Raw genomic sequence first — 68871 nt, 5'->3', positions numbered from 1 at the left:
GAATGAGATTATCCTCCTTTTGTTTGACCATATCTGGAACATTTTGTCAAGTTGTAGGCCTCCAATACCGAGAAAGACATTGATTAACAGAAGCAACTTCAGCAGAGGACCACAGAGACAGTCAGGGGCTGGAGCCTCTGCCCTGTGAAGGGGCTGCAGGACTGGCCCCCTTGTCCAGGCTGGAGAGGAGATGGCTTTGAGCGACCTGACAGCAGCTTTCCATCCCCCAGGAGAGAAGCTCAAGAAATTGGAGCCAGGCTATCACAGCAGCGCATAGCGGAAGGGTGAAAGACAACAGACACAAAAGAAACAAGAGTGGGAAACACTGGATATGAAAGACTTTTTCTCAGCAGGTGTTGTTGGGCAGTGGAGCACGTCCCCACAGATGGCTGTGCCACCTCCTCCCTGGGATGTTTCCAGGACCCAGCTGGATCAAGCCTTAAGCAACTTGCTCAGATCTCACAGCTGGCTGTCAGGGCCCTGAGGATGCTAATTGGCCTTAATGGCCCTGAGCAGCCTCACCTGGGGCCTCCACCCACACCCATGGTCCCAGGAGCCCATATAAACCCAGCTTGGGGCCAGCATTTCTTCTCTGGGCTGTGCTGTAGGGGTGCTGGTCTCTAGTTCACCTGCAGCCATGCCTGTCCCTGGCTATTGATGCTCCTGATCCAGATCTTGACCCATGGAGTGACTTCTCAGCTCAACCTTGGACCTGCCTCATCACCATGAGCTTGTCTGATCATCTGCTCTCCTGACTTCAGCTGACAGCTCCACGTATGCCCTGCCTGGAGATGGTGGGAGCAGGTCCCTGCCCTGCTTGGTTGTGTCCTTGGGTGGATCTCCTGGGGATCTGCAGCAGGTTGAGTGCCTGATGCTTCTTCTTGCAGGAGATCCTGACCCTACTGCAGGAGACAGGGCAGGTCCCTGGGGCCACACAGCATCTACTCCAGCTACTGGAGCTATCTCCAGAGACACAAACCCAGGTGAGGAGAGACACCGGGGTGGGCATGCTCCTGCTGTGCTGGTCTTGGTGAACTGTCCAAAGCAGATGATGTTTTACTCCAGTGTTTGCAAGGTCTGCTTTTTGCTTGCTACAGTCATGGTGTGCTCCTGCAGGCCAAGCCGCTGTAGAGGAGCGCTGGGTGAAGGGAACTCCATGCTGGGGAGGAAAATGCGGAGCCCACCCAGGTGTAGGTTCAGAGGGATGATGGAAGCGGCCATGGCTGGTGACTGAAGCTTTTTAGGCAGTCAAGGACAGCTTAAAGCAGCCCCAGCACCCGTGGGGAAGGGCCAAGTGCTGGGTGTGCTGCTCCGTACTGCTCAGGGGTCAGGGCTGGATTGCTCTGCCCCGATGGCTGCAGAAATGAGTATCACCGGGGAGGCAGTACGCAGATATTAGCACTTGGTGGTGATTAATGGATCTAATAGGCTTCTCCCAGCCAGTCTTTTTTGTTTTTCACTGTGTCTTTCTGAGCCTGGCAAATGTAATAAAAACTCTGACATAAAGACCATATTACTTTAATATTTCAGCGCTCTGTTGTTGAAAGCCATTAGCTGAGGCTGCTTGCCCCGGTGAACTCCCGCACTAATGCAGCTCACCTCCCCGCACTTGATCGGCGTTTTCGCATCCCACAGAGCCAGGCGCTGCTCCCACACACGCACAGCCGAACCGCAGCGATCCCTGCGGTGCGAGCGGGGTTTGTCTCCCTGGGGTGGGAGGACCAAAGGGCCCTTGGGAACCCAGGTCCGGGAACCCAGGTCCACGAACCCATCCTTCTCCAAAAATTCCTCCTGCTTTAGAAATGCTGGAGATCTTCACTTCCTCCACAAAGTGTGTGTTCATCTAATTTAATTGTGCCTGGTAACACTGAACACGAAGTCCTCGGAGAATTCCCACAGTGATTCTCTTCGGCAGGGTAGCAGCAGGGCTGCTCTGCTGAGCAGCTCTCGTTCCTCTGCTGGAGGCAGTCACCTGCTGCAAGTAAAACAGCTCATTTCCTGCGCAGCTCTGGGCTGTGTGTGGCTCTTGGCAAGAGCTGCTCCCTGGTAAACACCGCCCAAGCTGGACCCAGCGCTGTGTGGGAGCCTGTGCCTGCACAGTGGTGTTGCAAGCTGAATATTTCCTGCTGAAGCACCTGGCGGCTCTGGAGGTCATGCTGCTAAGTGGGAACTTGGTGTTCTGTGAAGAAAGACCACCCTGGGTCAGCATTTCTGCAGTAAAAGGCTGCCTGGAGCCATACTGGTGCTTTGGGCTGTCCCACTGCAGGCTGATGCCCACCTTATTCCTGCTGCTCCCGCCTTCAGTTCCTGTCGCAGTCCGGTTTTTGCATTGCTTGTCCCTAAACGCAAGAGCTGGCACCTCCTGAGCTATTTGAGGAATGTGGGTGCATCAGCTCCAAAACTGACCTTCCCAAACTTGGAATGGGGGCTATTCCAGGTGATGCCCCCACCCTCCACCATTGCAGCTTGATGCAGAAAGGGTTCACAGAAACCAGCTGCTGCCAGCAGCTCCTCACCCATATTTCAAAGCTGTCCATGTCCTCCCCAAATGCCATCCAGCTAAGATGCAGCCTAATTGGTTCCTTCCCCAGCCCCTGTTTTTTTCCTTGCTGATGAGTGTTATTAATTGCAGTCTGCCCTCCCTGTGGGTATAATCCAGTGAGGACAGCTATGCCCTTCACTCCATGGAAGAGCTCATGAATCTTCTTAGAGGAGGAATGGGAAAGCCCTGGAGGACCATGAGACCGAATGAGCTTCAAAGAAAAGTTCAGGATGTTTTGCAAAACCTCCTATAGCCTTGGCATAGCCTTAAAGCAGTAGGATTAGGCTGGGATGGGAAGGCGAGCTTTGCATGCTCAAAGAAGGTTCTAGAGGTGGGGTGCGTGTGGAGTCCCTTTCCCCATCGTGCTGTGGAGAGGGAGCTTATCTTCAAAGTCTCCCCTATTAGCACAGCTCAAGCAAGGTGCTGGTCTTGGTAGGACTGTTAGTGCTACTCGTTTTAAAAGAGAAGTCAAATGTATCTCTTAACCCAAGAGACGTGGTCTGCCAAGAAGTCCTTGATGTCTGCTGACCCCATGCCCATGCAGAGCTCCCTTGCTCAATCCCAGAGCCATGCTGCACTGAGCGATGCCTTGGGGATGGCTGAGGACCAGGCACAAGAGTTATGCAGGCGACTCATAAATGTGTGACTGTACTTGGTTCATCTCTTTTCTGTTCAGGTTTGAGTGCTGCACACCCAGCCGGCATGGAGCAGGGCTTTGCTGGACCCTCACGTGTCCAGGCTGACATGTTTCTGAGACTCCCCTGTCCTATCCAGGTGAGCTCTGAATCTGCTTGTGGGATGATGGTGCTGGTGCAGGTGGTCTGGGGAGGTCTCTGGGAGCCCTGCTCCAAGCAAGATATATCGCTATTTCTCTTCCAGCAAATGTGTAGAAGCTCTGGAGAGATCAATCAGCTCCAAAAGGATTATCCATGGGGCTTAGTGTTCAGTTAATGCCCCAGATCTAACGATGGGGCTATTTTTCAACAGGGACACCCTCCCCTCAGGAGTAATGCTATAGCTGGTACAACCTCAGCATGCTTCTCGACGAGCCCTGTCGCTGCTCGTGATGGATACTGCCAATTCCAGCACGCCCAGCCCAGGGGAAGGGTCCTCCGAGCACTTGGCACAAGCCACTGAGCGAGGATTTAAATGCTTCTTGCCAAGAAAACTGCATTAGGAAGAGTTGCCCTCGCAGCAGCCATGTGTGGTCATTTGGGGAAGCTCTTGTTTGATGGGCAGCGCTGGGCTGTTTCGTACTGCAGCTCTGAGGTTTCTAGGGTTGAGGCAGGTCTTGCTCCTGCATGTGGAATGGGGATGTTTGCTGTCTCTCTGCAGTAAATGTCTGATAAGGTGGTGGAAGAGGCTAGAGATTCAACTTCTGCCTAGAAGCCTGCTACTTGATGCAGCTGCTAATGTCTAAGAAAGTTTATCCTTCCTTGTGGCATCTCGCTGAAATGAAGCATTTTGAGTAGCAGCATCTCACTTTGATGAGATCTCGCAACAGACTTTCCCTGCTCGCTTTTAAAGCAACTCTTCAAAGCCAAACTCTATCTGCTGTAGATAAGAAAACCAATAAATCAGCTCCTCCTTCCACAGGAACGCTGCTGGCTCTAGGAAAGCAAGACCGCCCTCCAGCCGAAACCCTCGCTGGGCTGCGAGGAGCCGCAGAGACCCACCTGGGACAGAGTCCTCCTGCACTACTGCTTTACCTCCGAAGGCTGCTGCGTTTCTCCCCAGGTTTGCTTGTTTGGATGTACCCAGACATATCTGCTCTGGGGAAAGGGGATGAGGAGCGCGCTGTGCCCTGGCACTTCCTGCTGGTGTCTGGCTGGAGGTGGGGGCTCTGCCCCGGTCCTCGGCAGTGGAGGGATGCAGCGGGCTGGGGTTTCTGCTGGGGCGTGCAGCAGACGCAGACCTTTGGAGTGGACTCTGAAAGTGGATTTAATTAGTGAGAGTGCAATGATGTTCGCTTATTAAGTGTTGCTCTCCAGGCAGCTTCTGGAAGCAGCCAAGCAATGGTATTAGAGGCTTTTAATTTTCTTTCCTGCCTTCCTGAGGGAATACGCCGACCCCGTGCTAGCGCAGTGTCCTGCCTAGTCACAGAATCCCAGAATGGTCGGGGTTGGCAGGTCCTCTGTGGGTCACCCAGTCCAATCCCCTGCCCAAGCAGGGTCACCCACAGCAGGCTGCACAGCACCGCGTCCAGCCGGGTCTGGAATATCTCCAGAGAAGGAGACTCCACAGCCTCCCTGGGCAGCCTGGGCCAGGGCTCTGTCACCCTCAGAGTGAAGAAGTTCTTCCTCGGGTTCAGCTGGTGCTTCCTCTGCTTCAGTTTGTGCCCATTGCCCCTTGTCCTGTCCCTGGGCACCACTGGAAAGAGTCTGGCCCCATCCTCCTGACACCCACCCTGCAGATATTTAGAGGCATTTCTAAGGTCCCCTCTCAGCCTTCTCTTCTCCAGGCTGAACAAGCCCAGCTCCCTCAGCCTTTCCTCGTAGGAGAGATGCTTTAGTCCCCTAAGTCCTGCCAGAGGACTGACCTGGTGTCCCCTTCCCCTGGCTGGAAATAGCTGGGGGGGGGAGACATTGCCAAAAGACAAGTGGGGTTATTCTGCTGCTGTGCTGTGATATGTAAAAATAGGGTAAATTAACTCTGCCAGGAGCCTGAGCTGACCTGCTGGCATGGACGTGTGCTGCTGGTGCCATCTGTCTCCTAGGTGATGCTTTAAATGACAGCTTCAAACGTGATGTGAGCCCCTGGCATGGCCAGGACCCCTCCCCGCTTCATATTCCTCCTCTTGCAGTATTGCGTATTTACGCAATTTATACTTCTGACCGCTCTCCCACCCAGAGCAGCTGTGGGAGGCTGGGCAGTGGGCTTTGAAGGTGGGGCTGAGCCCCTGGTCTTCCTGGGGGTCTTTGTGCTCAGGCTGCAACTCTGAACGCTGCTTTCTGTGACCCTGTTGCCCTGGTGCTTGTCTGAGCATCCTTCAGCAGAGCTCCGCTGCGAACGGACCCGAGTTGGAAACGCTGCCCACATCCCTGCAGCTTTCTGCAGCATCGCTCTGAGCCGGGTGGCGAGGAAGAGGAGCTCAGGCATCACCTCTGCTGTCCCCGCTGCCAAAACTCAGCCCAGGCTGGCGCAGCTCCCGGGAGGTACGGCTGAAGCTCCAAGAGCAAGGCTCTGCTGCCCCAAGTGCTGCGCAGACGAACGGCATCGGCAGCCGAGCCAGGAGAGCTGGCAAATGAAGTGGATGGGTTTGGGGAAGAAGGGGCCAGGGGTGAAGATCTGGCTTCTCCAGGAACCCGTGGCTCTGGGTCATCCTCGCCCCGGGCTGTCGGGAGATGTGGGAGGGAGGCAGATTGCCTCTGCCCTTCCTCGCACCAGGGCTGCTCCCAGATGTCGGCTGCTCCTGAGCCCCAGGCAAAGAGGGTCCCATCACCCCCAGGAACGAGACCCCTCTCCCATACTGGACAGCCGGTGAGTGAGGATGTCACCCCTTTCTCTGGCGTTGTGAAACCACAGCCCATGGGCTCCGTCACACCGGGACGGGCTGCAGGACGTGCAGTTTGTTTGGTCAGGGCAGACTTGGCTCCGTGTCCCCTCCCGTAAGGCGGGGAGCGCTGGCTCTGCTGCCTTGTCTCTTTGCATCGGCCTCCCCCTCCGTGGCAGCTCCCCAGCACCCCTGTGCTGGTTGCTCCACGTTTTGGTTTGCTTCGGGGGCAGCCCAGGGACCTGCACCAGCATCCCTGCCCTCACACCTAGATGCTGTCTCTCTTGCAGGTTCCTTCCCCAAATATCAGCCTGGGTGATCTGGGACCCCGGTGCAGAAGGAGGGATCGGCAGGGACAGAGGTGAATGTAACCACTGCAAAAATCCAGTTCACCAGTGCGATGAGTTGCAAGGTCTCTGTGCTGGCTCAGCTGAACCGGTGTCCAGTGGGTGGTGGTGGGATCTTTGGTGGACATCCCTGCAGGGGCTGAAGTGCCCTATGGCCCTGGTGAGTCAGGGGAGATGGGGGGAGAAGAAGGGAGGTTCCCATGCAAGGTGGGATTAGTCCTTTCTCCTATAAACCAGCTGTGGGTTTGCTGTCCTCCCCCTGCACCCTTTGAGGTCAGAGGAGAAAGCCAGGTGTGTTCAGAAGGTGAATGGTGTGACCAGGGGGTTGAACGATCCTCTCCGGGGATGTGTCCCCTCCAGGCCACGCAGGGACCCTGGTGCTCAGCCTGGGCTCCAAATGCCCCTCCAGGTGCCTGCAGGGAAGCAAAGGACCCCCTGTGTGTTTTGCATCCTCTGATGGTCTCCAGCTCAGGGTTTGTCCCCTGCTTTACCATCTTCCTGGTGCTCGAGATGGATCTGAGCTTCAACGGGACAGCTCTCCATCTGGCTTAGAGACTTCACATTCTTCCTGTTGCCAGTGGGGATTTTTTCACCAAAACCTTACCTGGTTTGATTGCACCCAGCCAAGTCTCTCCAACCCACCCACGACGGGGTTAGGGCAGAGCAGACCCCTCCCAGCAGTTCGAGGTCCCCGTTTTCTTCAAACAAAAGCCAACCTCAGGGGACATCTCCCACCCTCGTGGTGCCACGAAGATGCCCTGGAGAAAGGTGCTTTGGGGAGCAGGGATGGTTAAACACTGCTGATCTCTGGGTCAGAGGAATCGGCATGGGAACGGGTTGCAAGGAGGTGTGGGAGCTGGTTGCTGAGATGGCTTCTCCTTGGAGGAGCGGAGTGGACCTCTCTCCAGTCTTTCCCCGGCCCTGCTCTGTCTGGCAGGAGCATTGGGGTGAGCCAAAAAGCGGCGGGACTTTGCAGGGGTGTCAGGAACCGATTATCCCGCTCCGGGGCCCCTCTGCTTCCCACAGTGCCAGGTAATGCTCGGGTCTCCTTGGTGACGGATGACAGGATTAGAGGGCTCCGGTGAGCCCTCCTGCATGCGATTCGGTTACTCCTGGGAGCAGCGTTGTTTCAGCATGCCGTGGGAAGCCTCCCTGCTACTGCCACGTGCCCAGAAGGGACCATGTACTGGCCAAGGGAAGGACCAGGAGGACGTAGGATCCATCCCACTGCCCGGTGCTGGCATGGGGATGTCCCTGCCCTTCCCCACCTCTCCCACTGGGCAGCACGCAGTGGTGTCCCTGTGGAGGGCAGGGACTGATGGAATGTACTCACGGGGCTGCAAAAGCCACCAGCAAGGCTGGGGCCTCCCAGTCACTCCCTTCCCACTGCGCCAGCTGCTCGAAGCAAGCCAAAACCAGCGTGAAACCAGCGCTGCCAGCGTGTCCTCACATCGGAGGTGTTGCTCCCATCCAGGCCAAGCACCCGCAGGCAGCCCCCGGCTGCTTTTGCACCCCTAAACTTCCTGTTTGTGGGGGTTTGCCTGGGTGGTGGCTCTGGAGGGAGCTGTGGGTCTATGGGCAGGGACAGGGCACTCCATGCGTTGGGTCACACTGGCTGAGCTCGGTGTCTTAGATGCTGTCCCACTGCCTTGGCATGGGTCTCCCAGTCAGGCTCTGTCCCCCAGTGCCCCCATGCTGGTCCTGCAGCCTGGGTGTTGCTGCTTTCCAGCTGCCTGAGCCTTGCATCCCATCAAAAGCCACCTGCTTCACTGGGTCCACATCCTTCACAAGGCTTTCACAGGCTGCTTTCATCCTTCTGCACCCCATCACCGCTCTGCCATCCTCCCTGAGGGCCCTGCGCGCTTTCCTTGCTCTTCTGCTCTCCGTGGTTTTCCCAAGGTCCTTCCAGAGCTTCTTGAGGGTTCCCTGTCAGGATCCTCCTTCAAACCTCCCACCGGGGCTCCAGCTGTGCAGACTGCCCCGTCTCCTTGCAAACTCCCCACCGGTCTGTAAAGCCACCGCCACAGCAGTGACACTGAGACCGCAGCATCTCTGTGCACTAGGAGAGTTTCAGCAGGGGGACCTGGGATCATTTTTATCCCAAACCAACCGGCTGAGGCTTTCTCGTCTCACCTGCCAAGTCCTCTGGTCTATGGTAGAGACTCGCATGACATCCTCTCCAGGGAGAGAAAGAAATGGTTTGTGGACCAGGAAAAAAAAGGACCTGTATTCTGGGGTAGTGACTCTTCTAGAACAAGGCTGGAACTGGGGGTCCCTCTACTTTGGGGATGTTCAGCTCCAGAGTTGAAGATGGGCGATGCCCCTCTGTGACCCAAGGAAAGGTCTGGATGTGGGTGTCCCCTGCCCTGGCCCGTTCTTCTGCCTGGTATCTGCATGGCTGACGGGGGTAGGGAGTGGGATGAGCAGTTGCCTGGGTGGAGATACAGCATGGTCAGAGATACAGCGTGGGTGTGGAGGCGGAAGGAGAAAACATCTGGAAAGCAAGGATTTCTCCCCAAAGTTGCCAGATGACAAAAAGCCAGGGGGAAGCTTGTAGGGACCTTTCCTCCCAGTGGTACAAGACAAACTGCCCCTGTGCAGGGCTTCCCCCAGGCTGGAGGGACACCACAGCGTCCCAGCAGCTCGGGCTCTCCCATCCCACCTCCCGGCAGTGCTGTTTGCCATCTGTTATTTAAGCATTCATCTTGTTTAAGCACCGCTTTAGTGCTTCGGGGCTGGCGATATCTGGTAGAAAAGAAACAAGAGCCTTCCTCCTCCCCTCCCTCACTTTCCCCCGGCCCTGTATTACCCCAAATAAACACTCACTTTGGGTAATAGTTAACTTTAATGGCTTCAGCTGCATGATAGGGCACCACGGGGAGATTCGAGGGGTTGATTGTCCTCAGGATAAAGGAGATAAGGTCTGGGTTTGAAGGGCAGCACTCGCGGCTGCTGTCACGGCAAGCGTGGCCATTCCCACCAGGGTGGGAGCAGCCACCAGCACACACCCCCCTCTCTGTTGCCGTCCCCAAAGTTTAGCCTTCGTTTGGCAGTTCCCAGCCCTTGTGTTTTCCAGGCGAGCGGGCGGCAGGGGCTGACAGCAACGCCACAGGAGCTGGTCCCTTGTCCCCCAGTTGCCAGGCATCGTCCCAGCCCTGGGGTGCCATTGGAGGCTCTGCCCGCCGGTAGCCACATCTCTGGCCCACCGCAATCCTTTGCTGAGCTGTAGAGATACCTGAATAACCCGCCCAACAGCTCTTTCTCCCTCAATTGTGTTTTCCCGAGTCAATGGATAACTTTACAGCCTGGGCCCTGAAAACATCAAACAGAATAACCTTGGGGAGACAGCTATCTGCCGCGGGGGAGATGGGCTGGGTGAGTCACTTGGTGAGAGGGGACAATAAAGTTCAAAAATACAGCCATCCTGAAAGTCACGGCCGAGTCCGGTGCTGGGCTCACTGCAAAGCCAGTCGCTGCTCGGCCAGGCTGGGGATGCAAGGTGGGCATCCGTGGTGCCTGCTCCAGATCCCAAGGGATGCTGGTTAGGTTTTCTGCCACCCTGTCCCACCGCACCTTAGGCATAGGATGCTACTGTGTGGGTGCTTTGCTGTCCCGTAGCTGTGGAACCTTCCAGCCTTCCCCTCTGAAATCACCCCAGGGGGGCAGAGGGAGAGCGGAGCCCCGCTGAGCCTCCCCCACCGAGCTGCCCAGCTCCACCAAGGCCACCCTCCAGGTGTGGTGACTCCCATTGCTTTCCAGGTGCTAGACACGGCACAGTGGCATCAGCGTTGCTTCCTTCTGAAAGCCAAGCAAAAAAGCCCAGAGGACCCTTGGGTGCTCTACGGTTGGTGCCTTCACCTCCTGGCTGTGCCATGCAAAACCCTGCAGCAGGGCCCCCTTCTCCAGGCTTCCACCTCTGGTTTTTATTCCCCTCCTCCACCTCCTCCTTCCTTCCCTGTCCTTGACCAGCCCGCGATCTTGGCATTCCTGCAGCTTTAACAGCCCCATAACTGCGCAGGAACAGTCAATGCGATCGAACCAGGGTTTTACAGCAGCGTTGCTTCATCACTGGAGCACGAACAAGGCAAAGACGGTACCAGCAGCTGGGGGGGATGCTGCAGGCAGAGAAAGTCATGGGGTGGGTAAGGGGGGCCCTCTCGCTGGCTGGGTCTGCAGGGTGAAGGGGTTTCAGCAGGACGAGCTCCTGATCTGCTGAGGAACCTTTGGGGGATGAGCCTGACCTTCCAGCTCCACTTCGAGCTGCCTCCCAGATTTGCCACCATTTGGAGAAAGAGGATTTTTTTTTTTAATTGCCACCTTCTCCTCGGTGTTTCTGACCCAAAGGGACCTGAGCAGGGTCTTGCAGCTCTCCCTCGGGGATGCCCAACACAAACCAGCTCCCCACCACCCAAAGGGACTGTGTCCTCCCAGGACATCCCAGCGTGTCTTCGCGATGGACTCACCACCCCAGAGCCAGCAGCTGACAGACCGGAGCGGGACCTTCTCAGGTCCGTGATGCCGTGCGGGTGAAGCAGACCACGACCCCCCAGGATGAAGAGCCAAGGTTGGGGGCCTGGGAAGGGAAGGGGCCAGGATTGGGAAGGATCCACATCCCCGTGGTCCAACAAGGACAGCCCATGGCCACCTTGGTGCCTGCCTGCTGTCCTCGGCACCACCAACACACTCCAGCCAGCCCAGTCTTTCAAAACTGGGGATGGTGCAAATCACTTTTGGCAATGGAAGTAGAAACAAGTGAGCAGAGAGCGCTGCGGGTGGGCTCGACGGGCTTTTTTCCAAAAAGGATGGTTTGCAAACCTGACTGCAGGTCTTGCCTCCAGGAGCATTTTAGCTTGAGTGACCCGAAAGATGAGCCCTTCGCACCACCTCCTGAGTTGTCCGCCTCTAGCTGTGGCCCATGCCTACGGGAAGTCCTTCGGGGTCAGGAGAGTCCCCATCCCACAGCAACACCACTGAGAAGAAGAAGCCGTGGCAATCCCATCCACGCTCTCCTCTGATGCTGGCTCTGGGGTTTTTCCCGCTGCAGCTCGGTTGAGGAAGGACACTCCAGTTTCACATGCAATAAAACAGCCACTCTCTGGACTTTCCTGACGTCAAGGCAGATCTTCCCGTTGTTCACTATCTTGGTGATCTCACCAGGAACACCTTGGCTGCACAGCCGGAGCAAAGTCTGGGGCACAGCGGCGTGCTGAAGGACATGCTGGGTGGAAGGTGGGACGGTCGAGGAGGTGTTCAGGTGTTCAGGCATGTGATGCCTCTTGCCATGGGAGTGTATTTAGCAGGGATGAACAGCATCCCAGCTCTGGCCGTACCGGCCAGCAGGAGACCATACATCAAAAACAAGTTTCCACAAAGACTTGCAGAGGAGAAGATGGCTTCAAAGGAGATGTGTTGTACCCAGCAGTCAGTCTGTGACGGGTCCACAGGGACCTCCACAAGACTTTCCTCAACCCCAAGACTCCCTAGAGGCTCCAGCCGTCAGCCCATGTCTTCCTAACATAGAAACTCCAGTCTCCTTTCCAACCTCAAGCCTCCGTCCAAGCACCGCAGGTGGGTCTGACATCCCCCTGCACGAGGATGGGGAGTCCCCGACAGCATCCCCTCCTTCCCCCCTGCTTCTGACATTATTTGCAGGCAGAAGAATTTGGAAAGGTAAAACTGAGGCTGCTCAGGAGTAGAAATCAGCAAATAACTACGGGTTTCTTCTCCCCCTTTTCCAGCCATGCAGGGAAGGAGCGGTTTGTGGTGCTGGTTTCTCCACCAGCTTTTCCTGCCTATGGGCTACACAGATTTGCTGACGCACTGGGCATCAAACACACCATGGGGACCCGCAGCTGGACAAGAGAATCATAGAACAATTAAGGTTGGAAAAGACCTCTAAGATCATCAAGACCAACCGTCACTCCAACACCCCCATTCCTGCTAAATCATGTCCCGAAGTGCCACATCTACACATTTTTTGAACACCTCCAGAGATGGTGACTCCACCACTGCCCTGGGCAGCCTGGTTCAGTGACAGTGATATCTGGAAACCACGGAGGGAGGAGAAAGACTTGGAGAGCAAAACAGTGCGATGCTCGAGGACCATCAACAGGGTCTAAAAGCCACAGGAATAGGATGTAAAAACCTCTTCTCACCATTGTAATGAAGTGTCCAGTTCCGGGCTCCTCAGTTCAAGAAAGATGAGGAGCTACTGGAGAGAACCCAGCGGAGGGCTGTGAGGATGATGAGGGGACTGGAGCATCTCTCCTACGAGGAGAGGCTGAGGGAGCTGGGCTTGTTCAGCCTGGAGAAAAGAAGGCTGCGAGGGGACCTTAGAAATGCCTCTAAATATCTGCAGGGTGGGTGTCAGGAGGACGGGGCCAGACTCTTTCCAGTGGTGCCCAGCGACGGGACAAGGGGCAACGGGCACAAACTGAAGCAGAGGAAGCTCCAGCTGAACCCGAGGAAGAACTTCTTCCCTCTGAGGGTGACGGAGCCCTGGCCCAGGCTGCCCAGGGAGGCTGTAGAGTCTCCTTCTCTGGAGATATTCCAGACCCGGCTGGACGCGGTGCTGTGCAGCCTGCTCTGGGTGACCCTGCTTGGGCAGGGGGTTGGGCTGGGTGACCCACAGAGGTCCCTGCCAACCCTGAACCTTGTGTGATTCTGTGATTTTGGTTGGGCTTTTTAAGAAATAAAGAAAGTTTTATTGTGCAAGCATAGCCGGGCCATTGCGGGAAGGGGTCACAGAGCAGGTGCTGGAAAAAGCAGGCGGGATCCTGCCAGGAACAGCTTACAAAGAGCTGCTCTGCTCAGCCTGTAGATACAGACCGGGGGCTGTGTGCATGTGTCTGTTGGTGTTTGTGCATGCGCGCGTGCCAAAGGCATGAGCTCACAGCAGCCCTCGCCGAACCCCTGCCGCCTGTTTGCAGACGTACAGACGCGTGTGTACATACACACAATAGGACACCGACGGGGATTTTCAACACCGCGTCCCCAGCACTTCCTCCTGTCCTCCCCGTCTCTTCCCTCGTCCCCTCTGCCTGGTGTAGGGACAGAGGAGGCTCCCGCTCCCTCTGGCCCGTGGAAGCCCCCTTCTCCTGTCACAAGGCAAAAAGCACGTAGTAAAGGCAGAGGGGATTAAAAAAATGAAGTGTCCTGCCCTTCCTTTTTCTTCACGCAGTGTTGCAACATCGGTTTGAGAAAGGGCTCGCGGCAGCTTAGGCCATGTAACAGCACCAGAACTCACAGCGTTGCCTGGTGTCTTGTGCCATGCACGGATCCTTCCCCTGCTCGGAGACCCATTTTTCTCAATCCAACCGAATAAAAAAGCTTTTTTGCCTTTTCTTCAGCCTGTAAAATCCAGATGCACACAGGCAGCAGCGGGTAAAGGCAAAAAGGGTGTCTGCCATGGGAGGGAGCAGAAGAACGACCAGGTCTCCGCGTGATAAAATTTTATTACAAAATATGAGACAGATTAACAGCGGTAGGGGAGTTTCGGGTTATGTAACAAAACGAAAGCATCACCGGAAAAATAAACCTTCCACCCAAGTTTTCCAGGCCCCAATTTTCTTTTTTCACATTGCATTCATCTCGGACAGTAAACGATTGCTTTCAGCCCACGCAGACCCGCGAAGCCATACAGTGTGCTTTTCCTATTTACAGCAATTTTTTTCCCCTGCTATCATACAGGCACGGCCGGACCGGCATTTGTTCTGCACCCAGCCCAGGCGTGCGAAGCCTCCCGGGCTTGCAAAGCTTTTCCAATGTCCCCGTCACCGAAGCGTCCCGGGGGAGGGGGAATGGAGGGGCCTTCATTCGGCTGGGGTTTGCACCCCCCCAGCTACGTCGCTCGGCTCCGAGCCGCCCCTCCTGCAGCAGAGAGGGGCTTTTCTCCATCAGCATCGCTCCCCGGCTCCCCGGGCTTTCTCCCTCGGCCACCCAGAGCTGCAGTGAAACGCGAGGCTAGAGGCTGTCCACTTCTGTACACGCAAAAATAGAGCAATGAAAGCCGAGGTTTGCTGTGGTTTTCCTTCGGACTTTTTTTTTGTTTCAAAGTGTTGCTTTTGCACTGCTAAAATATTTGCATGTCAGCTTTTTTGCGTGTGGAGCAGAGGTGCTGCTTGGGAAGCAGTACTGGATTGGGGTGGGCTTTTTGTTAAGACACTTCTTCCTCTGCCCCCCCATCAAATTGAAAAAAAATAAAAAATATATATATATATACACACACACATAGTCTATGGAAGGATGAGCAGGTGCATTTTCTTCCGTAGTGGAAAAAAACAAGATCGTCAGGAAAATTATTTAAAATTCCCCTAAGATTCAAAGCTGCCCGTTGGTTGCTTTGGCTTTGTACTGTTTTTCAGCAAACAGGTTTGGGGCCCCATCAGCATAGCAGAGGAGGGAGAGATGGACATGGGGGCATTTCTCCAGAGAAAAGAAGGGGGCAATGAGATCCCTCTGAGAGGGTCACAGGTGAGGGACCACCAGCCTGATGGCACACGTGGCAGCTGGGTCAACCCTGGGTCCTGGAGTTTGGCTTGCGCATTTAGGAGGTTCAACAACAAGAGATGCACCAAAAGAAGACGTCTTCCCACATGGAGGTTGAAGTCGCAGCCGTGGAGGCTGCCGGTTCCCGGGGGGGGGGTGGGGGTCAGGGACCACGGTGCCGCAGGCTCGCCGTGCCAGGGCTCACACCAAGGAGCTGAACGGCTGCCAGAGGAGTGAGGTGGAGCCCAGCAGGTCCCAGCACGGCTGCGTCAGGTCCCCACCAGCCCCACCGAGCTTCCTGGAGACACCGGCGCGGGCTGGCTGAGGCATCTCCACAATACCCTGAAATTCCTTCAGCGTGAGCTCAACCGGCCCGCGCCAGCAGACACGCACGCTCCTACACTCTGCACAGCCACCGCTCTCCGAGGGGTTTTTCCGTAGTCAGAGGCCTTCCCTGAGGCTCTCCAGGCTCATCCCTAAGCAGAAGCAAGAGGTAAAACCATCCCCTGCATGGAGGCTTCGGGCCATGCACCACTCCTACCCCCCCCCATTTTTAGGGGGGCATGGCTCTGCATGCCCTACTTGCTCATACATCTCAACCCAACATTCAAGGTGATGTGGGAAAAAGGAGCCCAGGTCACAGCGGTGGCCTTGGCAAGGTGCTGCTCTGTGCCCTGAAGAGGAGCACAGCCAACAAGGTAGATGGCAAACGAGCCCATTTGCTCCAGCACCCGCCGATCCCCAGCGAGCCGTGACAACAAGCAGGGAAAGAGTTGGAAAAAGGAGGTGGAGAACAAGAACATACATGTGGTCAGGAACAGCTGATTCATGAGCCAGACTCTCCAATCCTCACTTGAGCCAGGTCTCATCAAACCCTCCAGCCAGGCAAAGGCCCTAGTGCCGAGGTCTGGAAAGCCCTTCCCATGCACCGTCAGGGAAAGTTGACCAAGCCAGCGCCCACCGATTCGGTGGCCTGACTTCACCCCTCCATTCCACCCTCCCTGGTGGCATGGAGAAAGGAGGAGGCTTCTGGCCAAAGAGCCACACGAAGGGCTCACTGCAGCACGGCCCCACCAGCCCCGGGCACATCATCCATCCCAAAGCCTACACCACACCATGCACCCCCAGATCCTCCCAGCCCTCCTCTCCTGCCACGCCAGACCAGGCAAAGCACGACCAGGACCCCAGCTGCAGGTTTCGGCTAATGTGCGACTGGGCAATAGCAGAGAGGGGTGGCCTTCAAATTTCCACCGCCTGAAGACGCCGCGGGTCAGCACGACCTTCCAGTTTACACTGCAGACACGCACCAGTCTGCACGCTACCTGAATTTGTTTGAGGAAGAATCAGAGAGGAGGACATGGTGGGGGAAATCGATGTTCTGTTGAATTATTTGTTCTGTATTCATTTATTACCTGCCCGGCCGCTGTTTAAACTGGCATGGCCTGGTTCTTGTTCTGCCAAAGTTTAACCCCTGGTAGACTTTGAAGGATGGCTGATGTGCCCCACATGTCACGGCACCCCACGGAAGAAGAGAAAAGGTGCCTTACGGAGCCCAAGGCGGTGAACCTGTGAGGTAGGTCACATGATTACAACCTGAACAGCAGGATTTATTGGAATTTGTTTCAAAGATGCTTTTTTTTTTCCCCCTTTTCTATCTGAATGGGATGAAACGGCAACAGCAAAAGACCAATGACCACATTGGTGGCGATCACTGATTCCTCATGTGCGTGTTCAAGGCATGAGCAGAGCCTGCCCAGTGCTTTCTGGAGAAAGGCACAGCGTGTTCTGGGAAACCAGAGCATTATTGGTGGCTTTTTTGCAGTCCCCTGGGTGGCTTCGAGACCAACACTGGTTCTCCCAGAGACACCTGAAGTCAAAATTCATCTTGGAAGCAGAAATGCTAAGGACACAACCAAAGAACCGAGCCAAGCAGGGTGGATATTCGAAGCCCTGAGGGAGCTGGCTGCTGGGAAACCGCAGGTGGGCTCAACGGGACGCAGATGATGGCTTTTGTCATCTGCTTTTATGCTGTCTCTTTGCTAAAGGCACGTCAGGTGAGTATGTCCCAGGCCCTTTCTTCTACGCCCCCACAGAGACTGGGATTGTCGACTCAGCCAGCCCCGGGCACGTCCTCGCGCGTCAGAGGTGCCACATCCATGGCCACGCCGCGGGCAGTCTGGGAGGATGGCAACCACAGCTTGAGGCGAGACCTCTCACGTGCAGCCAGGCTGCCGACCCATCACAACCCTCCTCGGGCTCACCAATACCATCGCCCTGAAAGGGGTAAAAAAAAATCCCAAAGAGCTTGAGACACGAAGGGCAGATGCTCCAGATTGAGAAATAAATAGCAGGTTGGCTGGAAGAAAGCCCTTTGGAATCCAACGTCCATCGCCCCAGTGCCACCAGGAGCCTCCTCATGAGATCAGTCTGTAATTATAACTTTTTTAACGAGATTTCTTTCAAAACCAGAAACAGTTGGGGACAGGGCTTGTAGAGGGGGCTTCCCCGCCACCCCCACCAGCTGATCACAGCATGGGTTTGTTGCTATGTACGAGAAGAGGAGAGGCCCCCTCGGAAAAGAAAAGAGTTTCAGCTGCTCTTGGAGAAGTGGCGAACGCAGGTGGCTCCTAGTTCTGGTGCCGCTTCATGTGGAGAGCCAGATGGTCGGAGCGGGAGAAGCACCGGCCGCAGGCGAGGCACTTGAAGGGCTTGGCACCCGTGTGCTTCCGATAGTGCCGGGTCAGCTCGTCGGAGCGGGCAAAGCGCCAGTCGCAGCCTTCCCACGTGCACTTATAGGGCTTCTCGCCTGCAGGGAAGAGCCACAGGTCATAGGCACAGCCCCACCACGCAAGAGCCGACGTGGGCGCGCATCTGCCCGGCCTCCCAAACGCCCACCCCGTCCTCTCGGAGGTGCCCGTCCTCCTTGGGAGGCTCTGGAGGGCACCCAGGGCTGCCCCAACACAGAACGGGGCTCGTGATGCTGTATGCTACCGGGGTTTGCTTCCTGCGCACAGTCCACGGCCACCATGGGACCATAAACTGTCGAGCTGCAGGAACCAGGTCTTGCCCAGGTGCCCCACTCCGCTTTGCTTGCTAGGCTTGGTTTCTAGCACTGTTCAAAGTTCTTAGAATCATCGAGTAATAGAATAATAGAACCATAGACTCATTAAGGTTGGAAAAGACCTCTAAGATCATGAAGTCCAACTGTCACCCCGACACCACCGTGCCTGCTAAACCATGTCCCCAAGTGCCACATCCACATGGTTTTTTGAACACCTTGTTGCATTTTGCACCATTTCTGCCAAAAAAAATTTCTGAGGTTTTTTTTTTAACTAAAAAGCCAAAAATTCCTACGGAGGGCGTTGGCTGCTCACACACGCGGGGGGGGCATCAGGAGGAAGAAGGGGGGCTGTGCCGTATAAATTTTCCTGCAAGCCTCGCATCTTTGAAACCACCATCTAACACTCTCTGCCTTAAAGTTCAGCCCCGCAGCAGCAAAGTGTACACAAAACATTGTGTTTTCTGCAGAGTACTCGGGTGATGTAATGCCTCTGCCCTCTCCCCCCCTTCCGCCTGTACACACCTATTCCCAAACCGAAATCAATTAAATTGTGCAACTTCTCAGCCAGCTGGGAACTGGACTGGAAAAGCCCGTGCCCGCTTCCAGCTCCCTGCGTGCCCAGGTCGTAGGGCTGAACCCTGGCTGCAGCCCTCTCCTCGCATGGGTGTGGTGCTCTCAAATATTAGCCCTCGCTCTTAACAGCCTGAACAAGCAGGCAGAGTTCAGGGAATGTGCTGACTTTCCCGACCTCAAATATTTACCGTTTCATCGGCCAATTGCCGAGTGCACCGTCGCGGCGCGAACGCACGTACACACGCAGCGTGCATGCACAGGCATGCGTGTCGTGCCCTGACACGCTTCCCGGCGAGCGGCCGTTCCTCCCCGCAGCCCGCGCGCTAGGCGGGCGGTGGGTTTGGCCAGGAGACAGAAAACATTCAGCCACACCAAGATCTACAGTGCCTTGCACGCACCAGACAGAACGTGAAAGCGCGGGCACGTGAACCTGGAGGAGACAGGGCGCCAAGACCTCCTCCCGCTCCCCAAAAAAGCCACCGGGCTCTGCGCCGCGGGGAGGAGAGAGGGGTATTTTCCATACGGAACTCGAAGTCCACTCGCCAGCAGCACGCTGGGTGTTTTACGGCACGCTGGGGATCTCGGGGTTTGCGTTCGCATGCTAAAAGACAAAGGTGGGATCTGCACTGCGCAGCCACAGACATTGTCCCGGCCAGGTCACCTGGCTGGGTCAACCCCACCAAGGCTCCCGAGTTCCAAACAATAACAGGTTGAGCTCCGGGATGGAAACAAAATGCTTTCCATTGTCCCACGAGCTGGCTCCATCTCCCAGGACAGCACGGCAGGCCAAGCTCAAACAAAGGGCCCAAACTGGCATTCCCAGCCCCGGGAGGCGGGCGAGCAGCCACCGGGTTATATATTTAATCTCACAATGGCACCCAGGAAATGAATGGTGACTCCAGGACATGAATACTGCCCAGCCCATAGCAACGGGCAAACCACAAGAAAAGCTCTTGGAGATCATGTACTTCTCAGCCCAGTTCCCATCAGGGGAGGAATCGAGAGGAAGGGCGTTATTAACCCTTCACGTGACGGAGACGAAGCGGCATCGAGCGTCCTTAGCCCGACAGGCGTTGGGACAGCCCTCCGGTGCCATGCTCAGCGAGGCTGAGTCCTCAACAGCAAAATGCAAGGCTTCAAACCTTGGATGCAGACACCCTGAGCCCGCCTGCATACAGCTCTCTGTCCTGAATTCCCTGCTTTTTAGCCGCCCCACAACACCATCCATTTTCTTGACTACTCAGGTCACATCCTCCTTCACCTCTCTGTCCTCCCCTCTTACAGCAAGTGAAGTGGAAGAGGGCAAACATGCTTAGATTTCCAGCACAATTACTCGGAAATCTGGAAAAATGACTGCATTTTCTTGGTTCAAAAACTGCCCAAGTTTGCCTAGATATTTCTTTAAATTGTGACTTTTAAAGATGGTGCCTGTCTCAGGTGGGTCGCGTCTCTGGGCACAGAGCAAAGACCCATGCTCTGAACGGAAAGGGAAAAGAGATATTTAATTTTAAATTTTATTTAATTTTTAATTTTATTTAATTTTAAAGCGAGAGCTCTGCCATAGCCCATTTGCTGCAACAAATGCTTATCACCACCCAGCCCTCAGAGCCGGGACAATGTCCTTCCTGTTCCTTTCTTCCACCCCTTCCGTGTTGTTCTCCAGCCCACTCCTACCCAGGCCCTGCCAAAAAAATATTGTACTGCATGCACAAAGAAAAAATTCTTTGCTGGCTTGTTCGAAGGACTGATAAGACGAAAACAGAACTGAGCCAAGTGCAAGAACTGATTCCCAGACTCAGGATGGGTTTTGTTCGTTGTTAATAAAAAAGAAAAGTGAACTCTGGGCCAGCTTAATTGCTTTCAGTAAAGATCAGCCCTTCTATAAAGGAGATTTATGAGGGCACTGATGGTTCCTGGACTACCTGGGGATCTGATAAAGTTTCAGGTATAATAAATACCTTAACGAGGAGACCTGTGCTTGAATGCACAACTACCACCGAGCGAGGTTTACCCCGGGAAGCTGGTTGTGGTGGGAGCTCCTCTCTGCTAGTGACCCTGTTTCCCCCAGCAAGGGCAGCCCACGGCATCTTTGCCCTCAGGAATGAGGGCACAGCCTCTCTGTACCTGTGTTCGGAGCCCATCTGTACGTGTGTTCGGAACCCTTCTGTACACGGTTACGGGTTGTCTGTGTGGCTGGTACACAAGGAGAGACGAGGGGCTCCTTCCTCTCCTTGGGAACCACAGGGGTGCATGACACAAAAGAGACAGCCCTTGTCTCCTCAGAGGTCGTATATATGCACCACATGCCTTTACGCAACCGTTCTGTGGGCTAAGCAGGATCAGGCCTGGCCAGGATTTGGGAGATCCCAAAGGAAGAGCTCAGAGTGATAGGGGTTTTGGGGGTACCTCCTCCCAATCCATCGACTCGAGAACCTCCAAGATTCACCTAAATTCTAGACCATCCCTCCAGAAGGCAAGCCAGCGCACACAGCAGCGTACAGCCGCTATAAACCAGTGCAACCATTGGACCTTTTTTAACATTAACGTCAATAGACTTCACTGTGCTCCTTACCCCAGTAACCACCCTAGATTAAGGTAATCAACTCAGCCATGTAATCACCACCATTAAGAGGCAGAGTAGAAGCAAGGCAGGCGGGCAGAATTTCCTGACGACGCAGTGCTCTTACCTGTGTGGGTCCTCTGGTGTGCCTTCAGGTGGGAGCTCTTGGTATAAACTTTTGAGCAACCTGCAAAAACAGAAAAGATACCACTTCCCTGTGAGAAAGGGTCCCTCGCTCCTGGGATGCATCAAGAGGAGTGTAGTCAGCAGGTCGAGAGAGGTTCTCCTCCCCCTCTACTCTGCCCTGGTGAGGCCCCATCTGCAGTGCTGTGTCCAGTTCTGGGCTGCCCAGATCAAGAAAGATGAGGAGCTGCTGGAGAGAGTCCAGCGGAGGGCTACAAGGATGATGAGGGGACTGGAACATCTCTCCTACGAGGAGAGGCTGAGGGAGCTGGGCTTGTTCAGCCTGGAGAAGACAAGGCTGAGAGGGGACCTTAGAAATGCCTCTAAATATCTGCAGGGTGGGAGTCAGGAGGATGGGGCCAGACTCTTTCCAGCGGTGCCCAGTGACAGGACAAGGGGCAACGGGCACAAACTGAAGCAGAGGAAGCTCCAGCTGAACCCAAGGAAGAACTTCTTCCCTCTGAGGGTGATGGAGCCCTGGCCCAGGCTGCCCAGGGAGGCTGTGGAGTCTCCTTCTCTGGAGATATTGCAGACCCGCCTGGACGCGGTGCTGTGCAGCCTGCTCTGGGTGACCCTGCTTGGGCAGGGGGTTGGGCTGGGTGACCCACAGAGGTCCCTTCCAACCCCTAACCTTCTGTGATTCTGTGAAGTATGGGACATTTACATTTGAGGTTGGGGACAGAGCAGGCCTGGAAAGCGCTCTGGGTAATGGTATGCAAATAACCCTGGCTATACCCGTTGGGTTTCAGCAGTAACTAAAGAACATCTGTTCTCCAAGACAGACAGACCTTTACAACTCTCCATCTTTTGCCACGCAACCCTGACACCCACAGGCATTGTGCCAGGAATTAGGGGGCCGGGAAGAGTCAGGCACAGACTTTCAGATCTTTTAAAACATTAAATTCAGCACCGTTAGCTGCTGGCTCTGTGCTGCCGTTTGTCTCTCTGGATTCCGGACGTGACTGATGTCACTGCCGCAAGGCTGGAGGGAGGATGTATCCTGTAACAGTCCCAGCCCAAGCAGATGCGGTAAGAACTTTCCAGGAAGCAAGGAACGCCAGGTACACTGCAGAGCCACAGCCTGGCTTTCAGGATCCAGAATAAAGCCGGTGGGAAGATTTTTCAGAAGATCAGCGACAACGGGTTTTATCGAAGGAAGGCTCCTCACAGAAACACCGTGGCTTTGGCTAAAGTTTCAACAACAGGCATCAATCTCAAAACGAATCACTAGTTCCTCATTTCAGTTCGATAAAGCTTAGAAAAGATCCTCCTGCTGCCTTTACAGCCCTACTTCACTGTGTTTTGACAGGTATGTTAAAATATGAATTTGAATTTTTATGACCTGCATAAGCAACATAGTCATGTTTTTTGTTCCAGCCTTTCCACACAGCCTCTTGCACGAGACCAGCTCTCCGTGCTGCCCTGCTCAGGGGGTCCGGGTAGCTGCCGTTCCCTCCCCATGGCAGGAGGGACAAGGGTGGGTGACCCGGTTCAGTTCTGCTTCTGATGCTCTGAAGCCTCAGAGGTCCCTCATGCTTGGGAGAGAGATGAGTGTGCATGGGACCAAGAACTGCCTCCCCGCCGGGCATGGAAACGAAGCCACCCAAGCACCCGGAGCAGCTCCCAAACCTGGAGGGAGCAGCACAGAGCAGGGCACGGCTGAGCTTCATTTCCCCATGAGCAGGCAGAGGAAGAAGAGCCGGGGCCACCACCTGAGAACGTGGACCAGGGCTTTGCAAACAGGTTCTCCCCTGTCCATCCAGTTACCGATCCAGTTGCATCTCCACTACGAGGAGAGGTTGAGGGAACTGGGCTTGTTCAGCCTGAAGAAGAGAAGGCTGCGAGGGGACCTTATAAATGCCTACAAATATCTGAAGGGTGGGTGTCAGGAGGATGGGGCCAAGCTCTTTTCAGTGGTGCCCAGTGACAGGACAAGGGGTAATGGGCACAAACTGAAGCAGAGGAAGTTCCGTCTGAACATGAGGAGGAACTTCTTCTCTCTGAGGGTGACGGAGCACTGGAACAGGCTGCCCAGGGAGGTTGTGGAGTCTCCTTCTCTGGAGATATTCAAGACCCGCCTGGACAAGGTCCTGTGCAGCCTGATGTAGGTGACCCTGCTTCGGCGGGGGGGTTGGACTAGATGACCCACAGAGGTCCCTTCCAACCCCTACTATTCTGTGATTCTGTGATACCGGCACGAATTCGGCATGCCTCCCGCCACTTCCCCATGCGGACCACGGCAGCGAGACCTGCTGCCCCTGCCACCAGCCCTGACCACGCTCACCTCCAGCCGAACCTCAGCGTGAAGGGCTAGAAGATGCCCTCCTCTTTCTCTGCACGTGCACACCCAGTGTTTATTCAGCGCAGGGTTTTTTGCACCGCAGATGGATTCCTGCCTTCCTGTGCAGGCCAAAATCCTGCTGAAAACAGGCGAGCTTTGCCTTGGTAATAAATGCATCCTGTGGGGTGAGACTTTTGCTCGGACCAGTTCTGACATGAGCGGAGGGGTCTGTCTCAGAGCAGCGGTCCACTTACACCCTTAACCTGGCTCCCACCGTGACCAGCAGAAGGCAAAAAGAAATCCAACCGCAAGAACAGGGGTGCAGCTTCTGGCTCAGAAGGTCCCCAGTCTGCAGGGTGGGAAGGCGCAAGCACAGGAAGATCTTTCTAAACATGTTCTGTTCTTATATAGTCCCTCGGGTCGCTGCTGGAGGCAGAACCTGGGCTGACCTACTGCAGCCACCCCCACGCCACGGGAAGAGCACATAAATCTTGCAGGAGGTGGTTGGGAAGCGACGTTCCCCAGTCCACACACCTCCATCGGAGAACTGTTTGCTGATCCCCAACAGCTCAATGGCCGGGGCCCGGCCCAGGAGGTGGGAGGCGTGTGTCTCTGCAAAGCACCGGTGATCTGCAAGCCCTCACGCTGGTGTCACTCGGGTTTCTCGCTAGGGACATGACTACTTCTCTCCCACGCAGCGTGAAGGAGAGCTTGCAGCGGTGGGTCCCACAAGCTCTCTGTGCACAGCACGGGAAACCCTGCAAGATCTCCTCCTGCCAAGGCATCGCAGGTCTCTAGACGGACATGCTCATGCAACGAGGTGACACACAGGGAAGAGCTTCAGCTCTGGGCTGATCCTTTCCCTGAAATGCCTTTCCATGCCATCCTGACGCAGTATGTGACGCCACTAGAAGGATACGATGCAGAGACATTCAGCTCATTGCCTCTTTGGAAGAGGAGAATTGGGGCTACAGAGACCGACCATAGAAGCTGCTTATGGAAGTTACATGATGGTTTGACGCCCGTTACGGGAGAGTGGGAAAGGAAAGGTCTGTGAGAAAGCCAGCATGGTTTTGCCTGTGGAGAGCATGTGGCTGCTCAAGGTTAGGCAAGACCAGAGCGAAGTGGGCAGCTAAGGCAGCCGATGTCCAGGAGCATCCCCATGCTCTGCAGGAGCTCTCTGCCTCCTGGAGTCAGGCTTGCTTTTGCCAGAGTGCGGAGAAGAAAGGGAAGGGGAGAAAAAAGGCATCAGCTAGCACAGGCAGGATCAGCTTCTTCTGCTCCCTTGGTGGTGGTAGGAACCCCACTCCCATGGGGCTCTCCACCCAGCTCCACATCTCCCTTCATCATGCGGACAACGTGATTTTGGATTAAATTCCTGCGGAGGGCCAAAGCAGCCCCCAGCCTCAGTGTGTCAAGAAGAGACCCGACCCCTCCCGACCCCCAAGCCAAGCCAGTACATCAACCGCGAGCATACCTGGGTAATTGCAGTGATGGATTCTCCTTTTCTCCAGCTCAGGGTTGTTGCGTCTGTTGTATTTGGGGGGCTGCATGACAATGTGCCCCTGGGAGAGGGTCCCAAGGCCATTTGGGCCTGGGGGGACCTGGGATGACTGGACCAACTTCAGTCCAAAAGTGGCTTCGTAGGATGGTGGGGGAGAGATGGTGTTGATGAGCTCGGGTTGATTTTCTGGGCTGCCAGGCTGTGAGTTGGGGGGTGAAGGAGGCAGGTTCACCCCTGGAACGGTGTAGAACTGCCCCGAGATGTTGAAGTTTCCCTGTCCCTGGGAGATGTGTGGGTACTGCTTAACTGGCCCTCCTGGATGGACAGGCCTGTGTACCACACTGGACATGGTGTTACCCGTGGACATGGTGACACCGCTGAGACTGTTGATGGCTGTGGTGTTGCTGGAGGACGATGTCAGAGTGGTAATGTCAGCGCTTCCGTTGCCCAGAGGCATCTGGTAAAGATGGGACTGCTGTGGGTTGGTGGATAAGGGGATCTCGGAGGGCATCTCCTGCTTGATGAAGATGTTGTTCACTGCCACTGACTGGGGCATGCTGAAGACACTGGTGAAGTCGGGCAGGGTCTGCGTGGAGCCGGAGGCGGAAGAGCAGGGCTGGGCGAAGCTGGTGCCGGGCTCTGTTTTGATCTGCGGGAATGGCGTCATGGGTTTGGGCGGCCGGTAAAGTCCAGTGCGCAGGTGCGTCGTGTCTGGCAGAATCACGTTGATGTTCACGCTGTACGGCGTAGAAGTGGGCTTCTCTGTGGAGAAGAACTCGTCCACCACTGAGGCACTCTCGCGGCGGTACTTCTTGTCTGGTATCATTGGGATGGGCGGCACCTCGTTCGAAAGGTACTTATCCATCTCAGACCGTGCCTGCGGCAAAAACATAAGGACAAGAGAACTTGTGAAGAGTAACCTTGACACGGTGGTGGTGGGACTCCAGCGTTCAACAAGTACTTAAGCTGGCAGGAAATGGAGAGAGCAGCAAGAGGTGTCCAGGAGTCACGGGCGGCGGTGATTTAGCTTCAGCCTCTGACTCAGCCACAGACTCCCCAGGAGTGAATCACTGTCCTCTGTCCCACTTCCCTCCTACCTAATCAGCACAGATAACAAAGGCTAAGCTACGCAGAGGATGTAGTTATGAAAGAAATATGGCCTGATAAAGAAGAGTCAAGCTTTAGGTACAAAGTTTTGGTCGCAGACAAGAGAATTTAACACTAGAAACGGGATGAAATCAGAAACTCTTCTCCAGCCAGCCTCACGCTTTGGGCATGTTGGATCTGCAGCCCACCTTCGGCATGCTGACTCTGGTCTCCTGCAAACTCAACAGCCTGAGGTGTATGGCATTTAGTCTAGGACAATATCTTTAAATAACTGAGAATAATTTGGGCTATAGCCCTAGAAATTTAAACGACATTGCCGCTAATTCTGCGGACCGTGAGCCTAAAATGGAAACTGCCAGGCACGCTATGAGTCTTGTCTCGGTGAAGTGACTCAGCCCTCACCTAACCTGTGGTTCAGTCATTGTTTTGTAGAGCCGTTTTTACAAGTCTGGGTCCTCCAAGCTAACAGGACCTCTAGCACTCTCAGTCACTGCTTGCCTGGTTCCTTCCCCTCCTGGATCACGTCTGATGCAGCATCCCACTGGATCCAAGCCCAACAATTCAGCAACCTGATGGAGCAATCCACTAGGAAATTCATCCCCTGGCATCTGATGACTCAAGTTCTGCTCTTTGTGGTTAAAGATACCAGCGCTAATGCTCTTCTATAAAGCTACAGCCTTTAATTTTGTGGTTATCCATGTGTCAAGCTCATAGCAAAGCCCTCGTAGACTCATTCATATGTAGAGGAGCTGGCAAAACCACCGGGTTTCCCTGGCAGAGCCTACAACGCGCTTCAGGAGAGCAAGCTGATCTCACCCCACACCCTGCACGCTTGAGCCGAAGGTTTTACAGCTCTGAACTATGTCACCGGAGTGCAACGGGCCAAAGTCATCCCTACTGCAACTTCACTGCTCTTGACAAAGCTGGATGGGACCCAAGAGATTTCCTCGCCCTTTCCAGCGAAACACATCACCTGTGCTTCCAGCTAGTTCAAAGAGCCTTTGCACCTCTGCAAGCCATACTGGCAACGGATGGGTAAGCTGGCTTCCACCCAAACACAGGTACGTGCCACAAATACAACCTCTTCTATGCGGGTAAAAGCTCAGAGCAGCCGGACTTGGAAGTGCTGCGCTGCTCTGGAACTGAGCACGCTGCACTGGGGCTGTGTTTTCTACGCTGCGCTGGTGTGTACACGCTGTGCTGTAAATCATCGGGTCTGCGGGCCCTGAAAAGTCCCTGCCCTGGTTGAAGGAAGCTACGTGTTGGCACTGCAGAGCTCGCTTCATGTCACATCCTCACCTAACTGCCCCTGCTCAAGGCAGCGCTGCCTCCAGCAACACCCCATCCCACGCTCCAGCGAGGAGACCCTTGCTCGGCACACCCCAAAGCTAAGGCATCAGCAGGAGGCAGGGAAGAGAACCAGAGGTCCAAACCCCTGATTTCCTCTCTGCTCCCCGCTGCAGTGTCCAGCTTGGGTTCCTGCCCGAGGGAGACCCAGGCCAAAGCTTCGGAGCTGCGTGCTCCTGCCCCATGCACCCACACCCCACGTCGCCGTCACCCTTGGCAGCCCGCTTGCTCTCGGCAGCGCCGGAGGCTCCGAATGCCACGCATACCTGAGCAATGAAATGACCCACTTGCCAGGAGTGGCGGCAGGGGGAAGGTGTCAGACGCCTTTCACTTCTACAAGTCCCTTATCTCTGGCATTTAACTTTCTCACCTTCGGTTCCCAAGGGAAGGTCTTCTCCCCACCCAGCTCCAGTGGGTCCTGACATGGCAGGCGACTGGGCAGGTGTATTCAATGTAGAAAGGCATGGAGGAGCCCTAATTTCAGATTCAAAACCTGCGTTCTCAGCCAGAGTCCCCCTGTTCGGTGTCACCCTGCCTCCTCTTCTCTCGTAATCATCCCTACCTGCAGAGCAAAGTCTTCTTCCTCTCATTCCATTGAAGCCTGATACATCCAATTCTGAGCCTGAGCAGCCCCAGGGTCCTGGGGAAAGGGGGTGTTAAGGGGCAGCGGGGCAGCAGAGCAGAAGCGATGGGCTTTCACCGGATGGGGAATGATGCTGGCCCCGTCCGCAGCTGCACGTGGGTGCCGGAACACAGCACGTCATAATGCTGCTGCTGTGACACAGGTCCCACATGACCCTGGCAGCCTCAGCACCCTTCAAAGAGGGAGAAAGGGGCACTTTTTGCTTGTCTGTGGCCCAGAAGTGCCTACCAACCCTAGTCCACCCTGGCATTGCTGGTGCCGGGTGCTGACACCTAACACCCGGCCATCTCCCCAAGCACCCCCCAGCCAATGCTCTCCCCAAAACCAAACTCCTCAGCCCACGGTCAGCACAGCTGGGACGACCAAGTGCTGGCACGTCTGGGTGGGATCCAACTGAAGAGTCCTGAATGCACTCATAGACTCATAGAATGGTTTGGGTTGGAAGGGACCTTGTAGACAATCTCATTCCAAGCTCAGCTGGCGGTAGGAATGGAAGGGGGGGAGCGGAGGTGCCACCATGTCCTTGCCATCAGAGCTGGGTTGCCTGTGCTGGGAAGTCCCAGCTCAATCTCTTCAGGGCTTTGGCAGTACCCCTCAGCCACGGGGCAGAAGCATGCAGAGGGAGGAAGGAGGAAAGGTCTTCACCTCGAGAATGAGCGGCGGCATCCGCTGTTCCATCCTCATAGGGTGCAGCTGTGGGGAAAACAGGGATGGGTTAGTAGGGCGACCACCCCCCCGCAGACCTCCTCAACCTCCCTGGCCATGGAGGGCCCCAATCCCCTCACAGCCCCCACATGCCCACCCTGCCAGCCAGCCGGTCCCCATGGCCTCCTCCCATCCAGAACCCCCAGCCATGGAGGTGGACGAGGGACCAGGGCCGTGGCACAGGGCAACGCTGCCAACCTCCCACAGGCTCCCAAACCCAAACCTAGGCTTCGTGTGCCTAGGGACAGGGGTTTGGACACGGGGTTTGGACACGGCAGGGAAAGTGCGTAAGGGTTTAGCCCACCCAGCCTGCACAGGGATGACCTCCATCTTCCTCCTGTCCAGAGGCTGGAGCAGAGCTGGCTGTGCCTTGCCATCACCATCTCTCCGTTCACTAACAGGGATGGGTTTTTTTCTATTTTTGGTCTTTCTTTCCTATTTAACATCACCTGTCCCAGAGCAGGGTGGGACAGCGCAGCCCGCTGTGTGGATGAGAAGGGACTCGGTTCCCGGCTCACACAGCCAGGCTCTGTTTTTATGTCTTAATCCTCGCCGAGAGGCAGAGCGGGATCTGCCACAGCACTGGGAGCTTGCCCGAGGAGGACACCCTCTCGGTGAATCTGGGCAGCAGCTCAGCCTGGCTGCAAGGTCTAGTGAACTCTGGGCTTCTCACAGGGAAAGAAAAGACAGCTGAGACACACAGAGCTTTCCAGAGGAGGCTTTGAGGCACGGCGCAGAGACCTTCAGAGAGCTCCATCCCAGTCAAACCAATAAGTTCTCCCAGTTCCCATGGGGCTCCCGTCTGCAAAGCCTCCTCTCCTCTTCCCAACATCTAACCAGCTCCCTGTGCCACGGCATCTGCAAGAGCAATGATACAAGAAGATTTGCCCAGGAAGAGCCTCATCCATGCTACCAGGGCTTGGACAGACCATGCCTCCTGGCAGAAGTGCAGCAGCACCACAAACTAGATCCAGCCCCTCTGAGGTGAAGCTCCCAGCATCACACCACTGCCAGGCTCCTGCAAACACAGGACTTGGGGGAATCCCACCTCCTCAGGCACCGGAGCTGGTACCCCAGCCACCCTGGCAGCAGGGTCCCTAGGAACCTTCTCCGGACCTTCTCAAAACCAACCCAATGGACTCAGTTTTCCCACTTTTTGGGGTGTTCATATTTTGAAAGCTGCATCTAAATGGAGGATGTTTCCTGTGAGGCCACAATAGACTGCAGAGCCACGTGTCCTTGAGAGGACGGGTGCCAAACAGGCTGGGGATGCTAAGAGCTGCCATGCCTGGAGAGCCACGGGTCTCCATGTGGTCTTCATGCCTGGAAGCCTGAGGAGAAGATGCTTAAACATGAAATCTCCATATCAGAGCTACTAGGATTTTGAGGCTGAAAGCTGTGTCCCACCACCTCCATCAACTGGGAGAAACAGAATCACAGAATGGTCAGGGTTGGAAGGGACCTCTGTGGGTCATCTAGTCCAACCCTCCTGCCGAAGCAGGGTCACCTACAGTAGTCTGTAGAGGACCGCGTCCAGGCGGGTCTTGAATATCTCCAGAGAAGGAGACTCCACAGCCTCCCTGGGCAGCCTGGGCCAGGGCTGCATCACCCTCAGAGGGAAGAAGTTCTTCCTCATGTTCAGGTGGAGCTTCCTTGGCTTCAGTTTGTGCCCATTGCCCCTTGTCCTGTCGCTGGGCACCACTGGAAAGAGTCTGGCCCCATCCTCCTGACACCCACCCTGCAGATATTTGTAAGCATATGTTAGGTCCCCTCGCAGCCTTCTCTTCTTCAGGCTGAACAAGCCCAGCTCCCTCAGCCTCCCCTCGTAGGAGAGATGCTCCAGTCCCCTCACCATCCTTGTAGCCCTAACAGCTTCAGAAGCAGCTGCATACTGCAGCCAAGCTCCTTTGCAGGTAATGCTTGAGCCTGCAAGTGGTGGCCCAGCTGCTGGATCCCTCATTTTGGGGTCAACCACACCAGGAGACCAAAAAAACCCTCTTGCTCGGCCAGCCATCTGCATTCAAGGCCTGCCATGATAAGCAGCACAAATACAAAGGAAGCTATTGAGGGCAAAGCGGGTCCCACCAGGAGGAAGTCCCATAGACACTGGGTCTCTGCAGACTCCTCAGGCGGCCCCAAGCAGGTCCTGGCAGCAGGCTGCAGCCCTGCCTGCGGCAGCTCCGGAGAAGGCAGCTGAGGACGCTGCGGTGGGCTCACATGAGACAGCGATGACCTGGAACAATCAGCCCATCTCTTCCACCCTGTCTGCCAGCCACAGGCAGAAAATTAACCGTTTTCTTGCCTTTTTGAGAAGGACTGAACTTCTCACATAGCCAGGGAGCTCAGTTCTTCTCAACACTGCAAGAGAGAGATACCCACGGTGACGTGATGGAGAAAGCCTCCAGGGCTTTCTAGCTGAAGAGCCACAAGGTCCTTATTGGGTTCAGTGGCCCAGTTTCCCCTGGAGTCATTAGCAACACCATCACTGCAATCACGGGAGACAAGGATGAGGTAGAAGGTCTGGAGGCGCACATGCCCCAGCCTCTGCCAACCGCACCAAGAAGGGCTCCAGCAGCCATCATATGAGTCGTAGGTCTGTAGCTTAGGCAAGAAGTGAGCAAAAGGGGAAAAAGCAGGCAAAGCAGACACCAACAAAACTTCTATGAGTTTAGAGGCGTCCAAACTGGGATTTTTGGTTTGGCCAGGAAGGGGAAGCCAATAAGAATAGCCCTTCATACAACAAAAGCACTGAACTACTGTGGTACTTTCACCTCAAAGTCACAGCACCTCTTTCTGATCACAGCGGAGGGTCTTTTCAACTTGCCAGAGAAGACAAAGCCAAAAAAGCCAAGCAGGGAATCGAAAGTGGTTAGAACGAGCACTTTGTCTGCTCCAGGCAAGGCCACGGACACCAGTTTGTGTCCCTGGACCAGCAGGAGCACGTTACACTCAGCACCGGCACATCCAAACCCGGGACCTGGCGACCGAAATTCCCGGGAGGGCAAGATAACCTCAGCAGCCTCTGAAAGAGCTGTGTGTCGTGAAACACCTGGCACTGCGAAATCAGTAAAAACCCAGCCCTGCAAGCCAGTGGCTTGATGAAGAAAGCAGACAACGAAGCCCAGCTTCCTCCAGAGTGGATTCTCCTGTGGATAATAGGCACTGACATGAGCCTTCCCCCCCCTACCCTCTGCCAGTTTTCATAAATGCTGCAGGAACCTCCTGCCTGGAAGACCTCTCTCCCTTGTTCAGATATTGTCAAAGGCAGGGTGAGGCGTTATCAGGACACCGATCAATACACACAGAGTCCAAGACAAACATTTCTTGGGAGGACGCTTGAGCCAGCCATGCCATTTTGCCAGCCATTAGCCACGAGCATCGTTAGAGAAGCACCAGGCACTGCAGGCTGTCGAGGCAGGAGGTGGGACGTGTCTTTCCCATGATTAAATGCTTTCTAATCTGAAGTTGATAAAAAACAAACCACCATAGAAACATCAGGTGTTGTCACCACACGGGCAGCAGCAGAGAACAAGGAGAGAAATCAATGTTTGCTAAACAGGCAAATGAGCTTGTAAAGTTGGCAGAGGGAGCGGTCGCGGGGGGGGGGGGGGGGGGGGGCTCGCTGTGGGGGAGAAGTTTCTTCAACGCTTGGGCAGCTTCAAGCCCTGCGCTAGACCCTGCATGGCTGCACCCCCCCATCCTGCTCTGCAATGCTTGGAGGCATCAAGCCGGCTTCCCCCCTTCCCAGCTGGGTCCCAGGCTCTTGCTCACAGCCAGCCCCAGCCACCACGCTGTGCTGGTCGCCGATGCAAAGAACCTTCGGGAGAGTGGTGCAAGGAAAACATCGGCTTCACCCACGCAGGTCATCCAGCCGTGCAACCCTGCGACATGCAAGGGATGAGGGAATGGCAGGGCACCCGCTCCAGGGGTGAGGGGAGCTCCTCCTCGGGGCGAGGGACCTTCCTCGGGCACAGGCGTGCATGGGACAACGGCTGCGCCTCTCGTCCGGGCCCTGGGATCAGGCAGCACAGCCTTTCTCATACATGCACCTGCATGAAACTCCAGCCGACAAGGGAATCGGCAAACAATGGGGTGGACAATCATCAATCAGAAACCACGGCAAGTACCTGGCAGTGCCCCTTCAAAGGCACACGTTATAAATAGACCGTGTTTATATACAGATTTGGTTCAATATCAGCATTTATTGTCTCCTAGTTAAATATTGACCTGAGTAAATATTTGTTTCTCTGATCATTTGGTTTTGATATTGACCTCAATCGACGTTATTTTCTGTTTGTTCCTCAAGTCTTCTGGAACTCTCTGCAAAAGGGGATTAGCAAAGAAACCCCCGGGACTCTTCCTTTCAAGTACGCACGGGGCCAAGCGTTCAGCTGCTGTAAATCACAAAGCACCGCTGCAGGCAGCAGAGCCGAACTCTGTGCTCACGTAGGTGGCTGCTGGGCTGCAGATTGCCCCGGTGGACTCCTCTGCTTGCTCCATCTCAAAGAGGTTAGGAGCAACCCCAAGAAACTAGCGCTGCCCTCGAAGCGTTCAGCTGTGTCTGCATTGTATGCAGTGGGGCAAGACTCATCTCCACTACCTTTGGCTACCTGGGCAGCGAGCTTCTAAGCTGAAGTCTCTGTGCAAGCTCTCTCTGGAGTCCACGGAGAAGACTGCCAGAAGTGATCCATCCCATCAGCTTCCTGTCTTGAAGCTTCCACACCTTTCCACTTGCAAGAGCAGCTCCTGGAGCAGGACAAGGCCACAAAGATAAACCTTTTCTCCAGGTTTCTGAACCTTTTCTCCAGGTTTGTGCCAGGAGCTCATGGACAGCCCAGGAGCCGAGCTGTGCTGCTCTGGAGGGTTGTTCTGGCAATCTTTTCTGCCCTTGCGCTTGAACTACCCCGGGTAATTACCACTTCTCAGAAACCAGGAATCTCCTCGGGGCCAAGAGTCACCACTGAGGCAGATGTGGGCAGCTGGCAGGCTGGCCGGCCTCTGGCTGAGCCAGCAGGCAGCAACAATTCCGGCAGACTTGCTGACTCTGTTTGCTATTCCTTTCCTCCGACAATTGATAACGACTTAGTCAAAGCCAATCCACCTTGGCTATTTATCACAGAAATCATGCCACTACAGTCAGCAATCCCAAAGGCCAAGAAACCAGGAAAAACACCCCCATCCAGCTCCAAGGTCAAGTGCCTGGACGAGGAGCAGTTTGGAGCAGCCAGGCTCCAGTGGGCTTTAAGAGAGCGAGCAGAAGCTGTCCCAAAAACAGAGCCATAAATGGACTTGAAAAGTAACTAGCAGGGTAGACCTTGGAGACACCGAGCTTGCAGCAAGCTCTGGCCCAGCTGCACCATCTCTAGGCCTTGGGCAGGTCTGAACAGGGGTGGGGGGTCCCAGCTTGACATTAGAGTCGCTCCGCACTGGTTTCCCCTTTTGCAGAGCTACCAAGCGCTACCTCGGCACTGGACAGAGCCCGAAGGCACATGGGGAAAGGGGGAGAGCCATCCGTCCTCACCCATCACTCTCCACTTAAAGAGTAGTTCTCTTAAAGTCTGAGAGGGGAGGACATGAGGACCCAAAGGAGCCATGCCTTGCTACACAGCTTTCTATTTCTGAGCTGCTCTAGCTCAGCAAAGGCTGGTGTCAAGCCCATCAAAGCCAGCTGGAGGTTCTCCATCGAGCTAAGAGGGCACCCACTGTTGGAAGGCAGGAGGCTGAGCTGCGTAGACTTTTGGTGTGAGCCCATACAGCCATTTGGATGGTTTGTCTGGAAAGACGAAACCATCTAATGTTATTTCAACTCCTGGAAGATCTGGAGGCTTGGAGCTACCTCAGGTGTGGCCAATTCATGCAGGAACTCCAGAGTTCCCCTGGTTCATGCACGCATACAAACAAAAGTTGAGTTTGGACATCCAGGCAGCCCCTGCTTGTACCATCAATGAGAAGCAGGACCACGTGCAGCTCCATTTCACCTTCTCAGTTGCAACCTCTGCTCCAGCACACCCTCTCCCCTGAATTTGAGATGAAAGCTCTCAGATGTCACCATCCCCCAGGATGACCCGGACAAATTTATCCACCTGTTTCCAGCTAGTGCATGGCTGTAGGACACTGGGCTTGTCCTTGAGCCTTCCAGCTCCCCTCTGGTTACAAATCCGTGCCGCGGGTCCTCAGCCGAGTGCGACATGGGAGAGGGTGTTGGAGCTCATGGGGAGCTTCCCCATCTGGGTTACGGGTGGGATTCATTCCGCCTCACTCAAATGATCTAAAAGCTCATACTCATCACCTCGCCTCCTCCGATCAGAAGAAAAGCAGCACATTCCCAGGGCAGGGTCTGACAAAGGCGGAGTGAGTCATCCCCTGCTTGCTGGGGCTTGTGAAGTCCTCCTGGCATTCAGGAAGTGATAAAACAGGCCAAAAAGCCTGTTCTTCCCAGCACAGCGCGCAAGGCAGACCCAACACCCCGTGCACGCCTGGGAAAAGCAAGATCAGGTTTCATTTGTGGACAGCAAATCCCACTGTCCTTGTGGCCCTCAACTTCCTCGCCAAACCAGTCAGCAAAACAAAACAAAACAAACCCTAAGGCAGGTGAAAACATTGCGTTGGAACGAATAGGTCTTCGGGCTGGCTTTCTTCCAAGCTGGCACAGCACCGAGCACGGAATCAGGGACCGAGGGGGGACGTTGGAGCACATCCGTCTGCTGCAGACCCTTCTGCCATGCACGCTACCCTACACATTTCCACCCATCTGCACTGCTAGGAGGGTCCTTCTGCCTGAGAGCAGAAAGCCTCAAAGAGTTTCCTCAAGAGCCATCCCCCAGCTTAAACCCTCTCTTTCCACATTTTCCCACATACAGAAATGAGTTGCCAATTGCTGTTAATGAAGGGAGACTGATTATGGCATAGGCCGATAACAGGCAGTCGACAGTTCTCGTGGAGAAGGCACACTGAGCCCTGGAGAAGCTCCAGCCGGAGCGTTTCAGAGCCTGGGGTTTGCCAGCCCTTGGGAAACACGAGGGCTGTGACACTCATCGTGCCCCAGAGGCGATGTCGGTCAGCCACGCTAACGATTTTGAGTTGTCCCGAAAGCACGACGCAGAACCGCAAACATACCCGATGCTGGAAGTTGCTCAGAATGAAACGCCACGTTCTCAAATGGTGGCATTCTGAACGATTGGTTGGGAAGGGGAGATGCCCCGATTTTTCCATTCAGTTTAGTAAACTTGGGTCATCTCCACAAGTTAGAGCACACAATCAAACCTCCTACTCCTGAGCGGGATTTTCAGTTTATTATATTCAGCCACCCCTGGGTTCAGCTCCCTAAACTCTCCTTGAGGAGCAGCAAAATGGAAGACGATAATGTTGCACAGGTGGCATCACCACAATGGGCTGGAGACACCCACGTATCTCTGCCCTCTCCAGGATTGGTTCAGATTCATGAAACAAATTGCCTTAGCTGAGACAGACCTCATAATGGATGGATAATATTTTTCTCTCTGACAAGTGATTAAGTACCTGCGTTTTCAGACCAGCTATACTGGGACCAAACTCGCTGTTCTCTTCTCCCACTTGTACTGGGAATACTACGAAGAGCAAGGTCACTAAACCCATTTTAATACTTGCAAATCCTGTCCTTGGCAGAAACCTGAAGGTCCCCATCGCATTTAAAAAAAAAAAATTAAAAATAATAGTTTTCAAAGAATTCTCCAAGCATTTCTGAACTTAATGAATGATTCTTTGTTTGAGTTTCAATCTGAGCTTGGAAGAGGCTGAACCTCTTTGATGTGGTAAACAGCCCATGGGGGTTTCTTGAGAGTTTTCATGCTAGCTCAAGTTCTGAGAACATCTGAATTGTAAACATTCATTACCCAATCCCCGAACACCTACTGTACCCTGTGACTCACATAATTCACCAATAGAGCACAAGAAAAGCAAATATTCTAATCAAGGGGCTCAGCTAACAAGACGGCCGTAAGTGTGATTATTTGCAGTGGATGGGTTAGATAAAAGAACCCACTGGACCAGGGAAGGAGAACAAAATAGCATAGGTAGCTGACCAAACAGGTTTGAGAGGGGAAAAATCACAGTTGATGATGCACCGGTCAGAAATGCGCTACCTTAGACCTTCGTGAGTAACTTCAGATGACTGTGTTTGCTTCCCACAGACTGCGCAGGAAGAGCGATAAAGGGAAACCCATCGCACTTACGATGGAGCCGGAGTCCCCTGCTCGTTTCCTCCCTCAAATACCTGCCTTTGCAGTGCTCAAAAAACAAACACCCCAACCCTACAACGTGCTTTTCTAGCTCATTTGCAACCTCTCCCGTGTCGGCAAGTGGAAAACAGGTTCCAGTGAGGGCTGCGCAGGAGGAAGAGGAACAGCACACCTGTAATCTTTCTCTTTCTTGGCACTGTCCCTTTCTCTCGCTCCCCACCTCGCCCGAGCCAAACTTCCCCCGGGGCAGAACAATCAGCCTTTGTACCACCCGGACAAAGCCACTGCGCTCCAGCCAGCTCAACGTTCGGCCAAGCCGTTTCATCCTACACCTCGTCTGCTCCCAGCACGCACATGGGGAAGTCTGTGGGTTTGGGGGATGGAGGAAAATAAAACAACGAGCGCGGTGGCTGAGATCCCCCAGATTTCCCAGTCTTTGGCACACAGGTTTTGTCCAAAGCCGGCGGAGCGGCGGCAAACGGCAGGCTCTGATCTGCAGTGAGCCCCTCACCACCGCCCCGACACAGGGCTGCGGCAGGCAGGCGTCCCGCCTGGGGACCGTCCCTGCAAGAGTACAGGGACAAATTCATCCTTCCTGGGGACTCTGGCTTCATTTCCCATGGGCCTGCAGACACCTGCCACAGAGAAAGCCCATCAGACTTGCAAATCTGCGGGCTGGTCCTGGAAGCGTCAGGCACCAGTTGATCCCAAAGCTACACAGCCTGGAAGGATCCCTCCTCCGCTCACGAGACCCCTCTGGCCAGAGGCCACGCAGAGCTTGGCCACACCAGATGCCAGCTGACCACCTTGACTTGTGCTGAGCGGGACCGAGCGAGCCCGTTCTTCCTCACCCAGCCTTTAATTTGGCATCTCTGTACCACCAACCTGCTTCTGCGCACCCCTCGAGCCTGCACAGGCTGTGGCACCCTCTGAAAATGTTTTTTTTCACAGCATTTTGCACACTTCTGTGGAATGCACGGGAATTTTCTCTCTCTGGAGATATTCAAGACCCACCTGGACAAGGTCCTGTGCAGCCTGCTGTAGGAGACCCTGCTTCGGCAGGGGGGTTGGACTGGGTGACCCACAGAGGTCCCTTCCAACCCCGACCATTCTGTGATTTTCGAACCCTTCTGCAAAGCCAGGAGGATCCCAGAGGGCAGAACATCCTGGCCACTCGAGAGGGAGTGAAGAACCACGACTTCACACCGCCCACGACAGCACGTTGCATGGACCAAGCAGCTCAGAAAGAGGAAGAAGAGACCGAGTCGCTGAACCCTCGGCAGCTCATACCTGCCTGCTCCATTTCCACGCCTGTTTGCACAATTGTGAATGTGGGGTCCTGGCAGAAGCCTGAGCTCGGCTCCCTGCTCAGCTGGTGGATCAAAGGATGGGTGAGGACCGACGGCAGTGGCTCCTGCCCATGTTGTGCACCACAGCTTCCCCGAGACATGGTGGTGCAAAGCCTGCCTGCTCCCCTTGCCTGTCCTCAAACACAGGCACAGCCGTGAACACCGGCACTACCCCGCGGAGCTCGTGTCTGTGGCATCCCCACTCCGCAGCGTGACCTCCTTCTCCTGAGCATGTTAGGGAAGAGAAGGACCCCGGGAGGGGACACAATATTTTCAGTCCCCTCTGAGAACCCAAGGGGTGACATTAAAATGCAGAGCAATGCCTGGGCTCAGCTACCCCCAGCCACAACAAACCGTCACCATCCCATTGCAGGGGTAAAACTGCAAAGCTCCCGTCTCCCCTTTCCCTGCAGAAAAGCTGAATGCACTCATTGCACGCAACTCCCAAGAGCCCGAGGAAAGGAATTACTCCTCAGCAGCTTGCTGTGGACTTCTACATCTCTACTAACAGATAAAGTGGAGCAGAACTCCTTCCCGGCCCCGACACAAACCACATCTGTATGGGCAAGACCCACCACCCTGGTTCCAACCGGGCTGTGCGAGTTACTGGATCACCAGGGAGCAGGAAAGCCCATCCCTGGTCCAAGAGACAGCCACCATGGAGCCATCACCCCAGCGCAGCCACGTTCATGACAACGATGTGGCCAAAGGGGCTCAGCCCCATGAGACGCAGGACGCAGCACACAGGGCCCCGCAGGGACGGAGCAGGATTGAAACAGCTCCTGCCTTGGTCCAGAAAGCTGGACCACACCTAAATACGCTTGGCCCAGCTTCTCCTGTGATACCAGAAGCAAAATCCCCGCCAGGATGAAGTCAGAGGAACACCACAGCACATACATCCGCTCCGCTGGAAGGGTTTGGGAAACGCCGTTTGCGGTGCTGAGGATCCAAAGCGCCAGGGAAAGCTCTCTAGGAACAGCACCATCCTGATACCATCTGATCTGTCCAAGCACCTCCCCGAGGCTGGAGCTGTTTTCTTCCTACGCGAGCCCCTCGCCCAGCCCTCAGGCCGGGCGGAAGGGAGGTGGCATCAAGCACTGGGCTGAGAAGCTCCGTGGGGTAGGAACTGGGCTTGGAGAAGACAAGGGGAGCCGTTTGCTCCCATTTCTCAGCTTGCAGCAGCACAGCCCACCCCAGGAAAGGGAGGCAATGAAGGGCGAGATGGCTTGGGGCTGTCCCCAGCCACGCTCACCACGGTTTTCCTCATCACCCATGGCAGCCTCTGTCTCCCCTGGGTGCTCACCGGCCTCACCACAACTGCCCTTGGGTCTCCTGACACAGGTAGGCAAGGGGATAAACGAGGGGACAGGCTGTGGGGTTCGTCCGTCTCTCTGCCCAGCACCTTCTCTGCCAGGCAATTGCACCCGGTTGGCGACGGCAGGGCTGACAGCCCCAACAGCCCCCCTTCTCCCCACCCTTTAATCACAGCGAAGCCAACAGTGGAGACAAGCGTGGGCCACCCCTTCCACCTCACCACCACCTCGTGCTCCTCACAACCGCAGGAAAGCCCTTTAGGAGCCAGCTCCTGTCCCGCACGTGTTGGGCAGGGAGCAGGGCAAGAGCCATCTCCTTCCCGACCGTGCCGGCAACCTTCCTTCTAGAAACATCTCCAGGATCATGGAAACCTGGGTCTGTTGTCACCACCTCACCTCACTTTCCATCACCACATTTCCTTGCACCGCTGAGGACCACACTCATGCCCAAGGCAGACCACGGCATGAAGTTCAGGAGGGATGGGGTGGCTTAGAGGACATGGCAGCGGGGTAGCTCATCCACTGCAGGGTCAAACCCAGCCCAGAGAGACACGGTCACCCGTCTGAGAAGCAGCAGACGGTCCCAGGAGGGTTCCCCAGCCCCAGGTAACAACAAGGTGCCCGGGAGCTGCTCTGGCTCCTCAGACCCGGAGAGCAGAGGGCGGTGAGGTGGGAGCAGCAGATGAGCCCCGGTGACCCCCCCGGCCCCCGTGCTCGTCAGGGGGTACCTGACAGCCACGCAGTGAGAACGTCTCCGCCGCTTCCGAAACGCTCCCCTGGACACACCTTGCTTCTGGTTTCATTTATTATTATTTTTTACCACCCTTCTAGCGTCGGCCTCTTGAGATTTAAAGGGGAAAACACTGTTTCTGGCCGATCGGACTCAAATCAGAAAGGAAAAGTGCTTTTTTTCTCACAAGCCCTTTTCTCTCTTCTCTTTCTGTTTGCTTTTTAGTTTGGGGCAGGGTGGCTGGCAGGGAAAAGGGGAAAACTCATTGCAAACTCCACAAAGGATCTGTTTCCACCTGACTCGGATCGAATAAAATTTTCGACAGCAAATAGCTCCCACCTTCCCCTCGTGTTTGAAAAGCTGTTTGTGGAGGGGGGGGTAACGGGGACTTTGCAGCCAGCGAGATAAAGCGATAGCTGCGAGCTTGCTCCTTTCTTTGCCGGAGACGAGCGGGACTGAGGGCGGGAGAAGCCCCGCGAGCGATAGCCAGTGCCGGAGCCCCGACAGGTCACAGCCTTTTCCAGAAGTCACATCAGATTGCTCTGATCAACACCCTCCCCGAGTGAAGGGTTTCCCAGCCATCCAGCTCCTCCACCCTCCAGCTACGGCAGCTCCTTCACGTCTCTCCCGCACACACCACAGCCTTTGGCGTTCGTTAAGGGGGGGCCAAGACACGGAAAACTCCTCCCCGAGAGACGCGGGGTCCAGCCCTGGGCTGTCGGGGCTTCGCCACCCGTAATGCTTCACCCTGGGTGGGTTTGCAGGGTCCCAACACAGATGTTGGGGGTAATGGAGCCCGGGGGAGCTGGTGCTCAGCTCCAGCCCAGCAGCTTTCCAGCCTCCATCCCGAGGATCCCGTTGTCTATAAGGTCTCACGGCAAAGAGGTGACATCGCTGAGCGGCCACCCCCAAGGCCACCCTTGGCTGCCTCCGCCCCGGTGGTGGGGTGGCATCGCCCCAGGGTCCAAACTGGGGTGAGAAACCCCTCTTCCCTTTGCAGGGCAGCAAGGGTGAAGGTGTTTCCAACCATGGGTGGGCTCGGCACCCCCAGGTGCCTCCACGAGGAGGACGAGAGGTGGCACGGGGCTGGCCAAAGCCAGGAGGCAACGCTGCCTGGCCAACCCCCACGGCCACAGCCAAGGTGTGGGGCGAGAACCAGCCCCGCTGCCGAATCCCACCCGGCAGCAGGGGTTACAAAGAGGGGAGAGGAAGCAAATCTCGTCCTCCCCCGGGGCGAACAGGGAGCTGCCGCCCTTTGGCAGCGGGGACAGGCCCCAGAGATAACCCACACCTTTCTGAAGAGCCACCACCCCACCCTCCAGCTCCGGACCCAAACCCGGTGCGGAGGGGCAGGGGCTCCGGCAGCCCCCAGGTTTAGAGGGAGCGGAGCCCAGCCAGGACCACCGCAGGGCAAGGCAGAGGGTGCTGCGTGGGGCCCTCTCCCCCCTCCACCACCATTTTGACCCCCACAACCACCGCTCGCAGCGCTGTGGATGCCGGATTGCCAGGGCATCACGTGGAAACGCAGAGAAATACGCTGCCTTCGTCTCGCCACCTCCCTTTAGAGGATTTGACCCTGCTTCGGCAGGGGGTTGGACCGGGTGGCCCACAGAGGTCCCTTCCGACCCCTGCCATGCTGGGATTCTGTGATTTCGCCCCAAAATTGACCCTTGGGGCACCAGTGCCGCCGGGAGAGGGGCAACGGGCAGCGCAGACACCGTCCCAACCCCTGCCCCACGCTGAACCGCAGCCACTCGCCATTGGGATGCCCTCCCGGGGGTCCCCAGAGGAAGGGCAGCCGGGACGAGGGGGTCCCTGCAGGGCGGCCATGGAGCCAGGGGCCGGAGCCGCCCTCCCGCCCCGATCAAAATGGCGCTGGGGAGATGGGGCACAGGGTTAATCATTAGCCGTCGGCAGTGCTGGGCACCTCGAACCCCAGCTCGCCCCGTTCCTCTGAGGGGGGAAAAAGGGGCTAAAGCAGCGGCAGCGGGGTGGGGGCAGGCATGGCTCACCCCCTTTCCCACCAGGGAGAGTGGCTGAAGGCTCTTCGCGGTGGGACGAGGGGTCCATCGCCCGGAACACCAGTGAGGAGCCTTGCCCCCTTGCCTGGGGTGGGCAGCGGGGCTTGAGCGGGCCCACGACAGGGGTGGGTGTGCAAGAAGGGTGGGCGAGCAAGAGGGGTGGGCGAGCAGCAAAGCCCTAAAGCCACTTATCCCTTATCCGGGTCTTTTTCTCCGGCGTGTTGGGGGGGGGGGGACAGACGCTGACAGGGAATTTTGAGGAGCATTCCCACCCCGCCATGGTGGCAGAAGAAATAAATAAATATAATAAAATCCAATATAATAAGTAAAATATAATAAAATAGACTAGAAAATAAACCTCCCGTTCCCCCCCACCCCGTCACGCGCGGACACAGTGAGCCCACCGCCCGCGTCTTTCCCAGCGAGCCGGTGGCAGCGCGCAGCCCCTCGGCACCCCCTCACCTGCCAGCCCCAGGGACAGGGACCGAGCCCCGGCCGCGGGGAGCGAGCAGAACCCTCGGCTCTTCTCCGAAACGGGCAACGGGGCATTTCGGAGAAGGGCAGGAGGGAAAAAAAAAAAAAAAATGAAAAAAAAAATGAAACCCAACACGCCCAAGCGAAAACCTGTCGGAGGGGGAAGCACGAGCGTACAAAGCGACGGAGGTGTTTTAGCGAAAGCGCGGAAAAACAAAGCAGAATTAAGTCCAAAAAATCCACGCTTGGGTTTGCGGGAGGCATTCCCAGCCTGAGCAGGCGACGCTGGCCCCGTCCCGCCGCCCCACGGCAAACCGCCGGCCTCCGCCTTACCTGCGCCAGGTCGAGGGGGTTCTCCAGGGGCCGGGCGGGGGGTTTGATGTCCTCGAAAACGGGGGTGTCTTCGCCGGGTTCCCCCGACATGGCGACGGGTTTCAGCGGCATCAACGCCGCGGCGTCCTCGGGGAGCGGGGTGCGCAGCACCAGCCCGCTGCTCATTCCTCCCGCGCCCCTCGCGAGGAAACAAACCTTACTTAAAAATAATATTGAAAAAAAAAAAAAGGGGAAAAAACCAAATAGGGGGGAGGGGGAGGAAAAAAAATAAAAGGAAGGGGAGGGGAAAAGGAGGAGGGGGGGGAGGAAAAAAAAAACCAAAACCTGAAGGCAGAAGCGAGCCGGAGCGAGTCGGTAATGGTGGGAGGCCAGGTGCCGGGTCGCGGGAAGGCTTTACCTGGGCTGCGGGAGGAGGAACGCCAACCTGGAAGCGTCGGCGAGGCCGCGCGGAGCCAATCAGGCTCCCGCCGACAGCCCTGCCGGCCGCTTCGCCGGGCCGCCGGTAGATATAAGGCCGTCGGGAGCGAGCGGGTGGCCGGGTGCCTCGCCGTCAGCCATGCTCTGCCACGCGTCCGGGCAGCGCCGGCATGGCGCGCTGGGGGGAACGGGTCGCGACGGTGACGCCCCGACGCCGGACCCCCCGCCGGGGCTGGGGACGGGACGGGACGACTCGCGGCGGGGAAGCCATCGCCCCGAGCGAGTCCCCTGCGCTGAAACAAGGGGTTCGCTGCGGTTTTTAAAGGCTGCGGCGCTTTTTTTAATGAGAAAAATGCCATTTTCCAGTGAACGGTTGAATTTTGCAAGAAAACTGATTTTTAGAGACAAGGAGACTCCCGCTTGCTGGCACTTCTCATTCCCAGGGGACAAAAAGGGAAGGATTAAAACCAAATAGATTAAGTGAAGGGGGAAAGGGATAAACCTTGAGGGGGGGAAAAACCAGCAACAAGAACAACAAAAGACAAGTTCAAAAGGTGCAGAGAGGAGGCCACGGTGCTTTCCAGCTCGGCTCCTACAGAGAAACCACGCAGCCGTGTTTGGGTTTCTCTTTTTCAGACAGGGGGAATAAAAGCAGTGTAAAAAGCCAGAGCAACAAGGGAATAAAAATCACTTTTTGGGGGGGGAGGGGGGAAGGAAAAAAAAAGTCGTTTTTCCTCCGGACGCATCCAGCCCCAGCTGTCCCCAGCACCCTCCCAAGGAGCCGTACTGTGTGTGGCTGAGACCCCCATCTGCTCCCCCCTTCCGCGCCCACCCACCCCACATCAGCCCTGAGACTCCCCCCCCTTCCCCACTTCCCGGAGCCTCCTGGGCAGGGTCCCACACAGGCTGTGCCCATGCAGGGGGGGTTCTGCTGTTGTCACCCCCTCCCAGGTCATCGCCAGCGCCTTCAGAGGACTCGGGGATGGCAGAAATATCGGGGGGGACACACACTGAGGCTGCTTTACCCGCCCTGGGCAAAGGGAAGGGAGCTGAGCTCCTGCCAGGGATGGGCAAAGCCAGCTCCGTGGGGCTGCTGCCGCCCCAGCGAGCGCGGGGACCATGGGGACCCAACATCAGCCACGCACGTGGTCGAGGTCTGGGGTCGTTTGAACGCTGCCGGGAGCCGTGGCCGGCGAGTTTTGGTGTCTCGCAGCCGATTCCCCCACGCCGCATCCCAGGCAGGGTCTGAGCATCCCGGAGAGCGGGGCAGGGGGCAACGGCTCCAAAACGCCACTCGGGAAACACCTTCCCTGAGGGCACCAGGTCTACAGAGTTGGCACAAAACCTCCTCCAGTTGCGAGAAAACTTTGCCCGGAGCAGGATGAGGCCCCTCATAAACACGGGGAGAGCGGGGTGGGAGAAGGAGCAGACGGGTTTAACAACCCCCAGCTCCTGGCAGAATAAACACGCAACAAACACGAACGGTTTCTGTCGGTGTGAGACTTTGGACCGATGTCCAGGTCCTCCCGAGGAGCCGCTCGTGCTGAACAAGGGAAAGCTCAGCTCTCGCGGCGGCGAGACGGGTCAGAAAAGTTGAGCCCTTGGAAAAAGCAAGCCAGGGGAAACAGCTCGGGCTTTGCCAGGAGCACGTCCCCACATGGCTTCGTTTTCCGGGGAAGCCACGCTGCTGCTGGAGCAGACACCAGGGACAGGACGGGCTCCAAGGTGATGCCAGGGGGTTGGGGGACGTTTCCACCAGGCCTTGCAGAACCAGGCGTGGAAATTGAAACCCACAACCCAATGAAAGCTTGATGCTCGCAGCTGAGGGTGGGCGTCCCGGGGCGTGAGGGGCACAGAATCACAGAGTGTTAGGGGTTGGAAGGGACCTCTGTGGGTCACCCAGTCCAACCCCCTGCCCAAGCAGGGTCACCCAGAGCAGGCTGCACAGCACCGCGTCCAGGTGGGTCTGGAATATCTCCAGAGAAGGAGACTCCACAGCCTCCCTGGGCAGCCTGGGCCAGGGCTCCGTCACAGGCACAGGTAGCAGGGTTGCACCACGCAAAGGCACTTTCCATTTCTGGAGGGGCTGGTAACACCAGCTGAAGCCCATCTTGGAAAGCAGCTAGGTGATGATCAACATCACACTCCTCACCACGCAGCCTTGAGGAACGCTCTGGTACGTTATTACAGATACAAGAGTTTTGGGCAGAAAATACCCGAGTTAATACCTGATGAAAGTCCAGCTGCTGAACTTCTCAGATATTCAGATGCAAGTTTAGCTATTAGGCTCAGGAGACAATTTCGGTTCCATTTATCTCGCTTAGAATTTGGGGACAATTGTGTTATTGTGTTTATAATATCCTGAGGAATCTGGATAAGAACTCCTGCTGCGTACAGAGCACCGAATGCCCCATTCTGTTGTCCTTCACCGAGCACTGTCACAGACCAAGAAGATGATCAAGAACCCCATCTAGATCTCCTAGCAGAAGCAGCCATTCAAAGTCCCTGTACAGAAGATGATCTCCATCTCCCAGAAAGTGATCAGCCCACCTTACACATCCTTAACAACTTTGGAGGACCGCATCACAATCCTGAATCCAGAATTTAATGAGGACCAGAAAATTCCTCAGTTTCCTTCTTGTCACCTAGAAGAACATTATAAATTAGCCATACCAGACAGAGCGTGGCCCCCAGTGCTACCAGCACACTTCTATGTACCAAGTGCAACTTCTTTGCCGTTATTTTGTGCCATCAAAAATAAATGAGGCATCGCTGCTTCATCTGGTCACGTGCGCTGATTCCCTGTGTTCTCTTTCTGGGTCTGGCATTGTGTATAGAAAAGGCAGCAGTAGGTCCTGGGAGCGCTGGGGAAAACTCTACGCTGGTGAGCGTAGCTTGCCACCTACATACGGGAGGCATAGGAGGGCTACTGGACCCTGGTTTCAAGCAGCAAAAAATTGGCATCAACAAGGACACCAAGGAATTGCTCCCAAGATTCCACCTCAGGAACGGGAACAAGCCAGAAGACGGTATCTCAGGGATCATGTGTACCTGATAAATCCCAGGAACTTGGGCTTGACTGGGGCAAGGACCCAGCCGATACAAGATGCAGCAGAGGTCCTTACTGGACTAAAGCAGGAGAAAACTGGTCCAGCACCACGTCGACCGCAAGTACCTCCAGGACAACCACCCCCATTCGCAGGGAACCGCCCGGGAACAGGGGGATGCACCAACGCAAATCCACCAGGATGCTCGCGCACAAGAAGCGGAGTTGGAGTCTCAAGATCCTTTGCAGGTGCTGGATCCGGGAGCGCTCCAGAAACTGAGGCAAGAAACGGGAGATGCAAGAAGCAGGGCAGAACTACAAGCAGCCACCAACAAGTGGAAACGCGGTGTGGGTGAAGGCACAGCAGGCACCACCAAGGAGTTTCCAGGCACCAAACAGGCCTGTTGTAAGGCCTGTGGAGACATCCAGGAAGGGTTTATCGTTACCGGCCTCTGGAAGAGCATCCCACAGCACCACGGGGACGTCCTCGCTGGTATGGCAACGGGAGAGAGGGGCTGCACACACCGAGCGTACACCTATCCTAGTGAACTCAGAAGAGGCCCCGTGGCTGGTCGTATTGCTAACAGAGTCACCGAGGGCTGCCTTCTCGTGGACAAAAATCCTAGAAGCACCGCAGAAGCTGGGCTGGGGGTGGACTGCTCTCAGTTTTCCAGGAAGCCCCATAAGCCAGGAAGATTCCTACAGGGACTGACTGGCCCTAGCCCATTTCTCTTTATTATCTACATTACTCCTTCAGTATTACAGGAAGCAATGTGAATGTATTTTTATTTTTGCTTACATGGATGATTTGGTCGGGGGGTGTAAAAACCCTATTCGCCTTCACACAGTGCTCCATGGTATTGTCCATCATTTACTGTCACTGTGAGTAAGTATAAAGATAAAAGTAGGTTTTTGGGAAAATATTTGTATGTTCTTCATTACCAGCTGGGCAGTTCTGGAATTTTACCTAGTGATGATAAAATTTATCAATCAAGAGAGCAACTTCTCTCTCCGTCCCATCCCTGGAGCGTGGGCTGGCAGCAGCAGGGCCAGGTGAACCCCTCTCCTGGAAGCGGGGTGCACATTGGGCTGTGCCCACCCACCACAGCTCATCCTGGCAATGATCTCCCAAGGTAGAGCAGCTTTTCCTTTCAGGGATGGGCCAAAGCCCTCTGCATTGCCCTCATCTTTCCAGTAGTGCCCAGCGACAGGACAAGGGCCAACGGGCACAAACTGAAGCAGAGGAAGCTCCAGCTGAACCTGAGGAAGAACTTCTTCCCTCTGAGGGTGACGGAGCCCTGGCCCAGGCTGCCCAGGGAGGCTGTGGAGTCTCCTTCTCTGAAGATATTCAAGACCCACCTGGCCGCGGTGCTGTGCAGCCTGCTCTGGGTGACCCTGCTTGGGCAGGGGGTTGGGCTGGGTGACCCACAGAGGGCCCTGCCAACCCTGACCATGCTGAGATTCTACCTGCCACCGACCCTGCAGGAAGGGAAACAGCCTTGAGTCCACCAACACCACTGGGCACTTTGCCCTCCACACCCCGCCACAGCCTCCAAGAAGTATCCTGACCAGCACGGGTCTGAGGTCCCATTTTGTCCCCCACGTGCCACGCAACGCCGAGGACAGCATGTCTTGCTCAAGCGAGGTACAGCAATAATGGCAGCTCTGCCGCGACCCGGCGACGCAACCCACTTTCCTCCCACCCTTCCTTGGGTGGAGAATCCCCTTCCACGAGGGAAAGCAGACGCCGAGATGCCAAAGGGGGTTTGGAGAAGGGAGCCCCTGCAAAGAGGGTGAGGGTCCGTGGTGGGGTTGAAAGGGGCTCTCAAACCAAGGGCTGTAGCTGAAGGTTCCTCTTGGCGATGCAAAGAAGGGGATGGGGTTTGCTGGTGGTTGGGAGGGGGGGAACTGGGGACCCAGACCCTGGTCCCCGCTCCCAGCACTGGGTGGGGATCAAGCACTCAGGGTTAATGGGAATGGCGAGGAAGGACACCCAGGTCCCCCTCCCACCGGCGAGCAGAGGGTGCGGGAGCCAGGAGGTGAAGCCCCAGGCTGAGGTCCAGAGGCTTGAGCTAACAGCCCAGAAACGCTCCAGACTCTGAGGAACTCTGGATCAGGTGAAGAAATAAATCTCAGCTCCCACTTCCCAGGCACCACTGGCAGCCAGAGGCACCCGCAGCTGGTCCCCCAGCCCCAGGGGCTCACACCCATCCCAGACCTCACCAGTTGCTGGGGACCAGCCACCACCGGGCTGGGTCACGAAGGAGCCCCAGCAGCCACCCCATGTGGGTGACAGCCCAGCGTCACAGCCCCAGTCCCGGCCGGGGTCCCGCAGTGCATCCCACCAAGGCGGTGGTAGCAGCGACGTGGAGGGGCCAGACCCTGGCTGGGGGTCGCCGAGCCTTGCTTTCCTCCTGCCGCAGCTTCTCCTCACCCCGCTGCAGGCCCCAAATTCATCTTTCCGACCCCAAACTCGCCCACCCACCCCCAAAGCGGTGGCTGGAGCACCCACCTCTCGCTGCGCCGTGGTGGACATCCCCAAGCCCCCTCTGAATCTGCCTCCCTGGGGCGAGGCCACACCAAGCTTGGGCCAGGAGCTCCCAGTCCAGATCCAGTGCTGACCGGGAGCCGTGTTGGAGACCCAGGCTGGCCAGGGAAGGGGGACACTCCTCCCACCTGCCCCCCCCAGCTTGCCTTTCACCAGGAGACAAAGGTCTGCAAAGCCGCCAGAGCAGCCCCCCGCCTCGCCTCCCCCATCGAAACCCAAAACCACCTATTTTAGTCTTTTCTCCTCCTCGGGAGGTTTCCAGCCATCAAACCCTTCCTGGAAGCCCTTCAAAGGGAACGCGGCCACCCCATCCACTTGCTAAACCAGTCTGAGCAGTGCTGGGCTGGCAGGCGGGAGAGGCCCCCCGGTACCCCCTGCCCGGCACAAGCCAGGACCGAGAAACCGGCCGGGGGGACATCGGGTGACTCTGGAGCGAGGAGACCCACGAGCGTCGCCACCCCAGCGCATGGCCCCGGGAGGTGGGCACGCCACCGGCTGAGCAGGGACCCCCCAGCAGGCTGCAGACCCCCCCACAGCCGCCGCAGGGAAGCAATTTTTAGGATTGCAAAATTTTTTAGCCCGGCCGTGACGTAAGGAGAGGCCGGGGGGAAAGGGAAAGGGCAGCCAGGTGATGGGGAAAGAGCCCCAGGAGATCCCCAGTGTCCCCAGACGGGCAGTGGTGGGGCAGGGGAGGTAGCGCACCCCCAGTCAGGGAAGCTCAGCAGCTACCCCAGGCTTTCCTGGGAGAGCAGGAGGATGGTGAGGAAGCAGAAGCACCCAACGCTGAGACATGTTTCCAGGAGAAGTGGCAGGGTGGAGGGAAGGGGAAGATATTTGCCTTCCACCCAAAAACCAGCCTCGGACCTTTACTAAACCCGGAAAACAACCAGGGGGGTTCCCCCTGTGCTCCAGGGATGGACCTGGGGGTCCTGCAACCAGGGTCTATCTCACCAGCCCCATGCAAAGTCCGAATAAGCCCAGCACACAGGAGACACAAGACACGCAGAGGACCTTTGCTGAAGCTCAGGCACCACTTGCCCCAAGAGAGTGGGTGGCACATGGTTCCCCAGGGTTCACCTTGTGACGGTGAAGGCTGAAGGGAACATCTCAACAGCGTTGGCTGGACATCAGGCTCACAGCCACGTGAGAAAGTCACCTGGGGATGTGACAGGTTCAAAATTCAGCCCTGCTGCCTCCAAAACAGGTCCTGGAGGGCTTCAAGGTCAAGAAGCTTTGCCAACCGCCGCCTGCAGCCTTGCCATGGAGGTCACCAGATGCATGTGGGGCACGGTGAGGGCCAGCAGCTCCCATAGCAGCAACAACCCAGCCAGCAGGTCCAAGGTTAAGCTGCAGAGCCAACAGGGTCCATGGCTGTGGTGGGACTGAGACAGCTACCACACACCTGAGAAAGAAGCCACGAGCCCTTGGAGGAGCTTAAATGGGCTCTGGGCCCATGGGTGTGGGGTGGAGGTGTCAGGTGAGGCTGATTAGAGCAATTAGGGCCCATTAGCACCGTCAGGGTGTTACACAGGAGAGCAGGATGGGAGGAAAGGGAGTCTGGACCTCAGGAGATGATGCTCTCAACCCCTGGGGCGGGGTTGACAGGCTGCTGCCTCTTCGCAGGTCCTCAGCGTCTTCTGCAACCACTGGGCGATGCCCACGCCGGAGGGAGGACTGATGTCCCTTTGACACAGGACCTTGTGTGAGCTCCACAAGCACCACCCCACAGCTCTGTGCCTTCTCCCAAGACCTTGGGGGGCTTCACCCCACCTTCCCACCACCCACCCCAGCCTACACCAACTACCCGTCCTGCCGTACGGCCATGCCCTGAGAAGAGACCAGGGGATGCTGAGGCCCAGCACCTCAAAAGGTCTCCTAGAGGCAGGAGAATGGACGAAGGGGGTGAAATCAGAGCCGGACAGAGCACCAGGGGTCCCACCAAGGGATGCTGGCATGGAGGCAGTGGTCCAAGGGCTTCCCGGGCTCATCTGTCAGCGTCGGTGAGGCGAGCAGGGCCGGGCAGGAGAGGTGTTCCCTCAGGGGCTGGAGCATTCACCTCGCCTTGATGACGGCACTCGGGCCACCACGCTCTGGCCAGCCCGGCCACACACGGGAGAGGCGAAGCGGGACAGACGGACGGATGGACAGACAGAGGGATGGGCAGCTGGCGGCTCCTGCGGCGGTGGTGCGAGGGCAGGGGGCTTGGCAAGGTCCGAGAGCATCGCCCCAGATATTGCAGGCCAGGATGGGCTGGGGGAGGTGGCTTGGCACCAATTCGGGGGGCGGCAGGAGCCCCCGTCCCCGGTGTAAATATTCACGGTGGTGGCAGCTCCTCGGCAGGGGGATGTCACCAAACCCAGAGCGCGTCCTCACGGAGCTGTGGCAGGTCTGGGTCCCCCTCGTCAGCCTCCTCCTCCTCCTCCCAGCCCCCAGCGAGCATCCATCACCCTGCGGGGCCCCAGCATCGCACCCGCCGCGGGGAAAACGGGGGCAGTGGGGCTGGATTGGGGGGGGGAAAAACGGGGAAAAAGGCACTTTGCCCCCAAACCGCGTTGCCACCAGCACGAGCTCGGCCAGCGCTGGCACCTGAGAGAAGCAGCTGAGAGAGTTTCCCTCTCTGGGGGAAGGATAAAGCCGCGGCCGGCAGCGGGGAGGGGTGACGCGGGGACACGCGGGTGTCCCCATCATCACTGCAGCGAGTTTCTCCCCCCCCAGGTCTCAGCAGCCCTCCCAGGTGCGACCCCAGCTCTGTCCCAGCCACTGTCACCGCCAGCATCCCTGCACGGGGACACAGTGGCTTCCCTCATTCTCGCTGTTAACTGGGGAGGGAAAAGAAGGGCGTCGGGGTCGGGGGGCCGCCGAGGCTGAGCCCTGCGGGGCTGGGGGCCGCTCTCAGCCCGGTGGCCGCTCGCCGGGAGCCACAGGTCTCGCCGTGCTGAGCCGAAGCCAGGCGCTTCCAGGCTGCCATCGCAGCGGAGGGTTTTCCACTCGCGCCAAGGAGCTTTTCCCTGGGGAAACGGCGTCTCGCGAGGATTTCCGCGTCGCCCCTCGCAATGCCTTGCGCCATGGGGTGCCAGCGCAGCCTCCCCCCCGGGTCCGGCTCAAGTTTGGGTGCAAACAGCTCCGGGTTTGGTAGGGAAAGGCCCAAACCTCCCGCGACGCCATCACCGAGGGCTCGCTGGAGTGGCTGAGCTGCCAGGCGCAGCCTTCCCCAGGGTGGCCGCAGGGCTTCTCGCCTGCGGGGAGGGGAGTGGAGAGGGGGTCAGCGCTGCAGAAATGACCACCGCTGGCTCAGAGGATAAAAAAACAAAAAAGGAAAAGGCAGGGTTTTTCTTGGCTGCAGGGGCCACGGCGAGCCCTCGACATCCCTGCGCCAGCCCTCAGCACCTCGGCGCCCGCCCAGCGCGGTCCATTGGCGCCACCGGCTGCAAAGCGACGAGGCTGGTCGGCGCGAGGCAGAGGGGATGCTCATGGGAGCAACGCAGCCATGATGCTCGCAGGAGCAACGCAACGATGATGCTTGTAGGAGCAACTCAGCCATGGTGCTTGTAGGAGTAGCAACAATGCTTGTGGGAGCAATGCAGGGATGATGCTTGTAGGCACAAATCAGCGATGATTCTTGTAGGTGCAACGCAGCGATGATGCTTGTAGGAGCAACTCAGCCATGATACTTGTAGGAGCAATGCAGTGATGATGCTTGTAGGAGCAACTCAGCCATGATACTTGTAGGAGCAATGCAGTGATGATGCTTGTAGGAGTAGCAACAATGTTGGTAGGAGCAACTCAGCCATGATGCTTGTAGGAGTAGCAACAATGCTGGTAGGAGCAACTCAGAAATGATGCTTGTAGGAGCAACGCAGTGACGATGTTTGTAAGCGCAGTGATGAAGCTTGTAGGAGCAACTCAGTGATGATGCTTGTAGGAGCAGCGACAACGCTTGTAGGAGCAACGCAGTGATGATGCCTGTAGGCACAACTCAGCGATGATGCTTCTAGGAGCAGCGATGATGTGTGTAGGAGCAACTCAGCAATGATGCTTGTAGAAGTAGCAACAATGCTTGTGGGAGCAACTCAGCAACGATGCTTGTAGGAGCAATGCAGAGATGATGCGTGTAGTTGCAACGCAGCAATGATGCGTGTAGGAGCAACTCAGCGATGATCCTTGTAGGAGCAATGCAGCAACAATGCTTGTAGGAGCAAAGCAGCGATGATGCTTGTAGGCACAACTCAGCGATGATGCTTGTAGGTGCAATGCAGCGATGATGTGCGTAGGAGCAACTCAGCGATGATGCTTGTAGGAGCAACAACGATGACTGGAGGAGCAACTCAGTGATGGTGCTTCTAGGTACAACGCAGCAACAATGCTTGTACATGCAACACAGTGATGATGCTTGTAGGAGCAACGCAGCACCGTGCTGCCAGCCAGACCCAAGACGGTGTTTTGGGGTGCACAGCCCCTCCGCGGGGCCTGCCGCAGCGGCAGCCCATGGCAGAGCCTGGGGGCCTCGGGGTGCCAGCCATGGGGGTGCTGGGACCCTCCCCAGCAGAAGGACCCCAGGGCGCTGGGGGGTGGTGAGAAGGGGGGACCCTCAGCAGGGTCACCCAAGGGAGCACCCTGTAACCAGACCTGGGGGCGTGGGGCAGGAGGGTCCCCGGGGCATGGCCGTGGCTACCAGCACCCACAAAGGGCCAGCACAGAGCCCAAGAGCCCCCCAAGGCCTGCAGTGCTCCCAAAGTGCCCCCCAGTCCCAAAGGGCCCCCCAAGTCCCTGGCAAAGGGTTCCAGCACCCCAAAAGAGTCTCGTCGAGCCCCCAAAGGGCCCCCCAAGTTGCTGGCAAAGGGTTCCAGCACCCCAAAAGAGCCTCCTTGAGCCCCCAGAGGGCCCCCCAGCCACTGGCAGAGGGTGCCAGCACACCTAAAGACTCCTGAGACCCCAAAGTGTCCCCCAGCCCTGGCACAGCCCCCCTCCCTGAGCCCAGGAACGGCCCACCATCGCCCTCCCAGCCCATCCCCAGGTACCCCCAGCCCGTTCGGAGCCGGGGGGTCTGATCCTGCCCCTTCCGGGCAGGGGGGCTGTGTGGTGCTGGCCCCCACCCATGTGTATCCGCCAGCGAGCTTTGAGGTGGGGGCTGCTCCTCGCCAGCGAGGGGGCTGGGGGGCACGCAGCCAGGAGGGAGAACTGACCCCTGCTGACCGAAGGGACATCCCACCCCACCACACATCGTCCTCAGCCCATAAATCTGGGGAGGGTGAGAAGGAAGAAGTGGGGGGGACACGTTCGGAGCGATGGCGTCTGTCTTCCCAGCTCCCCGTTAGGCGTGACGGAGCCGAGCTCTCCGGCGATGGCTGCACACCCGCCTGCCCGGGGGAAGAGGGAGTGAAGCCTTTGGTCTGCTTTGCGGGGTTTTTGCTTTCCCTATTCTCCTGTCTTTATCCCAGCCCATGAGTTTTCTCACTTTTTACCCTCCCGATTCTCCCCCCGGGAGGGAGTGAGCAAGCGGCTGCGTGGTGCTCAGTCGCCGGCCAGGGTTAAACCACGACGAGCCTTCTCCTGAGGTCCGGTGCAAGTTCAGGCACAAACAGCTCAGGGTTTGATACACAAAGGCCAAATCCTCACATAACGCCATCGCCTTGGGCTTTCTCTTGGCTGAGAAAACGCCTCTTCTTGTCGCCCTTCGCAGGTCGCTCCTCCAACAGCAAACCCGAGCAGCCGGCAGGACAGCAGCTCCGGAGCGATGCAGCTCCCTGGAAAACCATCGCTTGCCGCCAGGCAGCCGGGGGACATTCGCCCGAGCTGCTTTTGAAGTCATTTCTCCCTTGAAAAAGTCCTTTTCAGGAGCCGGAGATCGCAGCAGGAGCCACGGCAGGAGCTGGGGGATGTTGGGGTTTCGCACCTCTCCCTGCCCGGGGGGGTGGTGGGGGACAGCCAGCCCGGTCACTGCCACCTAGCAGGGGCTTCTCCTCACTCTCCTCCGCCCCGGGGGTCCGGGGGTCTGGGTTGGGGTGCCGTGGGGGGGGGGGGGGGGTGAGGTCCTCGCCTTGAAGACAGCCCCCTCCATCACCCTGCACTGCTGCAGCCACAGTGCCAGCGAGCATCCCGCTGGAGGTGGCCAAAAGGTGGGAAAAGCCACATTTCTCCCACAGCTCTGAGCATTTCTTCGGTTTCCTGGGAAGGGGGAGATTATTAACCCAAACGCTGTCGCTCTGCCCCACTCGGGCCCTCTCCTCCCGCTGCCCACACTTCACCCCGGTCCCGCTCCCTCTCCCTGCCCTGCCGCTGCACGCGGGATAAACCCATCCGCTTCCAATGTTATTCCTGTGCAGAAAAAAAACGACAGTTTTGTACAAACATCACACCTCAAGAGTTTAAAATTGCATGGTGGGTTGGGGTTTTGCTTTTGTAAAACACAATGGAAAGCAGAAACATCCCCCCACCAGTCCCGGGGCTTGGAGAGCAGCAAGGAGGCAAGACGGCGTCCCCAGCTGTGGGGTCCCGCGGGGCCGACCCCTAAGCCTCGGGGGAACGGAGCAGCCCCCAAAGCCTGAGGGGTTTCACAGCCTCCCCCTTCGGGGTTTGTGGCCTTCTCGAGGCCCGCGCTTCCCGGGAGGATTTGGGGCTGCGGGGAGTGAAGGAAGGGACAGCCCCGGGAGAAGCCGACTCCGCCTGGCAGCACTGCTTTGGGAGGGGGAGACGCGGCGGGACGGAGACTCACGCACGCACAGACCTCGCCGAAATCATAGAAACACTGAGGTTGGAAAAGACCTTTCAGATCATGGAGTCCAACCATCCACCCAGCGCTGCCGAGCCCACCACTGACCACGTCCCCAAGCGCTGCGTCCACACGGCTTTCGACTCCCCCAGGGATGGGGCCTCCACCGCTGCCCCGGGCAGCCTGTCCCGGGCAGCCTGTCCCGGGCCTCGACAGCCCTCCCGGTGAAGAAACGTTCCCTGACACCCAACCTAAACCTCCCCCGAGGCCGTTTCATCTCGCCCCATCACTTGTTACTCGGGAGAAGAGCCCAACCCCGCTCGCCGCAACGTTTCAGGCCGTTGTGGGGAGCGACGGGGTCTCCCCTCGGCCTCCGCCAGGCTGAGCACCCCCAGCTGCTCCCCAGGGCACTCGTGCTCCGGACCCCGCGCCAGCCTCACCGCGGCCCCTCGACGCCTTCCCCGCGGTGAGGGGCCCAAAGCTGAGCGCGGGGGGGACGATCGCCATCCCGGTCCCGCTGACCACACCATTCCTGTCACACACCGGGACGCTGCTGGCCACCTTGGCCACACTGCTGGCTTGTGTCCAGCCAGCTGTCAACCAGCACCCCAAGGTCCTTCTCCACCGGGCGGCTTTCCAGCCTCTCCTCCCCAAGCCCGGAGCGTTGCAGGACCTTGGCCTTGTGGAACCTCATACGACCAACCTCAGCCCATCGCTCCAGCCTGCCCAGGCCCCTCTGCAGAGCCTTCCCGCCCTCGCGCAGACCAACGCTCCGGCCCCACTCGCCTGCACACCAACTGATGCCCTCGCCCAGGCTGGCGATGGAGACACGGAGCGGAGCCGGCCCCAGCGCCCAGCCCTGGGGAACGCCGCTCCCACCCTGTCCAGCCGTGCCCAGCCCCACGAACACCTCGGCCAGCGGATGGAAAGCGGACAGAAGCAGTTTCCTGAACATCTGTCGGAGTCGTTGTCGGGGGCCGGGGGTCTCTGCGCTCCCCTGCGCCGGTTCCCCCCTCCCCAGGCAGCCCAGCATCCCCCAAGCCAAAGGCACGGGCTCAGAGAGAGCTTTTGGGAAGCTCCCCCCACCCAACCAGCCCCACAGGTACAGGTTTGTGGGGTGGGGGGGTGTCACAGCCCCCCCCCAGCCTTCCCACCACCCAACAACCCCACGGCTCACCCCTCCCAGCACAAGCCGGGGGCTGCTGCCACAGCAACGAGACGGGGGGCACCCCACAGAAATAATAATTACAATTAAAAAGAAAAGCATGTGGCCACGGTCTGCCTTTTTAACTTAGAAACGGTTTCACTGTCCCAGTGTCTTCAAAAAAACCCGAAGAGCTGGTGGCCCCCGCCCTCCCCCCCCCCTTAAAACTCCGTAAAATCACAGTTCCACGTTCCGCAAAGTTTCCCTTTTTTTTTCGGTGGTGGTCTTGTTCGTAGGCTGCTGTTGGCTCGTTGGTTTTTCTTCCCTCCCCCCTCTTCTCGCTTTTCCTTTGCCTCCTGCGTGCCCCCCAGCACCTCCTGTGAAGCCCAGCACACGCCAAGGGATGCGGAGAGAGGTGACGTGCCAGGGTCCCTTCTCCCGTCAGGACAGGGATGCGCAGCGGCCGGGGATGGAAAGGAAGAGAAGCCGACAGCAATGTCACGACGGCTATGTCACGGGGGCGACGGCAGAGCCCCCGCACCTCCATCCTTGCCGCGGCTCCAAGCTTTTGCCCACAGAGACTGGGAGGGGCGCAGGGGACAGCGAGCACACGGGCTGGAGACGGGCTGAAGAGGCAGACGCGTGGGTCTGGAGATGCTGCTGGGTGAATCCCGGGTGAGGAGTCGAGGAGGAGCCTCCGGACGTTGCGAGCAGGGAGGAGAAGCCCAAGAAAACCAAGAAATGGGAGCGAGGGAAAAGGAGGACAAGTCTGGAAACCATCTTTTAGCATCTTGCGCCGGTGGGGCTCCCAGAGCGGCCACAGTTCGCTCGCCACCGGGCAGAGCTCAGCCTCTCCGATTCCACAGTCCCTCCACCGTGCGGGGAGGGGAATGCGTCCCCGTCTTCCACCGCCGTCCCCCCTCTTCCCAGCCAGCTGCCCTGGGGCCTTCGGCTTCCTCACATCATGATGTGCCGCCGGCGGTGAAGGGCCAGGTGATCGGAGCGGGAGAAGCTGCGGTCGCAGTCCGAGCAGCGGAAGGGCTTGATGCCCGTGTGCTTGCGGAAGTGCCGGGTCAGCTCGTCGGAGCGGGCGAACTTCCAGGTGCAGCCTTCCCAGGTGCATTTGTAGGGCTTCTCACCTGCGGGGGGGAGCAGAGAATCCCAGCATGGTCGGGGTTGGAAGGGCCCTCTGTGGGTCACCCAGCCCAACCCCCTGCCCAAGCAGGGTCACCCAGAGCAGGCTGCACAGCACCGCGTCCAGGCGGGGCTGGAATATCTCCAGAGAAGGAGACTCCACAGCCTCCCTGGGCAGCCTGGGCCAGGGCTCCGTCACCCTCAGAGGGAAGAAGTTCTTCCTCATGTTCAGCTGGAACTTCCTCTGCTTCAGTTTGTGCCCGTTGCCCCTTGTCCTGTCGCTGGGCACCACTGGAAAGAGTCTGGCCCCCTCCTCCTGACCCCCACCCTGCAGATATTTAGAGGCATTTCTAAGGTCCCCTCCCAGCCTTCTCTTCTCCAGGCTGAACAAGCCCAGCTCCCTCAGCCTCTCCTCGTAGGAGAGATGCTCCAGTCCCCTCCTCATCCTCGTAGCCCTCCGCTGGACTCTCTCCAGTAGCTCCTCATCTTTCTTGAACTGGGCAGCCCAGAAGTGGACAGAGAGGGGGTCAGCGCTGCAGAAGTCCCCCCGGCTCGCTCAGAGAACAGAAAAGGCAGGGTTTCCTAGCTGCAGCGGGGGTCGCCACAGCCACGCCGACCCCCTCAGCACCCCTGCACCAGCCCTCACCCCCCCACGGGGTTCACCATGGTGGCCCGCCACAGTAGCACCCCACGGCAGAGCCCGGGGACGCCAGGGTGCCAGCTGCCAAGCACGCGATGGGTGCCAGCACCCCCAAACACCCCCCAGAGCCTGGGGACGGACCACCACCACCCCCCCCACCCCCCCCAGCCCAGGTGCGGCGCTGGCCCCTACCCGTGTGTATCCGCCGGTGGGCTTTGAGGTGGGAGCTTTTGGTGTAGACCTTATTGCAGCCTTCAAAGTCGCACTGGTGGATGCGCCGCTTCTTCAGGTCGGGGGAATCGGCTCGCTGCCCCCGCGCCGCCGGCCTGCCGGGAGGAGGGAGGGATGGAGGGCGCGGTCCCCACGCCCGGGGACTCCGTGCAGGGCAGCCAGAGACATGGCAGGGGACAACAAGGAGGGGGACCCCGCGCGGTGACACTCACTCTCTCGGGAGGTCCTGGAAAGGGGCTGGGCCGCTCTCGGAGGCGCTGTCCTCGCTGTCGCTGCTCATGGCCATGGGGTACATGGAGCTCGGGTCGATTTTCACTGGCGGGGGGCGGGAGAGAAGAGCTGTTGAGAAACGAAGAGAGACGGGGTGAGGCTTGTGAGCAGAGAACCGAGAGACACCCACCCCCCCACCAAAAGCACCATCCCCGTGCCAGAGGGACAACCCTGCCCCTGCTCCCGCAGCGCCCCAAATGCTGCTTCCCCCCTCACCCAAAAAAAGAAAAAGTTCAGGAGATGGAGAAGCCCTCCCAGACCGTGAGGCGCAGAGATAAGGTGGGGCATGGCGGGGGTGCAGATGAACTGCACCCAGAGCCGCGGGCAGCCAGAGGGAAGGGCAGGCAGCGCCGTGCCCCATGTGTCCCCTGCCTGCCCCGCATCCCCTTGGGGGCACAGGCTGGGGCACAGGCCCTAGGGGGGGCAGTCTGGGTGAAGAGGGAAGCATGGGAAGGATCACAGAATCCCAGCATGGCAGGGGTTGGCAGGGCCCTCTGTGGGTCACCCAGCCCAACCCCCTGCCCAAGCAGGGTCACCCACAGCAGGCTGCACAGCACCGCGTCCAGGCGGGTCTGGAATCTCTCCAGAGAAGGAGACTCCACAGCCTCCCTGGGCAGCCTGGGCCAGGGCTCCGTCACCCTCAGAGGGAAGAAGTTCTTCCTCGGGTTCAGCTGGAGCTTCCTCTGCTTCAGTTTGTGCCCGTTGCCCCTTGTCCTGTCGCTGGGCACCACTGCAAAGAGTCTGGCCCCATCCTCCTGACACCCACCCTGCAGATATTTAGAGGCATTTCTAAGGTCCCCTCTCAGCCTTCTCTTCTCCAGGCTGAACAAGCCCAGCTCCCTCAGCCTCTCCTCGTAGGAGAGATGCTCCAGTCCCCTCACCATCCTTGTAGCCCTCCGCTGGACTCTCTCCAGCAGCTCCTCATCTTTCTTGAACTGGGGAGCCCAGCACTGGACACAGTACTGCAGATGGGGCCTCCCCAGGGCAGAGCAGAGGGGGAGGAGAACCTCCCTCGACCTGCTGGCCACACTCCTCTTCATGCACCCCAGGACCCCATTGGCCTTCTTGGCAAGCGGGTGGGGGGGCACTCCAGGGTGGAGAATCGGACCCCCTTCAGGGGTGCCACTCCACGAGCTGGGACCCCCTGCTCCCACGAGCTCCCTCCCTCCCACAATTTCAGGGTTTCAGGCCCTTACCGGACCCGGCGTTCTTGCCATCCCCCCCGATAAGGGGCACGGTGATGGCGGTGACGCCGTCCGTGGGCATGGCGGTGTAGACAACGGGGAGGGACTGGACCACCACGGGGATGGTCTGGAGGTTGCCCATCTTGCTGGGCAGGTTGACCGAAGGGATGGTGTGGATGACGTGGAGGATCTGCTGCCCGCCGCTGCCCTGCGTGGAGGCCAGGATGGAGCCGGGCGAGAGGACGGCCGGGATGGCTGAGGCGGAGCTGAGGCCGGAGGGCGAGATGGAGACGGTGGCGGGCGCGGGCAGCGGGGGAGCCACCAGCAGCGGGGACGACTGGACTGTGGTGGTGGGAGGAGGCGGCGGTGGTGGCGGCGGGGCGGCAGCCGCAGCCTTGGACTTATTGAGGGAGAGATCGACGGGCTCGGCCTGGGGCTGCCCGCAGTCGCTGGCCAGCAGCTCCTCGGGGGGCTCCGTCTTGATGTCGGCCAGCAGCACCGGCGGGTCGAGGGGGCCCTCGGCCAGCAGCGCCGACGAGCTCATGGCGGGCGTCGCCTTCCCCTGGGCCTGCCGGGGAGGAGAGGCCCGTCAGGGGACGGGGAAACTGAGGCGCAGGCTGCGGGGCTCCCCTCCCCGCTGCCGGGGGCTCCTCCCGGGGCTGGGGGGGGAGGGCCCGGCCGGCTGGGGGGGCAACGGGAGCCCCCGGCCGAGGCCCCGCGGCCCCCGGGGCGGGCAGGGCCGGGCACCGCCATGCCCAGGCCGCGGCCTCCCCTCACGGTGGCTCCCTCAGCGCGAGCCGAAGGCGGGAAGGGGAGAGCCCGCCCCGCCCCGCGCCACGCCCCGCCCATGGCCACGCCCACGGCCAAGCCCCCCCCCGCCCGCCTTTGTGGCGCTGCCCGGCCCCGCGCCCCTCCGGGCCGGGCGGGGCGGGGCGGTGGGCGTGGCCCCCGCGGGGCGGTGACGGGCCCCGCCACGCTCCCCTCCCCCGCGCCTTAAAGGGGCCGCGCCGCCGCTGCGCGCAACCCGCCCCCCCCCCAACCCCGCATCGCCCGGCGCAGCCCCCGGTGGCGGGGCCGGCGGGAGGACACTCACCGGCCCGGCGGCGCGGGGGGGGCTCCTCCGCGGGGGCGCGGCGCTCATCCCCTCCGCGGGCAGGACCATGCTCCGCGCCGGGCCCAGCGAGGTGTGAACGGGCCCCGCGGCTCCACCCGGGCTCGGCCGGGGCGGGGCTCCTTAAAAGGGCCCGGCCGCGGTCAGGGAGGGGCTGCGGGCCCGGCCCACCCCCCCCCCCCCCCCCCCCGAAACACCGAGGGGTGTGCCCCCCCCCCTCCCCCAAGCGCTGCGGGGGTGCCCCGCACGCACCCGCCCCGGGGACCCCCCCCCCCCCAGCAGCACTTCATCACCCCCCCGCTGACCCCCCGCCCCCCACCCCGGGCCAGGGACCCCCCGCACGTACCTGAGCGCACGCGGAGAGCCTTCCCCCCCCCCCCCCAGACCGAGCCCCCCACGCACGCTCCCCGCACGGACACGGAGGAGCCCGGCCCGGCCCCTCCCCGGGGCACACCCAGCGCACACGCCCTGCACACACACACGCAGCCTCCCCCCCCCGCCCCGCAGATATGAGGGGGGCACACACCCCCCCCCGAATCACACACGCACGGACAGGGTCCCCCCCCGCAACACCGGGACCCCTAAAGCGCCTCCACGCTCAGGCGGGGACCCCCCCCCCCCAGACAGCTTTGCACGAAGCCAGGGACCCCCCCCGGGCTCCCATGTTCAGGTGAACCCCCCCAGCACACAGGGGACCCCCAAACACCCCCGCTCCCAGGCAAGAACCCCCCCAAACACCCCCCCAGATCACCAGGGATCCCCAAAACACCTTCCCCCCACACACAAATCACCCAAACCCCCAAAACACGCACAGGGACCCCCCAAACACCCCAACTATCAGCCAGGGACCCCCCCAAACACCCGCACACAATGCCAGGGACCCCCCCAAAACACCCACTCCCCTTCAAAAATCACCAGGACCCCAAAAACACAGGCAGGGACCCCCCCAAACACCTCCACTCTCAGTCAGGGACCCCTAAAACACCCCACCCACTCACAAATCACCCAGACCCCCAAAACACCCCCCTGCCCCACTCACAAATCACCTGGACCCCCAGAGCACGCACAGGAACCCCCCCAAACACCCCAACTCTCAGCCAGCGACATCCCCAAACACCTCCACTCTCAGTCAGGGACCCCCAAAACACCCCCCCACCCACAAAAATCACCAGGACCCCCAAAACACACGCAGGGACCCCCCCAAACATCCCCACACAGTGCCAGGGACACCCCGAAACACCCACCGACCCCCCCAAATCACCAGGACCCCCAAAGCATACACAGGGACCCCCCCAAACACCCCCACTCTCAGCCAGGGACCCCAAAAACACACACCCTCAAAACTCACCAGGACCCCCAAACCACACGCTGGGACCCCCCCAAAACACCCCCCCACATCGCCAGGGAGCCCCAAAACACCCCCCCCCCAAATCACCAGGACCCCCAAAACGCACGCAGAGACCCCCCCCAAGGCCTCCACGCTCAGCAAAAGGCCCCCCAGCCCACCCCCCCCATCGCCGGGACCCCCAAACGCCCCCCCCTCAAACACACCCCACATCCACCCCCCAGACCCCCCCCGCGCTGAGGACCCCCCCCCCACAGAGCCCCCCCTAACACCCAGCGGAGGGTCTCCCCACCCAGACATATTTAGGGGGGGCCCCACAAAGGGGTGACACACACCCCCCCCCCCGGGGGACCCCTCCCCACCCCCGCTTTGGAGAGGAGGGGGCGGAATTCGGGGGGGGGGCACGCCCCGCCGCCGTCACACCCCCCCGAGGAATTTCCTCCCCGCTCCACACCCACGGGAAAGGGAGGGGGGGGGGATTTGTCCCCCCCCCCCCCCTCCCCGTGAGGGTGGGTCACGGCCCAGGAGGGTCTGGCCCTTTAAGAGCAAAGGGCGTGGGAGGGGGGGGAGGGGAGGGCGGGGCGCGCCTGCGGTCGTCGCCCACCCGCTGTGACCTCCCGGGCGCGGGGGGGCGCCCACCCCGGAAGCGGCCTTGGGGGGGGGCGGGAGAGCCCACGCCTGACCCTGGGGGGGGGGGGAGGGGGGAGTGGGAGGGAAGGGCGTGGGGGACGGTCCCGCCCCCCCGCCCTTCCCTCCCACTCCCCCCCCCCCCCCCCCCCGCTCAGCCCTCGCACTGCCAAACCCCCCCCTCGGTGTGTGCTACCCCTTTAAGAACCCACGCGAGACGGAAGCCGCCCCCCTGCCCCCCCCCACAGCCGTCCTGGTTCGGCCCGGTCCGGGCCCCACTCACTTTCCCCCGCGCCTCCTCCGAGCGCATCCCCGCCGCCGCCGCTGCCCCGGGGCGGGGCCGGGTGGGGCGGGGTGGGGCCCCACGGGCGGGGAGGGGCGGGGCCGGGAGGCGGAGCTTCCCTCCCCCACCCTTTTTTTTTTTTAGCCCCCCCCCTAAAAAAAAAAAAACAAGGGGGTGGGGATGGAGCGCAAGGGGTGCCCCGCCCTGCGGTGACGTCAGCAGCAGCCAATGGGCGGCTCCCCCTCGTGCCCAGTATTGCCATGGAAACAGATACAGGGGGTGGGGGGGGCTCCCCCACCCGCTCCCCCACCCGCTCCCCTCCCCCCCCAAATCACAGGGAGGGGGGAGGGGCTGAGACCTGGCAAACTCGTGTCAGCGGTAGCCACACCCACCCCGCTGCCCCTCCCAATCGCTACGGGGAGGGGTCAATCACCCCGTGACCCCCCCCACCCCCAAAATGCACATCCCGTCCCCCCTGAACTCCCCACCGCCCCTGCAGCCCTGCCCTTCAGGGGGTGCAGCCGACCCGACCCCCCCCTACACCGGTTAGGGTCCCCCCCGCGTGGAGGGGGCACCGACACCCCAAAAAACACGGGGGGAGGGGGGGGCATGGGGACCCACCCTCTCCTGCGAAGCTTTTGGGGCCTGGAGCCACTTTTTGGGGACAGAGCACCTGGCGGGACTCCCCGTCCCCCCCCAGCTGAGTGACCCCCCAAAAAAGGGAGAAAAAAAGGGGGAAAAGGGTCCCCACCGCCAGAACCCCCATCCCCTCCTGCTCCCCCCCTGGGGCAGCTGCCCAGCCTGGGGGGCTCCGGGCGGACCCCTTGGAGGAGGCTCCGTGGGGCTGGGAGGGCTGGGGCTCACCCCCATCTTTATTTGGGGGGGCAGGGGGGCTCCCCCATCCTGAGCTCCCACGCTTGGTTTTATTCCGGGTCGAATAAAATGGCAGAAAACGCACTCACCCCTTTCCCCGCCGCGCTGGACCCCAAAATTGGTTTTTCCGCCTCGAGCAGAGCCGAAGCCTCCGTCGGCGCTCACCACGGGGACGGGAACGGCCCCCCGGGAAAGCGGCCACGTTGTCCCCATGTCCGTCCTCGGCGGGGTCCCTTGGGCTCCGTCGCGGCACCGGGCGCGTGGAGCCCCGAGAAGGTCCAACCGTGGTGGGCTCCCAGCGGAACGCCGCTGGTTTCGGCACGGGGAGCGGATGCGGGGCCCGGCCGGCGGCGCTGAGCTCGCCTCGGTGCCCACCGACTCCTCAACGCAGCGGGAACGCGTAGGGTGGCAGCGAGGAAGGGCGAGCGAGAAGGTGCAGTGGACATCTTGATGGCCACCAGCGGTCCTCCGGCTTTCCCCGCCGCGGGACGCGGAAGCGGCACGGGTCTCGCCCGCCAAAAAAAACCCCAAGCACTCCAGAAACGGGTGCGTTCTGCTGTCCGTCGGGACGAAACGCGGCGTCGGGTCCTGGCCCCGAGGCGAGGAGCTCCTTGTTGGAGACCAAGTCCCGCCTCCACGCACCCACCAAGCGCAGCAGCTCTGCGGCTCTGCTGTCGAGGTCAACCACAGAGGCCATCGGTGATTCCTCAGAGTAAATCCCGCTGGGACCTTGGCAATGCAGCGTCCCACCTCCGTCCCCTCCTCCTACTCAGGCGGCTGTGGCTCCGCGGGGAGATGGTCCGTCCCTGCCGCTCTGTCCCTCCATCGCAGCCCCCGCGGTTTGACCAAACGCTTCGGGTGGGCTCAGTCGCACCCCTCCAAGCGCAGGTCTCGGTCCCTTCCAGCCCGCCGAAGCACCCGCCGCGTTGTCCTTGACCTGCTGAGCACCTGAGCAACTCCAAACACCAACACGGTCTTCTTGAGATACAGAAGAACGAGAGAATCATTAAGGTTGGAGAAGACCTCTGAGATCATCAAGTCCAGCCGTCACCCCAGCACCCCCGTGCCTGCTAAACCATGTCCCCAAGTGCCACATCTACACATTTTTTGAACCCCTCCAGGGATGGGGACTCCCCCACCTCCCTGGGCAGCCTGGTCCAAGGCCTGACCACTCTTCCAGTGAAGAAATTTTTCCCAATCTCCAATCTGAACCTACCCTGACGCAACTTAAGGCCATTACCGCTCGTCCTATCGCTGGTTACTTGGGAGAAGAGACCAACCCCCACCTCACTACACCCTCCTGTCAGGGAGCTGTAGAGAGCAAGAAGGTCTCCCCTCAGCCTCCTCTTCTCCAGACTGAACAGCCCCAGCTCCCTCAGCCGCTCCTCAGCAGACTTGTTCTCCAGACTCTTCCCCAATTTGGATGAGAAGGCGGACACTGAAGGAACCGTTGGATTGGAAGCATTGTGGTGAGCATTAGGAAGTCCCACTGGCCAGGGAGGAGGCGACTGCTCCTCTCTCTTCTGCGCTTTTGAGACCACAGCTGGACTCCATGTCCAGTTTGGAGCTCCCGAGTCCGAGGCATGGAGACATGGGAGCATGTCCAGGAGGGACAAGGCAAGGCCGAGGGCGCCGGGCCAGCACAGGGGCTCATGAGGAGGGTGCAGAGAAGAGCTGGGCTCCTCAGGGAGACGGGTGGTGACAGGACAGGAGGCAACAGCTCAGGCTGAAACACGGGAAACTCCAATAAATGGAATTTGATTGTTGATTTGAAAGCCATGAGGGTGACCGCGCATCAGAACGTGGCTCTTGGATAGGAAACCCCATCCTTGGAGATGCTCCGGCCTGAGCAGTGCCAATACCCGCCTGGAGCAGGACAATGGATGTGGAGATGGGGCCTTGCCCACGTCATCTCTTGTTTGAGATGAGGCACCAGATGACTTTTACCACCCAAAATGACCCCTGCCCCACCTCACGCACAGGGAAGGTCCCTCCTCCAGCCCAAAGCTCTTCCCCTGAGGGTTGCGAGGCTGCCCACGACTCGGACATGAGGTCTTCTGAGATCCACGCCCTTGGGGCTGGTGCAGATGCCGCTCGTGAGGTGCCTACAAGCCCCAACTCAGCAGAGCAAGGCTATCAAGAAGGAACTTCACCTCACCTGCCGAATCTGTGTCACCCGCTGGATGTGCCCGAGGGGCTCGCTCCCAGCCGGGGAGCAGTGCCGGGCAGCTGGTGGGCTCCACAGCCCCGCGTCCATCCCACCCAGCCACTTCTTGTCTCCCGGAGGCTTTGACACCACCACTACAGAGGCAAAACAAAATGCGGCACCCTTTGGGAGAGCTCCCGAAGCAAAGCTGGTCTGACCACAGCTCACCACAGGGTGACGGCTGCTTGGTGACCCTCAAGTCAACCCTACTTGGGTCACCCGTGCTTTGAAGAGGGGCAGAGCTGAGCTCCCCCCGGCCCAGCAGCCGCTCCCGGAGGAACGGGAGCCTGGGGAGAGGAACGGGGCCAGGCAGCGGCATCCATTCAGCCTCTTACTGACGGGTGGCATCAAGTTTCTACCAGTTCCAAGGTCAAACCCTGAAGGAGGAGGATGAACTTCTGCAGTCCCAGCAGGATTGTACGGTCGGGCTCTTTGGGGCCACCTCTGTATGTTTGTAAGGGCAACACCTGGAGCAGGCATCAATATTCCTTTTCTTTTTTTAGTTTTTTTGATAGCAAGAGCTTCCAGAGTAAGAGTCTTCCAGGAGGCTGGGTGAGGGTGCTGGAGCCTGAGCCACCAGAGTCCAGTGGAGGACTACGAGGATGATGAGGGGTCTGAAGCATCTCTCCTATGAGGAGAGGCTGAGGGAGCTGGGCTTGTTCAGCCTGGAGAAGGCTGGGAGGGGACCTTAGAAATGCCGATAAATATCTGCAGGGTGGGAGTCAGGAGGATGGGGCCAGACTCTTTCCAGTGGTGCCCAGTGCCAGGACAAGGGGCAACGGGCACAAACTGAAGCAGAGGAAGCTCCAGCTGAACACGAGGAAGAACTTCCTCAGCCGCTGTATCGCTGGAGGCTCCAGGTACCCGCCGGCTGGGCTTGGCTCCCAATCAGCCACCGGACCACAGCTTGGCACCCACTTCCCCCTCACGTCACCCCACTTTCACGGGCTAAACAGTTCATCCCCCAAGGAAAGCCAAGGGCAACACCTCAGTCCCGGGAATCCGGCAGCATTCCCCGCCGTCCTTCCCCGCAGCTTGGGCAGGAACAGCTGCCCGCCCCGAAGACGTCCTCGCAGCAGAAGGTGCTTCGTCCCGCGCTGGAACCGCGGCCATCACCCCTCCACTGCTCTCCTGACGCCGCACCAGCTGCCGGCCTCCTGCCAGAGAGCCCTTCCCGGCAGCCCCTCGGAGCCGACGGTCCCAGGCTCCCGCAGCAGATGGGTTGGCAGCGACTTGTCCCCTCGCTCCGCGGCGCCGAGGGCAGGGTTTGGGCGCAGAAAGCCACGAAGCGTCTCCACCGACCTTGTCCGGGCGCTGGGGCAGCATCCACGAGAGGCAACCGCGGTCACGTTTCGGCTCGCTCCAGCCCGACGTCCGGCGAAAGCGGCTGTGGCCGAGATTTGCCATTCTCGCTCCAGGACCGGCACCGCGTCCCACACTTGCGAGCGGCGACGACAAGCAGGAGCCGCTCGCCGCATCGCCAGCCCGGCCATGAGCTCTCCAGCAACTCAGGCACCTGGATTGTTAACAGGGATCTCGTTAAGTTCCTCTCCCACCGGGATGCTGCCTGGGTGGCTCTTCCTGCGCACACGTGCCCAGCCGGGCAGCACCATGGCGTCAGCGACGCGAGACGCCGGCGTTCGGCACCGCAGAGATCGGGAATGGACGGCAGACGCCGCGCGGAGCCCGCCTGGAGCTCCCCGCTCTCGCCTCACGGACTCACCCCGTCAGGGTTTTCCCTCCCCGGCGTCCGTGTGGGCAGGGGTACAGGGGGAAAGCGTGGATTTCGAGGACGCAAAGCAGAGAGCCAAGCTGGGAGTCACCACTCCCTTTT

The 68871-nt window shown here is 58.5% G+C and overlaps 2 protein-coding genes across 6 annotated transcripts; both read right to left on the bottom strand.

Moving 5' to 3' along the window:
- Nucleotides 1–17496: 17496 nt before the first annotated feature.
- Nucleotides 17497–43434, bottom strand: LOC104333403 (Krueppel-like factor 5). Of its 2 annotated transcripts, none has more exons than XM_075435763.1 (5): nt 43270–43434; nt 28774–28821; nt 25005–25908; nt 21191–21250; nt 17497–17675 (listed from the first exon to the last, which is right to left on the bottom strand). In XM_075435763.1, the coding sequence occupies exons 1-5, from the start codon at nt 43432–43434 to the stop codon at nt 17497–17499; spliced, it is 1356 nt and encodes a 451-aa protein (XP_075291878.1). The 2 variants fall into 2 exon arrangements, with proteins under 2 accessions (XP_075291878.1, XP_075291879.1); XM_075435764.1 differs by lacking the exon at nt 28774–28821 and having other exon boundaries at nt 25005–25311; nt 25369–25908.
- A 13920-nt stretch (nt 43435–57354) lies between these two features.
- KLF8 (KLF transcription factor 8) lies at nt 57355–64034 on the bottom strand. 4 transcript variants are annotated; one of them, XM_075435765.1, is made up of 6 exons: nt 63959–64029; nt 61686–61825; nt 60605–61160; nt 59351–59477; nt 59100–59233; nt 57355–58272 (listed from the first exon to the last, which is right to left on the bottom strand). In XM_075435765.1, exons 2-6 carry the CDS (start codon nt 61752–61754, stop codon nt 58091–58093), a joined length of 1068 nt encoding a protein of 355 aa, XP_075291880.1. In that variant the 5' UTR covers nt 61755–61825; nt 63959–64029; the 3' UTR covers nt 57355–58090. The 4 variants fall into 4 exon arrangements, with proteins under 4 accessions (XP_075291880.1, XP_075291881.1, XP_075291882.1 ...); XM_075435766.1 differs by lacking the exon at nt 63959–64029 and adding an exon at nt 63653–63669; XM_075435767.1 differs by lacking the exon at nt 61686–61825 and having other exon boundaries at nt 63959–64034.
- Between the last annotated feature and the right edge of the window lie 4837 nt (nt 64035–68871).

This window comes from Opisthocomus hoazin, chromosome 14 (assembly GCF_030867145.1).
Source record: "Opisthocomus hoazin isolate bOpiHoa1 chromosome 14, bOpiHoa1.hap1, whole genome shotgun sequence".
Lineage (NCBI taxonomy): Eukaryota > Metazoa > Chordata > Aves > Opisthocomiformes > Opisthocomidae > Opisthocomus > Opisthocomus hoazin.
Note: the sequence above shows the minus strand (reverse complement) of the source record. Positions and strands in the feature narration are given on the sequence as shown.

Coding starts and splice junctions, on each gene's coding strand:
- LOC104333403 (XM_075435763.1), bottom strand. CDS start 43,434: ATGAGCAGCGGGCTGGTGCTGCGCACCCCGCTCCCCGAGGACGCCGCG. Junction 25,909..28,773: donor TGCCGCCGCTCATTCTCGAG/GTGAAGACCTTT, acceptor TTTTTGCCGCAG/GCACGGTCTGAGATGGATAA. Junction 21,251..25,004: donor CCATCACTGCAATTACCCAG/GTATGCTCGCGG, acceptor CTGTTTTTGCAG/GTTGCTCAAAAGTTTATACC.
- KLF8 (XM_075435765.1), bottom strand. CDS start 61,754: ATGGTCCTGCCCGCGGAGGGGATGAGCGCCGCGCCCCCGCGGAGGAGC. Junction 61,161..61,685: donor CCCCCCGCGCCGCCGGGCCG/GTGAGTGTCCTC, acceptor CCTCCCCGGCAG/GCCCAGGGGAAGGCGACGCC. Junction 59,478..60,604: donor TGGCAAGAACGCCGGGTCCG/GTAAGGGCCTGA, acceptor GTTTCTCAACAG/CTCTTCTCTCCCGCCCCCCG.